General features: G+C 36.6%; 4 protein-coding genes across 7 annotated transcripts; 2 read left to right on the forward strand and 2 right to left on the reverse strand.

Moving 5' to 3' along the window:
• Positions 1-6,127: 6,127 nt before the first annotated feature.
• LOC141653906 (uncharacterized) lies at positions 6,128-8,167 on the reverse strand. Its single transcript, XM_074461773.1, has one exon. The coding sequence runs from the start codon at positions 8,165-8,167 to the stop codon at positions 6,128-6,130; it is 2,040 nt and encodes a 679-aa protein (XP_074317874.1).
• Positions 8,168-22,121: 13,954 nt separating this feature from the next.
• On the reverse strand, positions 22,122-29,869 carry LOC141652543 (heat stress transcription factor A-7a-like). Its single transcript, XM_074460062.1, has 2 exons — positions 29,230-29,869; positions 22,122-22,902 (listed from the first exon to the last, which is right to left on the reverse strand). Exons 1-2 carry the CDS (start codon positions 29,533-29,535, stop codon positions 22,222-22,224), a joined length of 987 nt encoding a protein of 328 aa, XP_074316163.1. The 5' UTR covers positions 29,536-29,869; the 3' UTR covers positions 22,122-22,221.
• A 6,427-nt stretch (positions 29,870-36,296) lies between these two features.
• On the forward strand, positions 36,297-54,766 carry LOC141652544 (uncharacterized). Of its 4 annotated transcripts, none has more exons than XM_074460066.1 (23): positions 36,297-36,682; positions 38,519-38,759; positions 39,960-40,065; positions 40,156-40,297; positions 40,566-40,830; positions 41,067-41,338; positions 42,121-42,194; positions 42,753-42,903; positions 43,066-43,252; positions 44,191-44,428; positions 46,062-46,553; positions 46,782-46,839; positions 47,685-47,950; positions 48,224-48,298; positions 49,132-49,215; positions 49,417-49,560; positions 50,607-50,688; positions 51,319-51,401; positions 51,470-51,524; positions 51,907-52,321; positions 52,570-52,664; positions 53,906-54,152; positions 54,247-54,766. In XM_074460066.1, the coding sequence occupies exons 1-13, from the start codon at positions 36,409-36,411 to the stop codon at positions 47,822-47,824; spliced, it is 2,640 nt and encodes an 879-aa protein (XP_074316167.1). In that variant the 5' UTR covers positions 36,297-36,408; the 3' UTR covers positions 47,825-47,950; positions 48,224-48,298; positions 49,132-49,215; positions 49,417-49,560; positions 50,607-50,688; positions 51,319-51,401; positions 51,470-51,524; positions 51,907-52,321; positions 52,570-52,664; positions 53,906-54,152; positions 54,247-54,766. The 4 variants fall into 4 exon arrangements, with proteins under 4 accessions (XP_074316167.1, XP_074316164.1, XP_074316165.1 ...); XM_074460063.1 differs by having other exon boundaries at positions 47,685-47,772; XM_074460064.1 differs by having other exon boundaries at positions 47,685-47,772; positions 51,907-52,073.
• A 1,847-nt stretch (positions 54,767-56,613) lies between these two features.
• LOC141652540 (protein LIFEGUARD 2) lies at positions 56,614-59,757 on the forward strand. Its single transcript, XM_074460059.1, has 4 exons — positions 56,614-57,047; positions 58,111-58,224; positions 58,974-59,131; positions 59,378-59,757. The coding sequence occupies exons 1-4, from the start codon at positions 56,795-56,797 to the stop codon at positions 59,582-59,584; spliced, it is 732 nt and encodes a 243-aa protein (XP_074316160.1). The 5' UTR covers positions 56,614-56,794; the 3' UTR covers positions 59,585-59,757.
• The last annotated feature ends 12,332 nt before the right edge of the window (positions 59,758-72,089 follow it).

A 72,089-nucleotide genomic window follows, 5' to 3' on the forward strand; every position in this document is an offset into this window, starting at 1 on the left:
ATAACCTAATGTATATTATCACTATATTTCTGCTATAAATTCTTAAAAAGAGCGATCTTTTTATTAATGTTAGTGAGAAATCTCTATAGTTATTATTTTTATTTTAACTTTTCTTTTTAATTAATTTTTAGTATATTTATTAATTGTCTTTTATTAATGTAGTGAAAAACAGTCTCTCAGAAAACTTACCGTATATCTATATGCATGTGAAACTCTGAGTTATTTAAACTTAGGTGAATACTAAATATGATGATTAACATTTTAATAGTACTCTTATGATATTGTCTAATCCATAAGGGTATGATCGACTGGTCAATTTTAATGATATGTGTATGTTTGTAATTATGAGTTCAAAATTATGAAATCGCCCCCCCTCGGGTTTTTTCATATACGATGCTTTCTTTTGTTTTGGAGGTCGTTAAATTATCAATATAATTATAAGTATTAACAAGATCAGAGTACACATTTCACAATATTTGTTCATTTAGTCCGGATTATTGATAAGAGAGAAGTTATTATTTAAAATACGAAAATGACATATATATAAAAGAAAAATAATACTAAATAAATAAATAAGAAGTCTGCCTAATATCTGTCGTGAAAGCAATAATATTAACAACGAGAGTAGTGGATGTGTCTTATAATTTGTTGATAAATATTACATTTCATCATAATATCAAGATATGCCGTAGAAAAGTATATTATAAATGATAAATGTATGAGTTAGACGATGAGTTTAACGTAATTTTATTTCGTAGAAAATAAAATTTATATGGTACTAGAGGTTGCCCGGGCGGGCAAGGAAAATCCTATCACAAACCATGCTTCAAGTAGTGTACAATAGGAGGATGTCGAGCATCCGCAAAGGTGAGGCTCCCCATATTTTCTCTTTCCTTTTCTTATTCGTCCACCTCATTTTCCACTAACTTTTCCATTTATCCTCCCCATTTCATAATTACATCTATGCAACAATGAGGTTCCCCAATTCACACACAAAAATTTGGGAACCTCCCCAAAAGTAACACAAATTGCCTTACTTTTCTTTTGGGGACCTTCCCTAATAACAGTGGAGCCCCAAATGTTGGGGAGGTTGGTGCAACAATGAGGAGCCCCATATGAGGAAAGAGAGTGTATATGGGGAGCTTGATTTCCACCTTTGCGGATGCTCTTACACACACATTCATCATATGCTGCTCTTAAGAGAGTATTATACTGCAAGCCTTTAATATGTTAAGTCAAGTCGGGTTCTATATAAAGTAGTTTGATTATTTCTATTCGTAAAACAAAATTTATAATTGTAATAAAGCCTTAAAATATATATCTAGAGAATTTGTGTATAAGTAAAAGCCATCGACTTTCAAAATATAATAATCAAAGTAATGAGAAAAATCCACTAATAATGCATGGTTTAAATAGGTCAAGTCTTTTAGCTTGAGATGATGATGATATGTCCATCATTTTCTTAGATTGCATCATAGATATTCTTTTGCTAACCCCTCACTATCTTGAAAAATGCATAGACACATAAAATGATAAAAAAAGAGGTGTACATATACATATATAAATAAATTGCATAAATATTTTCCCAATTCCAATCATTTGTTTATCTACTTCATTTTACAATGTCTTACCCAATTATTTACCTTTGTATTTTGAAATTGTATTTGACAGACAATTTAACCCTGCATACTCAATTTGTCCACTTTTTATCAAATAATTAACCATCTTCTTTTTCTTTGATTTTTGTGTTAAAATCAAAGGTATATAAATGATCGAGATAGATCGAGTTTAAGAATTTGTAGGTGATATTATATGATCGACCAATGCAACTCGTTGCATGGAGGGCCACCACAAAGACAACCAGCTTAAGCATCACGGGTTGTTCTATTCCTAGATTCCTTTCCTCACATTTCACACTCACGTCTTCACATTTCACATTTAACCTCTTCTCTAACACATTTGATTGCCTTGTACTTAAGACATTTTGATTAATCTTTAAATTTTTTGGTTTCGGTTTTTAACGTCAAATTTTATTTAATACCGTTTTAACTTAAAAGGACTAAAATATTTGTAAGCTAAGACGGTTTAAGCAAGGCTTACTGTAAATTTAATACTCTTAAATCCCGGTCATTTGTTTATCAATTTCATTTTAAGATGTCTTAATCATTTATGTACCTTTCTATTTGGAGAATGTTTTTATGAGTATGTAATATGCTCGCTCACATACATCTTTGTCCATTTATCATTGACTAACAATAACTACAGATAGTATTCCCATTTATCTTTAATTTTTGTGTAAAAAACAAAGGAAATAAATAATCGGAATAAAGGGAGCATAGTTTAATGTCGTGTTCCTGTTCCGTATCTCTAAAGTGTTGTGGTTTAACATTGACTTGTAAGTGGTGGTTGTTTTCTTGTTCAGACATACGTTTAGATATTTGGGAGATTAGCCTCATTGTACAAAGCTAGAGACGAAATTTTGGGTTACACATTTTCTTCATGTAGTTTTATCGAGTATATTTCTGCAAAGGCCTAATATTTAGGGATTTCAAATAGCAAAAATCGATAATTTAGTTACTTTTGGGGAATTTGAGCTAGTGAGTGATACGGAAGGACTGATACCTCTTGCTACTATATAACTCACCTCCGCTCTAGTAACAAGGGCGCTGGTTTCCTAATCATGCTAAAATTTTCGATTCTTAACTGAAACTTTTGATATTTTTGTCGTGGAGTATATCTTACTGTTAAGGTGCAATTATTGTGCAAACTCACGTGTCACATCAGTAGTGTAAAGGTGAAAGACCATCGTTATAAGTGTACAGAACATCTAAATAGTACGTGACCTTATGGGAAGGAATCTAAAAGTAAACCGGTGAGTACTTGGCTCAAAGGGGACAATATGGTACTATTATATAATATGGACGCTTATGCACAACCAGTGGTTCAGAGCCCAGAGTTCAACTTGAGCTTAGGCCCTACAACATACAAATGGTGGAGCTTAAAGAGCGTAATGGATAAATACATTTGCCATTCACGGACGTCTGGGCTTGATGGTAAACTGTTTGCAAATCTCAAGTCCATGAGTGATACGTTGGTGAAGTATTGAGTCAAGACCTAAAAGTGAGGTATACTAAGGAATAGAACTCCTAGCTCAGCCAGGAGCCTTGAGCAAGCCCAATCCACGGCGAAATGGATGAAAGGCGCCACATGGTTTGAGGAGAGGATTGCTAGGGTGTAAATCCATTTTTGGAAAAAAAATGCTTTAGTAAATCCGTAAAAGCTTAATCCAAATGGACAATATTATACTATTATAGATATCGACGTTTCCACACAACACTTCATCAATAGTTCTCTTATTGAAAATTTGCCCATGTTGAAAGTACTCATGCCTCCACTGGTTCTAATCTCATACGGAGTATTTCTCATGAATGGCATAGCAAATCCACATGTGCATAAAAACCTGGCTGCTAAAGGTCGTCGACAAATTACTAAATATCATCGACAATTTTAATGAACTTCCTAATTTGCCCCTCCCTCACACTCCCCCTAATATTTTCCTTTTTATTCAAAAACTACCTATCACATTCCAATTTTTGAAAAAAAACAACCCGAGTCAGATTTTGAAGAAAAAAACCCGACACAAACGTATCGACCGCATCTTTTCCGTCACGAATTCAAACATTCAACAAGGTATGTGATTCGGGATTAAATTTTTTTTGTAGTATTTTGCTTAGTTTGTAAATGTGTGACGGAATTAGGATAGATGCCAAATTAGTGACGGAATTAGGATAGATGCTTTGATTTCAATCGGATTTAGGCGTGTTAAGCGAAAATCAAACGCAATTATCGTAACAATTAATCGAAAAAAAAAAAAAAAAAAAAAAAAAAAGGAAACACGGAATTCTGGGCTGGGACGAGGAACTTCTTCGTCCAAGACCAGGCCCTGACGAAAAGAAGATCTCGTCTCATATGGGCTCGACGAAGGAAGTTCGCCTGGGTGGATGTTGGACGAAGAATTCCTTTCCCGGCCCTTTTCTTTTTTTTTTTTTTTTTTTCTTTTTTTTCTTTTTGTTTTAGAATATCTCGTCTTGTTTTGTTATATTTTTTCCGTCTCGTTTTGTCGATGTAAAATATAAATTAATTATTACTAATAAACTTCTTTTGGTGATATTTTGTTTTTATATTTATTTTTTAATTTACTTAAACTTATATTTGTAAATTCTTTGTTTTATTAATTTAAGTAATCAAGTTGTTGTAAAATAATTTACAAACAAATACAAGATACACTTGAAATAAAACTTCATCATCCTTGTCATTTCCGAAATCTCCTTTTTTATACCTATCACTTGCTCTTTCATCACATTTCCACTTGATGCATCATCACCTTCATCTTGACATGCTATATTCAACTTTTTTGTTATTGTTAAATGATCTTCAGTCAACCACGACACAAAACGATTGCAAGGTACGCACTTAAAAAAAGCTTTCTTCGGATTAGTAGCTGTCCCGGAAATCATAATGATAGCGTTTCTTTGACAACGGTTGCAAATTTGATTCTTAAAATCAAGGCCTTCAATTGGTCGGGTTCCCCACATTGAGGATGATGTTGACATAAGTAAAGATTTGAAGAAGAAAATGGAAGATGATGAAGATGATTGGAAAATAGAAAAGGTTGAAGATGAGTGCAAAATTACAACATTATGTAGATGTTTATATAGGGAAAAATGTGACCGTTATAATTCAAAAATAGCCGTTATAATTCAAAATAACCGTTACAATTAAAAAACAGCCGTTATAATTCAAATTTTACCGTTATAATTCAAAAATAGCCGTTATAATTCAAATTTTACCGTTATAATTCAAAAATAGCCGTTATAATTCAAATTTTACCGTTATAATTCAAATTTTACCGTTATAATTCAAAAATAGCCGTTATAATTCAAATTTTACCGTTATAATTCAAAAATAGCCGTTATAATTCAAATTTTACCGTTATAATTCAAATTTTACCGTTATAATTCAAAAATAGCCGTTATAATTCAAATTTTACCGTTATAATTCAAAAATAGCCGTTATAATTCAAAAATAGCCGTTGTAATTCAAAAATAACCGTTACAATTAATAGGTTATAAATAGGCCATTCTATGTCAATTTCAATCACAACATCCAAATCATCTTCACTCAGTACAATACTAATTATTCACTCACAACATCCAATCCTAAAATGGTTCTCACAAATGCTCAAAAAATCAGAGTTTATCAAATAAAAATCGATTTAATTGTTCAAAATTTACCAATTCTAATTGAGCGTCTTGAATCAGTGGTTCCTAGTGACACTGTATGGCACCTGCTTGAAGAGCCTCCAATTGGTACCCTTTGTATAATTTTACAAGGAAACTTAGGATCATGTTCTAACTCCATTAGAGATGAGGTTGTTTCGATGAAGTACTAAACGAGAAGATGTGGGAGTTTCGTAGGTTAAAAAGTGATATCTTTACATATTTTGAGCGCATTCTCACCGTGATTGATTACCCAAGACTATCAGACTTATGTGCTGGTAGAGTGCCGGGGCAAGGAATTCTTTATCTCTATTTGAATGATTTATTGACTCAATATATGTCTACCCAACCTGAAGAAATTGAGATTCAAGATCATGAAGAAGATGAGGAATCGTCATCTTCATCATCGGAAGATAATTAAGTTCGGTAGTTATTTAATTATGTTATGTTTTAAGTTGGGGTTTAGGGTTTAGGGTTTGGGGTTTGGGGTTTAGGGTTTAGGGTTTGGGGTTTGGGGTTTAGGGTTTGGGGTTTGGGGTTTAGGGTTTAGGGTTTGGGGTTTGGGGTTTAGGGTTTGGGGTTTAGGGTTTAGGGTTTGGGGTTTGGGGTTTAATTATGTTTTCATTGGTTTATGTTTTAAGTATGTCAAAACGCGTTTTAAGGAATGTTTTTATTAAAATATGTCAAATTATGTTTTAAGGATTGTTTTAATTAAATTACGTTTTAAGTCAATTAATCGGATGCAGAGGATAATAAACTACAATAATCGGATAATTAAATAAAAAAAAATATAAGGTACAATATTCAGATATATAAAATAGAAGGTACAATAATCGGACAAATAAAAGCTAAGAACACCTCGCGAAATCGCGCCATAATCGGATCTGATGTCGATACAGGCCATTATAATGATCTACGCTTGCATCATGTACCCAACAAGGGGCTAATGGAGGCATAGGTGACAAGGGGCGACCGGAGCCGCAAATAGTGGTTTTCCGCATGTAATACCCATAAGACACCATATGGGGCACGTACTCCGGGGGGGCTCGTAGAGGCAAATAAGTAAAACTACTATTCCAATGTCGCCGACCTTCTCGATCGTCAAATGCGTAAATACAACATATCACCCAATTGTACATCGTAGCATAACCATATAGATCGAAACCGTCCATCCAATTACCCGAGCCACACGGTATCTGATCCATAAATGTAATTCTAGCTACCTCCGTATCAAATCTCCCTGGGCCATAGATATGATCACGGTAATCGGGACTACGAATTTCCCTAAGTAAATCTGTTCTAGCCATCGTGAAATGAGATTGGTCACCCCGAACAGCATGTGAGATAACTCGAAAACCACAATGACCGTCTCCGTAAGGATTAAACCATGCTTCTACATACTCGTGAAAAAATGAAGGCAGGAAGTCACGATAAGGAAAATACCTCAAATCACCAATGGTGTAGTCGACCTCAAGAGGTGCGCAATACGTTGTGCCGAAACTCCCCGTAGTCGTGGTAGGAGTGGTAGACGGTGTACCGGGGCCCGTTTGAGTGGACCGGGGGGTTCGATACGGAGTAAAACGAACCGACGGAGTAGAACGGGGAGTAGACGACGGAGTAACAGGAATCGTCGGAGTAGAACGGGGGGTACTAGACGGAGTACGTTGGGAAGACGGAGTACCTACTCGAACACGAACCCGTGCATGCTCAACGGCGGACGGATCTCTACGAGTTCCCCTACTCGGACGTCCTCTAGGGTTCTCGTTGACCCGAGGCTCGTTTACATCCTCCTGATCCGGATGTATCTGAGAGTAAAGGGCATCGAACATGGATGATCTCATACTCGGATCTGCATTCAGAATTTCATCGAATAACTCTTCCAATCGATCATCGTCACAAGTCGGCATTGTCTCCGAACCATCGTACTCCAACTTCCTCCAAAATGCATGTAACACATCAACAGGGACCCGAGATCCGTTTCTAGAAATGCGGTGAAGTGAACAAGCACATAACAAACCAAGTGTAGTAGCCTTTACACAACCGCAATCGATCGTCAAGGCATCTTCCGTCATCTTGGCACCTCTTTCGAATTCTTTACGCAATTCACTGATGGCATTCTTTGATATTTTGCAAGAAAGTCTGGAAAATAATCGCTGAATCCCCGTCAACCGCCTCGATCTAGATAACTCCAACGAGTGTCGGATCTCAACATGTTGCGTTTCCATCAAAGAATGAAACCGAGCTCGGATGCTATCAATCGCCGGTTTCGCTATTGACCATCTCTTCAAATTCGCACGAGCCGACTCAACCCGGGATGTAGAAGTATTGCCAAAATGAGTTATGTTGTTCGTTCTATACTTGGCCCATTTTTCCAAGTGCGGGAACCATTGCCTCTCAATATAAGCCGCCACTCCCGCCCATTCCCTTGCCAATTTGCCCCACGCAACATTAAACTTATCTTCGGTCTCCGCCTCGACAACCGCAGTAAACAAGGTAAAAGTTACATGCTTAGCCCAATTATCCTGTTTCGTGATATCAAGTGCTTTCGTCTCCACGTTAGAATATATATGCCAAAGACATAGCAAGTGAGACGAATCTGGAAAAACAATGGGAATCGCGTTCAACAAACCACCCTCGCAATCAGTAACAATAGCAATAGGTTGAACGGCATCATTCGCGGGGCCTTCAGTTTCCGTAGGACCCACGAGATATTTCTCCTCCGACTCATGCGTCACAAGAGCATACGCGATGACAAAGCTCTTCCCGACGGGTGTGACTCCAACCATCTCAACAAGCGGAAGACGGTATTCATTTGTCTTGTACGTGGAATCGATCTGTACCACATAATAGTATGATCGAAACATCTTAACCGCTTCTGGATGAGCCATGAACACGTGGGTTAGCTCATCGGTCTCTCGATCGATGACCCAATAATGAACGTACTTATCTTTGAACCGCAAGTGCTAACATCTGTTGCCGGGTTCTCCCATCTCTTTCCTCGACCCTTACTTTTCGAGAACGGTTGTAGATTTGTCGCCGATTAGGTCTTGACTTTTCCGGATTCCGCTGATGTAAACCCGCACTAATAATTGCCGGCCTAACGTGAGCTCTAACTTGGGCATCGATATAAGCCAACTCCTCGTCATCAAACTTTGCAAAGTATCTATCGCCGTCACAATACAACGTTAAACCATGATTATGAAACCCGGATCTCATCACAAGCCGCCACTTATTCTCTTCTAATTCAACAACTTTCATTGAAAATTTGCAATTGCACCACGCGGTATGTGTTACCCTCATTAAAGAATCGGCATCCTTATTTACGGGACCTTTTCCACCCATCCGACAAACAAAATAACGTTGTCTCAAATTCGTGTTACGACCAACTTTCTTGTTGCTTGCTTTTTTTATACCAAACCCGAGTCGGAGCCCGATCTCATATGCCCAATTAAACGCTTCAATACTAGATGCAAAAATCGGTTGTCGTAAAATGATCGAGTAATCAACACCGTCTCCATCGTTAATCACCGCGCACGCATTTCAACAAGTTAGTTATTAATTCAATTATTTGCTACGGGACTAGTCGAAGTAAATATAAAATAATATAAAATTAATACAAACACGGTAATAAGTTATTTTTTACAAAACGAGTCGGAAATGTTAAAGATAAAAATTTCATATAAAGACGGTAATTAATTAATTCAATTGTTTTATAATACAAAAACGGCATTTAATTATTTTGTACACAACGAGTCGGAAATAACGGAAATTAATTATAATTATTTGAATTGTCGGAAACTATAAAAAATAAAAAATTTTAATACAAAGACGGAAATTAATTATTTTATACAAAACGAGTCGGAAACAAAAAAAAAACAAAAAAAAAAAAAAAAAGTAACGAGAAACTCTAAAAAAAAAAAAAAAAAAAAAAAAAAAAAAAAAAACGGGCACGAAGGAATCCTTCGTCCAACACCAAGCCCAGCACGAAGGAATCCTTCGTCCAACACAGCCTGCAGACGAAGGAAACCTTCGTCCAAGCCCAACATGAGACGAGCCATTTCTTCGCCCTGGTCGGGCTGGGACGAAGAACCCCACGTCTCAGCCGGTCCCGTGTTCTTTCTTTTTTTTTTTTTTTTTTCAATTGCTTTTTCATATAAATCCGTCACAAATTCTATCATAATTCCGTCTACATTCATGGCATCTATCCTAATTCGGGATTCAAACGATAATAAAACATAAATTTTTAACAAAACTAAATCGTAAACTAACCTCGTTACTATCTTCATTGTTGAAATCGTTGTTAAAATCGTTCCCGTTCATGTTGTTAATTACAAAACCCGACTTTTTTTTTTTTGTTTGAAATATTTTAGTGAGACGGTGACTTGTGTTTTAGTGAGACGGTAATTGCATTTCTGTTTTGAGACGGAAATTGCATTTTGGTGAGACCAATATGGAGTTATGTTATGGAGGGCAAACTTGGAAATTTACATTAATTGTCGACGATAATTAGTAAATTGTCGACGACGTATAGCAGGACCCATCCACATGTTCATAAAAATAGCCTAATTTTGTGCATGTAGCCCAAACTACAGCCCTATTTGAACACTAGTAGGCCCAATTGCCCTATTTGAACACTAGTAGCCCTGAATAAATCAATTTTTACCCAACAATAAAATTCACTAGTTCTTAGTCCTTACTGTCATCTACAACATCTCCACACTGTACCTCTAAGTAGTTCTAGAGTCTAGACCTAGCAAAAGCAAGCCGACCCGAGATTCGAAATTAAACCGAACTACATCACCTGAATTGTACCGACCAGGCCCGAACATGACCTAGGACACAATTGTCCCGTTTGCCAGGTCTAGCTCTAACCAGTCGCTTATGGCTTAGGACACACTGTATTTCAAAACCGACACTCGGGTACTCCAACTCCGCTGCATGTAGCCAACTACGGGGAAGTTCCAGAGTAGACCCGGCCTCAGATAAAAGCAAACGAGACTATACTTACGAATGACCTAGTCCAACATGATCAAATATAAGACCTGATATCGACTGATTTTAATAAAATCGTTTCATATTACCTTTATCCTAAATCCTACAGCAAAAATACGCGAAGTACTTATCATTCTCTCTTTAAAAGATTTTTTTTTCCACTTTATCCCGAGTCTCGTGTTGAGTCCTATGAGAGTCTTATGTTAAGACTGAATTTCAGACTTGGGTTGAGGTCAGTCTTAGCCTCTTAGGACCAAATGACCACAACAAGTTACAGTAATTCGAATTCCAGACGATCCAACCTGAACTTGCGACAACCCAGCCTATTAGGATATTAGGCCCATTAGGGCCGGCTATCATTAGGGTTTAGAGTATTAGGATTCGGGTTGCTGATTCTATAAATACATGTATTGTTATCATTAGAATTACAACATCAATAATACTCTAAACCATAATGATAGCCGGCCCTAATGGGCCTAATATCCTAATACAGCCTGAACACAGCACGAATGACTTGTTTGTCAGGTTTTCAGCTCCTAATTCTATTCACAAACATCAACGAGTTAAGACAAAATACAGCATGTAAGAACTTCAATTAAGAAGCTACCATCTTGTAGAATTTTGTAGCAGCTTATCTCTTTCGACTTGATTGTCAAGCCCATCTACATTTTCATAAACCGAAATCATATTATTGGAAAATTGTATAAAACCGCATCCAGGCAGAAAACAAAAATTATCAAACAAAGAAATCAAACAAAGAAGCGAACTTAGAGCAATAGCAATAGAATAACTCTACATAAAGTTCTTATCTTGCCATGTCACATTTCATTAATTCCAATGTTTAAGAACTTTTATTCACAATAGATGACATTTTTATAAAGTTGTTAAATGGAAAATAGTAAATATGTAATTGGTATTCACAATTTTCAAAGTCATGTTTATTGGTCCCCAAATTCCCATGTATAATCAACCAAGTTCTTATTTTAGAACTTAATTCTTAAAATTAAGAACAACCTTGTAGGTGCAATAGAAGAACTTTTTATTTTGAGTTCTTATTGATAACCCCAAGAATAAGAACCACTATTGCTATTGCTCTTAGATTCACACAAAAATCTTCTACATTCCAATTTCCAATGTTAGAACAATCCCTGCATCCCCTAATTCCTACAATATGAACAATACAAATGAGAGAAGACGATGTACAACCGACAATTATTTATTACAGCTAATCATACGAAGTTAGATTGTCTAAAGCATATCTTCCCCTTAAGAAGCCAGCAAGTCTGTATATAGCAACAGATAAATTAGGCCCTGTTCTTTTGGACTTAAAGTCACTCTCTATAAGTTAAGTTCAGCAAAATTAAGTTAAGTTCAAAGAAAGTTCAAAGAAAATTAAGTTAAGTTAAGTTCAAAGAAAATTAAGTTCAGAAAAGTTCAAAGAAAATTAAGTTCAAGAAAATTAAGTTCAGAAAAGTTCAGCAAAATTAAGTTCAGAAAAGTTAAGCAGAATAATAAGTTTCATAATATTGACGAGTTTTAAAAAATAGATACAATTTTCGTTCAAATCGGTTGTATAAACAATCCGAGATTAATTATTATTCTATATAATTTTTTCAAAAAAAAAAAACATTTATTTAAAGCCGAATTCTTACCTATCCCCCGAAGGTATGTTAGAGCATTTTAATTACCGACATTCGTCATTGAGAATTGTGGAGTCTATTGATCGAATACGAAAGAGGGGGTGAATTGAGTATTAAAAACGATGACCGCTTTTTCGAAATATATGATATAAATTAATTACTTGATTTTATTGATTAAAATCAACTAATTAAAATATTAACAATTAATGCAAAATCGAAATAACAATAATAAAGAGAGAGAGAAAGAAAGACACACAGGATTTTGAAGTGGTTCAGTTTCACAAGTCGAAACCTACGTCCACTATTCTCGATTAATAATTTTTAGTACCTTTCTCCGGATTACAAAAATTACCAATCCACTCGTATAATCAACTATATGATTATAACTCAGATTGAGTATCGCTAAATACTCTAGGTTGCTCTTACGTTAATAAGAAAAATACAACGATAAATACTAATCTCACGTTATGCGAGTGAGTATACTATCCTTGTGTATTTAATATCCAATAACGATTTTTCTTCGAGTGATTGACAAATTTGATGCGTGATTTTTGTATAAGCAAATATGAAAATAAGAATTAAAGCTCAAATGATTTTTGCTTAAAAATATTTTTCTCTCTTGAAATATGTAGATGTGTGTGTCAACAATTAATGTTGAATGAATGAGAGTATTTATAGTAGAGAGGATTAGGGTTTGGAATGTTCTGGAATTAGGGCATAGGAATATTCTGGAAACAAATAACTTGATGAACAAGTAGGAAGCAAAGGAAGGGAGTTTGGCCTCCCTAGGGATTCGGCCACCCTAGGGTTTCGGCCTCCTAGAGCTCGGCCCACCTAGGGTTCGGCCACCTAGGGTTTGGCCGGCCTCTAGGCCTCCAACGGTCCAATACTTGCTTCTTTAGCCCGCAACAAATCGAGATAGAATTTAGTTAAAGCCCTAGGTTGCATGACGATATAAATATCGTGTTACAAACCAATAGTTTATTTAACTTAAATTCTAATTAATTAATTCCAACCAAATAAATACTCTCTTATTTTTATAAACCATTAAAAATATATTTTCCAAAAATTAACGCATCATTTTTGTCTAGCAATGAAGTTATGTCTATTAGGTCATAACTTCACTAACCTTTAAATCAAACAAAGTAAAACCATTACCGAATGACGACCTATACTATCTAATCTTGGTAGATCTTGAAGAACGAATCGTCTCTTCACAAGTCTCTCATCTTGAGTCTCGTGGTTGTTGTTTGGTCTTGATCTTGCTTGAATACATCGATCAAGTGTATTTGAAGTTGTACCTCCTTGGTCCAAACTTCAAGCTTGCGTCATTGTAATTGTTCCTTTCTAAATAAAACTTAAGCACACAATTACACGCATATGTTTATATATTAAGTCCACATACAAATCATTACTGTCATTATCAAAACAATTAAATTAGGACTAAAGGTCCAACAAATTCCCCCTTTTTGATGATGACAAGTCTCCTATGATTTGTGTCTAAGTCTAGTTCCCCCTCAACATAATACTTCCCAAATTATAGAACAGTTGAGCGCAGAAACTAATGATCTCTTCAAAGTTATAACTATAGAACGCCATGAGAGAATTAACTTTGAGACGGTCGCAAATCATAAAAACAATTCCCCCTCTTGGCATCATTGAAAAGATAAGAACAAACATAAAACGACCAGAATAATATATTTTTTTTTTTTTTTTTTTTTTTTTTTTTTTTTTTTGTTTTTGGCATTATCTCCTATTTGACATAAGATTAGGAAAGAAAAACTTTGATGGAGTTTAGGCAGGATTTGTGGAGGAATATAATAAGATAGAATTATCTTTATTATATTAAGGCAGTTTATTGTAGATTTTGTCGATTTTTGTAAGGAAATGTGATTATGCAGAATATAAAATACTACCATACACATAAGCAAGATATAATACGTAAAATAAATATTATTTAACACAATTAAACTTGCAACAAAAATATACGGACACAATCGTACAATCTTATCTTCCTAGCCAGTCATTCAGGTTCCCAGACATAATTATGACGGATTTAATTATCACTAATTAAACCAATCTCAAGTCTCAATAACTCAAAGCGTTTTCTAGCTAATGCCTTAGTCAAGATATCAGCCCATTGCCTTTCAGTACTACAAAATTCAAGTGAAATGTTGCCTTTCTCTACATGATCCCGTAGAAAATGGTGTCGAATATCTATATGTTTGGTCCTCGAGTCTTTGGCGGGGTTTTAGAAATTACTATAGCACTCGTATTGTCACACATAATAGGCATACGACCTACATTTATACCATAATCACATAGTTGTTGCTTTAACCAAAGTAATTGAGAACATACCAGTCCTGCAGATACATATTCGGCTTCAGCAGTAGACATTGCAACTGAATTTTGCTTCTTTGATCCCCATGTGATAATACAAGGTCCAACAAACGTTGCATACCCAGAAGTGCTTTTCCTATCTAAAGAACATCCTGCATAATCTGCATCTGAATATCCTACTAGATCGAAATTACACTCGAGTGGATACCATAAATATAAATTAGATGTACCAATTAAATATCTCAAAATACGTTTAACTGCAATCATATGTGATTCTTTAGGACACGATTGAAATCGAGCACAAACACATACGCTAAACATTATATCAGGACGACTTGCAGTTAAATATAAAAGTGAACCAATCATACCTCGATATGTAGTCTCATCGACACACTTACCATGTTCATCTATAGTCATCTTCTTTTCAGGTACCATAGGTGTATCGTATGATTTTGCATTTTCCATACCGAACTTTCGGATTAGTTCCTTGATATATTTCTGTTGGTGTATCTTTATACCATCTCTTGTTTGTTGAATTTGTAAGCCTAAAAAGTACTTGGTTCTCCCATCATGCTCATTTCAAACTCGAAGTCATTAGATCGAGAAAAATACTTGCACAATTTTTCATTAGTAGAACCGAATATAATATCGTCTACATAAATTTGTACAACAAGTAAATTTGAACCCTCGGATTTTAGGAACAAGGTTTTATCGACAGATCCTCTTGTAAAATTATTTTGTAACAAAAACTTGGACAATCTGTCATACCATGCCCTTGGAGCTTGTTTCAAACCATATAAAGCTTTGTCTAACTTATAAACGTGGTTTTGAAACTTGCTATCTAAAAATCCGGGAGGTTGTTCTACATAGACTTCTTCCTCCAAATAACCATTAAGAAATCTTTGTCTTAACGTCCATTTGGAACAGTTTCATTCCTTTATGAGCAGCAAAGGCAATAATGAGACGTATAGCCTCAAGTCTCGCTACAGGTGCAAAGGTCTCGTCATAATCGATCCCTTCCTGTTGATTGTAGCCTTGGACAACTAGTCGTGCCTTGTTTCTTGTAATAAGTCCTGTATCGTCCAATTTGTTTCTAAACACCCATCTAGTACCAATAACAGTTCGATCATTAGGTCGTGGCACTAAGTGCCATACCTTATCGTTCAATTGTTGAAGCTCTTCTTGCATAGCGGTTATCCAATCAGGTTCAGCAAGAGCTTCTTTAATATTGGTAGGTTCAATGGTTGATAGAAACGAAAAGAACGAGCAGAAATTATTCAAGGACCTTCTAGTTTTAATGCCTTGCTCTAGATCCCCTAGGATTTTGTCCAAAGGGTGGGAGCTTTGATGTTTCCACTTTTTGAGAACTCTAGGCTCATTATCATTTGATGGGCTAGCATCATCTGCAGACGAAGAATCATGATTTGTTCCCCCTGAGTTGGACTCGGGAATTTCTTCAGAAGCATCACTAACTTCATTAGAAATATCATGATTTGGATCGGAAGTTACAACATCATTAGGTATAACTTCAAGATCTCTTTCTTTATCCAAGGAAGGGTCGATAGTATCATTAACTATGGACTCATCACTTCTCTTAGGATTGTTTGCAGAATTTTCTAGTTCATCATTGATACCTAGAATATCTTCTTCTTCATTTAAGGGCTCATTTCTTGCTAGAAAGAAATCGGGCTCATCTGGATCCTCTTCTTCCTGTTCAGCTTTATCAAGCACATTATCTTCGTCAAAGCGAACATGAACACTTTCTTCTATGCGCAGGGTTCTTTTATTGAACACTTTGTAAGCTTTACTATGATCCGAATATCCGGAAAAACAGCTTCATCACTTCGGGGTCGAATTTTCCTAAATTTTCTTTTCCATTGTTATGGACAAAACATTTGCTCAAGCAAGCAACGGAGATGTGATATATTGGGTTTTCTCCTCTTAAAAGTTCATAGGGAGTCTTTTTCAAAACAGTCGGATCATAGCTCTATTATGCACATAGCATGCGGTACTAAAGCCACGCCCAAAAGCTTCTAGGAAGGCCACTACACAAAAGCATAGTACGAGCCATATCCTCTAGGGTTCGATTCATACGTTCCACGACACCATTCTCATTGTGGGGCACGTGGTGCGGAGAAGTTATGCCCCACACCATTTTCCCTACAATATTCTATAAATAATTGATTGTCAAATTCCGTGCCGTGATCCGTCCGAATCGAAATAAGCTTATTATCATATCTATTTTGGGCAAGCTTCATTAATACCACAAACTCATCGAAAGTTTCATCTTTAGAAGAAAGAAAGATTGGCCAGACATACCTTGAGTAATCATCGACTAGAACAAATACATACTTTGATCCACCACGGCTTCTAACTCTCATAGGTCCACATAAGTCCATGTGTACCATCTCAAGTGGTCGTTTAGTGCTAACAATTCTTTTAGGTTTAAAAGAGGATCTAACATGTTTGCAGCGGGCACATGAGTCACACATTGTCTCTTGCTCGAAATTAATTGAGGGCAAGCCTTCAACTAAATCCATGGACTTAAGTTTCTTTAAAATAGTTGGACTAACGTGTGCAAACCTCTTGTGCCACAAGCAAGACTCATCGGAAGTTACTTTCATACACGTAAAGGAATTTGTATTGTGACATTTAAGTCAATCATATACACATTCCTCATACGGTGACCCTCAAGTAAAACATTACTAGTGCCTTCAATTATGATACGACAAACATCGGCATGAAAAACAACTCTATTTCCTTTGTCACATAATTGAGAAATACTAAGTAAGTTATGTTTAAGACCACTTACCAGATATACTTTATCAATTGAATGAGAGGCTGAAATTCCAATTTTTCCTACTCCAATAATTGTACCCTTCTTGTTATCTCCAAAGGTAACCTTGCCACCAAAGAAGGGCTCTAGTGAAAGAAAAAGATTTTGCCTCTGTCATGTGTCTCGAGCATCCACTTTGTCGAGATACCATAGATTATTTTCTTTCACTTCTACCTGCAAATGAATCAAATACAACTTTTAGGTACCCAAGCTAAGTTGGGTCCTTTATGGTTAGTAATTCTATATATTTGATCCTTTCTAACCCACACTTGTCTTGTTATTCTTTTGGCTTTAACATTGGGTTGTCTTGGTCTTTGTCTAACAATTGGGACATGAGGTACTCTAGGTTTTGTTCTATCGAAAGTAGCTTTTGGTCTAGTACCTTCATGAGGCGCTCTAGGTTTAGAGTTATGAACTTTAGGCTTGAATGTATGCTTTTGATTCTCATTCATCTTATTTGATTTTGAAGGAATGGATGAGTAATCAAAAGCCATATCATAAGTCCATCTAAACTCATTATTGCGTTCTTCATTGTCGTTAGGTTCATCCTTAGTAGAGACATCATCTTCTACTATGAAATCACAAGTCTTAACAGATTCGACATTCTTTCGCTTATCAAAAGCGAGTTTGACACAGTTGACTTGTATATGTCCAGTAGAGCCACAGTAATTGCAAATCAAGTATTCTGGAAGATTAACGTATTTTCTTTTTCTGAAATCGTGATCAGAAGGATTGGATTTGCATTTATCATGGTCTCTACGGCTATAGCATTCATGACCAAGTCCCATCTTCATGTTATTGTCAGATTGTTCAGTAAGGAAGTTTAAAACCTTTGTGCTACCTTCCCACTTATCATGAACTTTTCGAGCATGTAAAAGTAGTTCTTTCAAGGACTCAATTTCTTTTTTACATTTTGAATGATCTACATTTGAATCCTTGGAAGAGCTACCTTTCTCAAAGTTATCACGAAATTTATCAAAACGTTCATTTAAGACACGTTTCTCAATTTCATGTTGTTCCTTAAGTTTGGACATGCTATTACTAGTTTCATCCAATTGCTTAGAGAGAAATACAATTTCTCTCTTGTGTTCGGAAACCACACTATCTTTGCCATTAAGCTCATCTTGTAAAATCTCATTGACTTTCTTCAACTCAGAAGTTATAGCATCACTAGCTGTAACTTTAGCTTGAAGATGCTTAATGTTGAGTTTAAGCTCTGAAGTTATGGCATCACTAGCCGTAACTTTAGCTTGAAGATTCTTAATGTTAAGTTTAAGCTCTGAAGTTATGGCATCACTAGCCTTAACTTTTGATTCAAGAGCGTTCTTCTCAGCATTCGTCATGTCTGAAGTTATAGCTGGAGTAGCCATAACTTTAGATTTGAGCTTTTTGGCGTTGGCTTTCAGAAGTTGGTTTTCCTCAGCAATATCTAAAATCTGTTCCTTAAGGTCTTTTAACTCTAGACTTTGTTCATGACAATGATCAAGGGAATGTTCACAACACTTAAGTAAATTTTCTTTAGAGAGTTTCCTAACACGCTTTTTAAGGTCAAGATAATTTACCTCATCATCCTCTGAATCTGAATCTGAATTTCCAACAAGACATCTCTCAGCATTGCTTTCATTGTCGCTTTCGGAGAATAGGTCAAGACTGACGTTACTTAGACAAACGTTGGCAGTTTCTTCTTCATCTTCGGATTCGCCATCTTCAAAGTCCAAGTCTCCCCAACAATATGCCATCATAACTTGCCTGAATTCTTTCTTTGTTTTGTCTCGTTGATTCTTGTCCTTAATTTTCTTCCATGTAGGGCAATCTTTGATCATGTGATTATCATCACCACACTTGAAGCATCCACGATTAGAGAAGGATCCTTTTGACTCAAACGATTTCTTAGGGGTTTGCTTTGATTTGTTATTTGTCTTATTTTGATTTTGAAAGAAAGACCTTTTCTTAAGACGTTTAATAAGCAACGCAGTTTCATCTTCAATATCTGAAGAATCATCAACTTTGCTAGACTCAGCTTGTAAGGCTATCTTTTTGCTTGTACTAACTTCCTCCTCATCCTGATTCAGAGTAATCTCGTGAGCCATTAAGGTTCCGAGTAGCTCCTGATAGGATAATGAAGTTAGGTCCTTACATTCTTCTATATGACAGATACTTTATGTCTCCATCTCGAGACATACTTCTGAGTATTTTTCTAGCAATTTCCTCGGAGTCAAAAGTTCTTCCTAAATTCTTTAGCTCATTGATGATGCTAGAAAAGCGAGAGGACATGCTATCAACTGACTCGTTTTGCTCCATGGCAAAAAGCTCGTATTTTCGCATTAGTAATGCCATACGTTGCTTTTTGACAACAGTGGTTCCCTCATAGGCTAATTCTAGACCATCCCATATTTCCTTGGCAGATGAACTGGTTGAGAAACGATCGAATTCGGTAGCAATCATACCGTTTTGCAATAAGCTTATTGCTTTTGAATTCTTCTCAGCCTTTTTATAATCCGCCTCAATATAGTCTTCTTCTTTCTTTTCGACGGTAGTGCCATTACTGGTTGCAAGTAAGATCTTATTCGGACCATTCTTGATAATCAACCAACACTCCCAGTCGTTTCCCTTAATGAAGTGGGTCATCATATTTTTCCATAAACCATAGTTCTTCCCATTGAATATAGGACACTTTAGGTGTTTGGAATCCATTTGATAAAAAATAAATGCAAAGCGGAAAAAACGATAAATAGACTACAAAAAATCGATCAACTCTAGTCGTTAGGCGATCAAGAGCACGAGGCTCGATACCAATTGTGGAGTCTATTGATCGAATACGAAAGAGGGGGGTGAATTGAGTATTAAAAACGATGACCGCTTTTTCGAAATATATGATATAAATTAATTACTTGATTTTATTGATTAAAATCAACTAATTAAAATATTAACAATTAATGCAAAATCGAAATAACAATAATAAAGAGAGAGAGAAAGAAAGACACACAGGATTTTGAAGTGGTTCGGTTTCACAAGTCGAAACCTACGTCCACTATTCTCGATTAATAATTTTTAGTACCTTTCTCCGGATTACAAAAATTACCAATCCACTCGTATAATCAACTATATGATTATAACTCAGATTGAGTATCGCTAAATACTCTAGGTTGCTCTTACGTTAATAAGAAAAATACAACGATAAATACTAATCTCACGTTATGCGAGTGAGTATACTATCCTTGTGTATTTAATATCCAATAACGATTTTTCTTTGAGTGATTGACAAATTTGATGCGTGATTTTTGTATAAGCAAATATGAAAATAAGAATTAAAGCTCAAATGATTTTTGCTTAAAAATATTTTTCTCTCTTGAAATATGTAGATGTGTGTGTCAACAATTAATGTTGAATGAATGAGAGTATTTATAGTAGAGAGGATTAGGGTTTGGAATGTTCTGGAATTAGGGCATAGGAATATTCTGGAAACAAATAACTTGATGAACAAGTAGGAAGCAAAGGAAGGGAGTTTGGCCTCCCTAGGGATTCGGCCACCCTAGGGTTTCGGCCTCCTAGAGCTCGGCCCACCTAGGGTTCGGCCACCTAGGGTTTGGCCGGCCTCTAGGCCTCCAACGGTCCAATACTTGCTTCTTTAGCCCGCAACAAATCGAGATAGAATTTAGTTAAAGCCCTAGGTTGCATGACGATATAAATATCGTGTTACAAACCAATAGTTTATTTAACTTAAATTCTAATTAATTAATTCCAACCAAATAAATACTCTCTTATTTTTATAAACCATTAAAAATATATTTTCCAAAAATTAACGCATCATTTTTGTCTAGCAATGAAGTTATGTCTATTAGGTCATAACTTCACTAACCTTTAAATCAAACAAAGTAAAACCATTACCGAATGACGACCTATACTATCTAATCTTGGTAGATCTTGATAAACGAATCGTCTCTTCACAAGTCTCTCATCTTGAGTCTCGTGGTTGTTGTTTGGTCTTGATCTTGCTTGAATACATCGATCAAGTGTATTTGAAGTTGTACCTCCTTGGTCCAAACTTCAAGCTTGCGTCATTGTAATTGTTCCTTTCTAAATAAAACTTAAGCACACAATTACACGCATATGTTTATATATTAAGTCCACATACAAATCATTACTGTCATTATCAAAACAATTAAATTAGGACTAAAGGTCCAACAATTCGTCATTGAGAATGAAAGTTGAAATGGCATTTGGTCAATTGAAAAAAAGGTGGAAAGTGTTAAAAGTTATGCCTCAAATGTCACCTAAGTATCAAATGTCCATTATTGTTTCTAATTTCACACTTCATAATTTTATACGGATGCACACTCATGGGATACCTGCTATATAACATGAGAACGTTCTAGGGACAAAAGATTTAGGCATGTTTGATAAGAAGCGGAAAAAAGCTATGTACAAGGTGCGAAATAACATAGTCAAGAACATTTGGCGAGGCAATGGATTTGATGGGGTGAGCTCAAATGAAGATGAAGAAAGTGACGAGGAAGATGATAATATGGAACTAGATGATTAGAAAGAAAAAAAAAGTAATGTGATTTACTTTTTATTTTTATGTATTAGGTAATGTGTACGAAAATATTAACTTATATAAATAAAGTATTTTATAATCTTTATTTGTGGTTTTAGTTATATTTCTTTATTATTATTATTATTATTATTATTATTATTATTATTATTATTATTATTATTATTATTAGTAGTAGTAGTAGTAGTAGTAGTAGTAGTAGTAGTATTAAGTGAAATTAAATTAAGTTAATTTAAGTAAGATTATTTTAATTTAGAAAAGTTAAGCTATTATAAGTTAAGTTCAGCAAAGTTCAACAAAATTCAAAGAAATTAAGTTCAAATAAATTAAGTTGAGAAAAGTTCAAAGAAAATTAAGTTCGGAAAAATTAAGTTGGAAAAGTTCAAAGAAAATAAGTTAAGTCAAAGAAAATTAAGTTAAGTTCAGAAAAATTAAGTTAAGTTCAGCAACTTTAAGTCCAAAAGAACAGGGCCTTAGTCATTACCATCTGAATGTGTCCTATCAAGCAACGCAAGATCGACATAGTCTATAATTACTAAGACCGGTCCTGCCAAGGTTATGTGATCCAGAAAGATACTACTAATCTTCTACTATGGCCTCATCTTCGCCTCCTTCCACACACGAACCTTTGACATTTTCATTCAGTAAGTCCTCCCAAAATGCATCATCGAGTTCTCTATCCTTGCGATCAAATTCTAGTCTACCGTGACCTTGCATTTCAAGAGCGAGCGCCTCAAGTTCATTCACCTCACATGAACCACCACCAAGCTCCAAAGGCTCAATCTTTACATGACTATGACTACTAGACTCCCCACTTAGTCCTTGCTCGATAGGCCGTCTCCTTTTCTTGCTTATGACCTCTTCGAGTTCTTTCCTTTTCTCCTTTTGTTGAACTAATTGTTGTAATAAAGTCGGATTTTGCATTGCTCTTGCTAAGAAGTTCATCATATGTTGTTGTTTCGATTCCGTGACTTGTAACCTTTGCTCCATGGCTTGTAAGTAAGCTTTAGTGTTCTGTTGTTGCTGTCTTAACTTCACTAATAATTCCATCATTAACACTTGCTTATCTCGCTTTAATCGATCTACTTCTTCGTCTAATTCGAATCTACCTACTTCTACACAAGGGTCTATACCTTGTTGTGAAGGACAAGGTTGAGATGGGTTTTTTCTTCTCTTTATGTTCTTCAAAAGTTGTTTTTGCCCTCTTAAAAACCCTTCATTAGCAAATTCCCATTTATCTGGATCAATCTTTCTAAATCCCTGCAAATATATACAAATTAAAAGGTGTTGAATTATTCTTCGGCACTTTATTTTAGACTAAAAAATTAGAAACTGTCACAAACTATCCGACACTCTCTCACTGTATCGTGTCTGATCACTTGAATCCGAATCAGAGTAACATAGGCCATAGGTAGTACAATCATGAACCTTTCATGTGAAAATCACAATGCTATATCGATATAACCATTTTATTACATTGAAATCCTTGTATACACTTCAATTTTTCTTGAGCGTCTAAAGTATTCAATCGAAATTTGTCGAAATTCATTAACTCTAATACTAGTATATTTTAATCATAGTAATAGAACTATTTATTGACAAAATGAGAAACATTTTAGGCTAAAAGCTAGCAAAAGGAAATATATTATAGAAAACGTTATGTTTGAAAACTACTCGTATGTTAATCCAACTCTTTTTACGATTAACCCAAGTATGTCACTTGTTGTCTGACGTTCAGAGTTCGGACATTGCTTATACTATGACACTCAAACACTTCATTCTAACCCAAAATATAAGGATTTTTCATAAATAAGAGTTCATTTTGTTCACAATATTTTTCCTAAGACCTATCATACATCCACATAACAACATACATAAGGGTCCATATAACATTATTCCTTGACCTCATAAAGTTTAGCACATTATTTTAAATTTTATAGCAAAATGAGATGACACACTCTTCAAATACGAGTAAAACACATGACCTAGGTGCAGGGCGAACCCAGAAATAAAATTTAGGGGTAGCGAATTTTTCTGATGTTGTTTTACACTTATGTTAAGGTGCATATTTAAAAAAATTAGGGTAGCAAAAGTCGATAATCTTAATCATTTTCTGGGAATTTGGGGTAGCGAGTGCTACCCTTTGCTACTATGTAGGTTCCCCCCTGCGGGCTAGGTGGATGGGTTTATCTCATGCAGTATGCTCACTTACTATTTCTAGCTCTAAATACTTGCCTGATTTAGCAAGGCAATAATAGTGTTCTTAATTATTCTAAAACATTAACAACCACACAATATTATATCAGTGCCTCAATAACTTCCACAAATTGTAGGGTAAGGAAAGATCGGATGTACGAAATATATACAATCTAGCTCTAAACATGTTACTCCCTCTTTTGAAATGATATCGATACGTTTGATTAAAAAATATACCGTACATATATTAAACAAAGGGTAGTGCTAGGGCGACACCGGGTGTTACCGAGTTTCGGTAACACCATAATAAAAAAATAGAAAAAAATAAAAAAATAAAAAGTAATTTTAGTTTTTGCGCCAAAATCTAGGGATAAAACCGTAATTCACAATCAATTATTATTGATAAATTAATAAAAGATACTAATTAAAATTAAACTATATCTAATATTATACAACAATACATATCATAACACACATCTTCATCTTCCTCTAATCATAGGTTTATACCAATTAACAGAAAAGAGAAATACGTAGGACAATTAAGAACAATTATTGAATGTTTTACTTTGATTTTGGTGATTTAATTTACATCATTATTGTAAAACTTGATTTGTTTAGTACAGAGTATTATTGATACATGTTAATATGTTATTAGTTCATATCTTCTTGCTTGTAAATTAAACGGATGCTCTTTCGCACGACCCACCTGAAGAACCAACCCATTACTCGTGTAATTGGTGAATGATTAAGAAAAGTAGACCTTATTTTATGAAATTGGGAAGAGATGACTTGAACATATTAAGGGGAAGAATTGTTCATATTATGCATATAGATATTCATGGAGTATGTACGTAATGTACCAACTAAATGCCTACAAAATTGGTATGATAACAACCATACAAATCTTTTAATGATCCTCTTTAATACAACTTTTAATTTGGTTAATTAATTGTAATACTTGAATTGCCTTAATTACCCTTTACCATTTCACTTTGTAAATTTGAAAATACTCAGAGTAATTTACCATTATACCCCGGGTGTTACTCAATTGAGTAACACCCGGTGTCGCCATCTCATTTTCCTTAAAGAAATATATGAAATTTATTTGAATGGATGGAGTATTACTTACACTTAAAACATATAACATTCCCTAACCACAAAGTTTAGCACATTATTTCAAATTATCTAGGAGTAATTTTTTAAATGAAATATATACTCCCTTAATCTCGATCAATTTTTTACAATTGTTTGTAGAACAAAGACCAAAAATTTCAGATATAAATATTTTAAAAATATAAAAAAATGAACAAGTAGTAGGAAGAAAATTTACTTTTAAATAAATTAAAACGCAAAGAGATGATTAAGACATCGAAATAAAGAAAACATAGTTAATGACCGCAAAACAGTTTGGCTTAAAGTAGGTTTACTTTTACTATTTCTAGCTCTGAATAGTTTCCTCATTTAGCAAGGCAATAATAGTATTCTTAATTATAATCTTAAACATATTAATATATTATTATCACTTTAAAGACATGATATATATGGAATATTGAAATCAAAGACCCACTTCTATAGATAGTAATTTCCATTTTACACAAATGTGCATGAAACTAAAAGAAGATACTAATAAGACAACCAAAAAGGTAATAAGTCGACAATGCTCACATGTTCAAGAAAGGAAAGTTGCATTAAACAATTCAACCCACCATTATTAAAGTAGTTGACAACTTGCTAACTTTATTGATTATTAGTAACATTAAACTAATCTTTTGCCTTAAACCCTACTTCCTCCACGTCCAAATATCTCCTAATGACCACAAAAATTAAATTAATTATTGGAGAAATATAGCCTTACGTGTCGAGTTATAAGAGGCGAGTTTGCACTTTGTATTATTATATTGAGCATTTTACTATTTAAATTTACGGGTTTTTTTAACGTTATCCTAGGCATGGGCGTTTCTTATGGGGTTCATCTACACCCCCTCTCCTGAAAATAATTACGGAGTACAATTTTGCTTAGTATAAGAGCATATTAATTAGTGGTTGTTAACACTATTTTTTGTTAAAGGTCATATGTTCAATTCTTGTATTGAACATTTTTTACAATTCATGGACTATACAACCAGTTGTATATGTTGTACGGTGTAGAATCTGAACTTTGTGATAAAGTATTCGAACTTTATGTTAAAGAATATGAGCTTTATTAGAAAGTATTGAGTTCATCCATTTACACATTAAAAACATGAACTTTAAATTAGCTCATAAAGAATACACATAAGCTCGAATTCTTATACTTGGTTGTATCATGCTTATGGTACAACTAGATGTATAATTCTGCATTTTTTATGCAATACCAAATCACCATATATTTTGTCCAACTAAACAAAATTTTATTCATAAAACTCTGCTTTCTCCGTTCCAATGAGTTGTATACGTTTGCTTTATTCACGTACATCGATGCACATTTTCTTTTACTCATACCTTTAGCGATACTCCCTCCGTCCCGGTCATTTGTTATCTATTTCCATTTTGGGGTGTATCAGTGAATTGTTATCTATTTCTACTTTTGGTAAATTTTATATGTAAAAGGTAGTGTGCAAGTGGATGAAATAATAATATTATATTACTTTATTAGACATCCACTTGCATTTCCTTGGTGTTTGTGCTAAATACAATAGATAACAAATGATTGAGACGGAGGGAGTACATTACTAAAAATTATAAAAATTTGATATTAATAATCTACTCGATAAGACAATTTCAAAAAGATCTCACAAGACTATCTTTTATGTTATATATAAGTAGAAGTTATAATAAAGATTCTCCTCACTTATGAATAGTGTTCAAAAAGCAAACGTATACAACTCATTGGAACGGAGAAAGTATATTTTAGTTGTTAGAAAATTTTACGCATCCCGTACGTAAAATCGTAAAATCGACTCTAGTTCTAGGCACACAATAATAACCTAAATGCAGTTGTACATTTAGGTTATTAATATCCTTTATATGGTTAATACCTTGTTTAATTTTATCGTCCTTAAAAATAAGAATAAATATAATAGTTGGACCGCAACCATCGATGATTAGCTGATCGCTCTTTCGGGCAAAATCTAAAAAAAACTACCTAAGACCATATGCATCGGTGGTCAATTATAGAAAGTTGATGGAAAAAGGACAAAAAGTGATGGTGCCTTTTCATGCATTGGTAGCCACTTTAGAAAAGTGAAGTGATGATACTCACTTTTGTGATGGGTAAATTGATGGCCATTTGGTCTTATTTTATTATAAAAAATAAAAAGGTTGGCAAAAAACTCACACATCCCCATACCAATTGCAACGGCTATTTTAATCTTCAGTGTAATTTCTAGCAAACGGTCTAAAACGGCTAGTTTTATTTTAACTGATCAATATTTTTTCACATTTTCTATAAATAGTTGGTAAATTTTTTTACAATTGATCATTCAACTCTTCTTATACTTATCTTTTACTATATTTTTAATTTGCATATTACTTATTATTCTCTCATATTTTTCCATTTTATGGATCCAAATAATCCAAGACCACCTTATTATGAAAATCCCGATCCTAGAATATTAGAATTGTGGAATGAATTTCAACAAACTCATAGTAATATATAGTAAATCGTGACAAGTTCAGAGTATGAGAATCTTCATTCACAAGTTCAAGAAGCTGAGTACGGAGCGGGATATCAGATTGAAATTGATAGATATATAGTAAATCGTGACAATTTGCGTTCTAGAAACACGCACAAGTCCTTAAAAAAAATTTAATTGAGCATATTTGGCAACGGTTTGGCGATGGAAATTGAAGTATTTAAATCAGCAACTTGTACTCATAGTTTCTTATTATGTTATGTATTATTGTCTTAGAATTTGTAATGTTTTCAATTTTTTTAATGAAAAATATTTTCTCTATTTTTAAAAGTACGATTATTAACTAAATACGATTATTAATTAACTTACACAATTATAAAAAAAAAGTTAATGTTAGGTTTTTGTTAAATAAAAAATGTGTGGGGTAGGATAAAGTAAGAAAGAGAAAAAATTGATGGTTAATTGATGTGGGGAAAAATGAGTAAAATTTGGTGATGGTAGAAAAGGTGAGGTGGATATATGATTAGGATAGAGAAATGATGAAAAAGAGTAAAGTGATGGAAAATATGTGATGATGGATGCGGATGGTCTAAATGCACATAAAGCAAAACACATAAAAATTGTTCAAATTTAGGGGTGATCACGCTTCTAAACAATTAAAATTTGAATTGTTTCCTCAAATTTTGTTGGGAAATTAGCTCCAATCTCCCACGCGCAACGGAAGCACCGATCGATATATAATGTAAAAGTAAAATAAACTGCAAGCTAATAATAAGTTGAGACGAGATTTAGGGTCAATACCCAGGGCAAAACCCTCCAAGACGGAGTTAAAACCCACCAAAGAAAAAAGATCGAATCCACTATAAAATAGTGCCACTATAAAGATAGTGCCAGTACAACGTAACCGGTACCAAATTACACACCGAATTTGGACCCGACAATAATTTAGGAATACAAACTAGTACCCTCTAGACCCTCCAGTATAATTGGAAAACACCACCAATTATACCCCTAGACTAAACCTCTAAATTATTGTAAAGAGAAATTCGTTTATCGCCTCACACACTCAAACCCGGTTGAACAGTTACCCGAATCACAACCCCTTGTTTATTTGTGTGAGTACCTTACCAATACCATAAGGCCTGCCTTATACTCCACCAAATTCCAGTAGTATAATACCAAAGAGCTGCTTACAATTTCGATGTAGAGCACTCTTTGTTTCCTTCCCTCTACCAAAACCAATGAAATGCACCAGGTATTTATACTACCTTGCACCAAGCTTGAGCCACCAAACTTGACAAACCAAACATGCGTACGTACATACATGTTTATACCACAAATTCAATGCAAACACTATACTCCACCTAATTTCTCCAAAGTAGGTTTGTGAAGAAATCGGGTAGCTGTGAAGAAATCGGGTATCATTGAATTGCAAACCAATTCATAAGCTTTGCGAGACAACTTCCTTAAAACAAGGAATGCCAAAGTCATTCTTTCACATTAAGATTTTACCGACCTTGGACTTAATGCCAACAAATTTTACAGCTTTCTTCCATGTATCATAAACCCTGTCTTCGCCACTATTTAAATTTGCGTGACTCTGTTGAGATTATTTCCGAGTTATTAGTGGTTGAAATGTTATTAAAAACTAATCAATTTTACACCTCAAAATGTCAACGAAATATCAAGATCATGAAAACCCGAATCAAATTAACAAAAACAAATATAAGACGTAAACAAAATGATTGAAACAGACGGAGAATAAAGAAGCACTTACATAAGTATTGAGCTGCCTAACAAAACTGGAGAAATTATTATGCTTGAAATATTTAGGAAGCAAATTGGTAGAGAAAGCATGTGGGTCCCACACAACAAAACTACCACCATTTTTGCTCCAACAAACTATTTGATTAGTATTCGGGTCATCCACCATTTCATACGTTTTTGTCAAAAATGGTGGTGGGCCCACTTCATGCAATCCCTCCATTGATTGTGGTGCATCATACGACACCGTTTTGTTGCCTGAAAATGATGAACTTGTTTCAGGGTGTTCTTGTTTTACTGGGTACATTTGATTCGTCATTTTATTGAGGAGCCCTATTGGATTCCCTTAACTGTATAAGATAATGATTCACGTCTGCTGACCCCAAATCATTATGGGACTAAGGCTCTTATATTGTTGTATTTGATCAATTTATTTGGTGAAATGTGACTATGTGAGTGATTAGGGAAGAATTAGCTGAATTTATGATGTACCCAAAAAATATTTTGATCAATTTTGTAAGAAAGTAGGAATTTTTGGTGGATTTGTTATGAAGCTAAATGATTATTTGGTTGAATTTGAGCAAATATTGTAGTTTAAATTAAGAAGAGAAGAAAGGTTCATTAATGGATAATTAGAGAGAAAAGGGCATGTGAATATAGAGTATGATGATTTCAAGATAATATTTTATTTGGTTCAAAATTAGGTGAATTTGAACATGTGACCTATTATCGAGATACTTCTGTCTTAATCAGTAGGTTAAGATCAGTTCGATAAATATGTGAAGGACAAATAGACAATATGAATATGAATGCTTTGTTTTTGGAGTTTGGGGTAATAAGTTGATTATTTGTTGGGGTGATGACAATTTAACATTAAGATAGTGCATAATTTGTGTGATACTTGGAGTTTTGGACCTTTAAAATATTTTGAGAGTGGAAAGTTCTAGAGGTTTGAGGGAACAATCTTCTTAGAAATATTTTTGTGAAGAAAAATTGTGGATGAAGTATGTGTTTATTGTTGATTTGTTAAGAAGAGGGATGGGTGAGGCTTTTGGAAGGTTTAGAGAGATGAGTAAGGCTTTAGGAAATTTCTGGAAGTTGTGTGAAGACTGAAGGGAAATTAAGGGTGGTGTATAAGAAAGGGAAAATGAGTTAGCGTTATCGGGTGATGTCCAATTTTAATGGCTAACGTTCAATTTTAACGGCTAATGGCCAATTTTAACGTCACTCTCTCACATGCAATAAGTGAGGATTCCAATAATAATGAACGCATCACATATAATAAGTGAGGACTCCAATAATAAGGAGTGCATGTAAGAGAGTGACGCCGAAACCGCCCCTATAATATCCAAGAAACTATTTGTTGACCTTGATGCCAGCATGAGTAGATAGTGTTTTTTAATCAAGAGAATTAATGTGTTGTTGCAATGTCATTGGTAGAATGGAGTTATGCCCACTGCCCACCATGTGGCCAAGCTGAAACAATCACAGTTAAATCAATTGGTCTCCCTTGTAACGGCCTGACGGGTTACCATTTGTGGCGGATATTTTGTGAGTTAAAATGGTAACAAAATGGGTTAGTGGAGAAAGGGGACCACATGAATAGTGTTGCAGAGAGAAAAAGTGGGTACTTTGTGAGGTAAAATAGTATCCGTCACTCAAGAGTGACGGATATGTGCCGTCACAAACAAGAATTTGTGCAGTTAAATAAGTAAATAAATTAGCACAAATTCTCATTATAGATGGGAGATATCCCACAAATAGGATCCTACATCCTGTTGTACAGTAGCATTGTACAACAGACCCATATATTATATATATATCTATCTAAGACCGATAAAAATAACAATAAATTCTACGCATCTCCTTTTTCCCTAAATCTGATTTCTCTTCAGTTGACAAACCCTCTTCTTTCCCTTCTCTAAATTTCTCTTAAACGACAGTCGACAAATCTCTCTTCTCCATAATTTTGATTCTAAAATGGTGAAAGGAAAGCAATTTACATCATCATCAAGGAGGAAAAACGCATTTAACAATATTTCGTGAACGAGAAGCAATTTATATTATCATCAGGAAGGAAAAATGCATCTAACAATACTTTGAAGTAAATTTCTACACCAATCATACGAACTATTATTAAAAGCATATGAACTAAAAAATACGAGCACCTAAGAATACAAGCTATTAAGATAAGAATACGAGCTAATGTAAAATGAATACGAGCTTAAAATGATCACGAACTAAAAAAAACGAGCACATAAGAATACGAGCTATTAAGATAAGAATACGAGCAAAAGTAAAAAGAACACGAGCTTAAAAGGATCACGAGCTTAAAAATACGAGCACATAAGAATACGAACTATTAAGATAAGAATACGAGCTAATGTAAAAAGAATACGAGCTTAAAATGATCATGAGCTTTAAAATACGAGCACATAAGAATACGAGATATTCAGATAAGAATACGAGCTAATATAAAAATAATACGAGCTTAAACTATTTTCATGCATTAGAAAATTTGGATAAAAAAATTCCTTCAAGATGATGCTCAGTTCCGCATAGTCAATTAATTATAATAATTTAAGGAAGAAGATGATTCATTAACTGAATGATGGAGGAAGATGAAGAAAAGTTAGAAAAATATGGAAACAGAGAGAGAGAGAATGAAGATTAGATTGAAAATTGAATGACGTTACCCTTTTTTTTGCAAAAATATTTGAAAAAAGACTAAAATAACCTTGGATGTACAATGCTCATTGTACATCGAGTTGTATAGTTTTGAAACTGGAGATATCCGTCTATAATTATAAACGGGCTAAATATCTAATCACTTTAAGCATAAGACAAACAACAAGTTGTATGGTGGGGCCAAAAATATCACCACTTTAAACATATTTTACCCGTTTATAACTATAGACGGAATATATCCGTCTATAGTGAGACTATCAATTAGTTAGTCTTACAATGGGTATAGTCGTTTTAAAATTAAAATTGAACAAATGAATATATATGACAAACCTTTTATTAGTCTTCAGACAATCTGCTTTTGTCTCATCTGTATTATTTAACACATTTTAACTTTTAAGTTTTAAGTTTTGCTTTAAATAGCTTGTATGTGAACCAACTTGAAAAAATACAAATCAACATGTTTATTCCTAAGTGAGTAGCTAGGAGGATTAACCGTTGTAAATTTTTTGCTTTCAAATAAGTTTAAATTCTTATATAAAGCGTGGGGCTTAATAACGTTATTCACTTGCTTTAAAAAGGAATGACTCGACAGATTGTGTATTGATCTCATTCATGCGATGGTGAAAATTACTTAAGAGGTCATTCATCTAAGAGTCTAAGACTACTCTTTAGCTTAAGCGTTTAATTTTGGAGTTCTTAACGTGAGTCATCGATAAAAAAAATGCATCCTTTTAGTATGGATAATATTAGTCGTCTATTTAAACACTAATCTAAAATCCTTAATTCTCATTGAATTTCTCAATAACTTATAATGAGGGTGTAAATGGTTTTGTATAATAGATTTTTGTTTGTGATTTAATGGCATTTTCGCATAGTCTACTAGACGAGCCCTTGGACTCGGTTCGATCAAATTTGGTCAAACTAGTCTCATGTCCGTGTTGCGCTTGACAAATTCGGAATTAGTTACTAATATAATAAAGTTCGGATTAGAAGCTCAAATCTTATCTTTATTAATACAAAAGCATTTCAAGCAAATCTGTGCAGCCACATCACCACATCCAATTATTTTTTTTACCAAAAAAATCATTGTGGGGCCCACTCGAATTAATTTCTGGAAAACTACCCTATGGAATTAAGTTTTACTATGACCCACGTTCTATATGACAATTAATTACAAAATATTGTTCACTATACAATTATTCATTCCAAACTTTATCAATCCCAAAATTAATAAGCATAAATAATGACATATATGCATAAATATATAAATCCAAATTCAAACAATTATAAATATACATAATAAAAGCAGATGTTCTTCAGCAATTTGATTAAATCTAATTTGCTTCCAATAAAACAAAAACACAAATTCCTGGGGGAAAAAAAAGTAATTTGCTCATAAATTTTTAATAGCCAATTATTATTTTAAAATAAAAAAAATTACTGAAATCAACACACTAGAAGAAAAATAGAAATAAATCACTAAAAATTGAATATAAGAAACGCAAAAAAAAAGTGAAAAAATGCTTAAAAAATAGACATTGATCAAAAATAAAAGTATTTGTTTGGAATAAAATTTATGAAAAGCTATCATCAATATCAATAAAAATAAATAAAATATCATCAAACCTAAAAATAATCAGATGGGGTACTTAAAATTTTCTCCTATAACCCATAAAATTGTTCCAGGATGAATTGAAATTGATTGTTTAAGTTGAAGTTAGATTGGACTAAGGTTGAACCTAGGATGGACAGAAAGAGTCGGTAGTGGCAGATTAATAGAGGCGGCAGAGAGATAGAACAGAATTGAAGAAAGAAAGACTGAGATACTTATTTGTTTATATGGTTGTATCACTGTGATGTTGATTATAGAGGCGGCAGTGAATGAAACGGAAATAGTAAATAAAGTAGGGTTTTAGTTGACTTATATGGCTGCTCATCAACCATAATGAACAACTAACGGTATATAACCCAAATTTGTTGTTTGGGCCAGGTGACCTGAACCAACTCATACGGAGTATTTAATTGTATGGTATAGCCATATAGCATCACACTTGATACTACCATATCCTATGATAATTATTTGTTTCACAAATTCTCATTTGTGACAGGTACATATGTCGCAAGTTCGTGACGGGTTAAATACTACTCATGTGAGTAGATAAGACAAAAGCATAGTTTTATTTTTGATGAAACAAAATGAAAACCTAAGATTGGACGTCCATAGTCCATGCTAAACTAAACATATTTGTAGCTGGTAATGTATTCGGATGTGTTAATAAATATTACTCAAAATATCATATGATTTCTCCCTTTTGAAACACTCCATCTTTTTCTAAAAATGAAAAAAATGGTTTATTTTAAAGTTTTACTAAAAAATACAATAGCTTAATAATGTTTAGAAGTGATCCCGCGCAAATTGCGCGGGGTTAAAACTAGTTTTCTTTGTATAACATTAATATCTAGTATCACATTGACTTTGAATTATATGTCATTTAATTAAGCGTAACTACATTACTTAAAATTACATTGTAATATTCTATAATTATATTTGTTTATAAGTTTTTTTTTTTTTCCTTTTTCAATAGATTTTTATAAGTGGAAAAAAAATCAAAAATAATTTGATATCACACTGTGATTGAGCCTTTTTCGTGTCTGACTCAATCTTTCGTTTTCTTAAAGTTTATAAGTTATGAGTCGAGCCCAAATTATTTAAGAATAAGATCGAGTCCAGATTTTCTAGCCAACCTTGAGCTTATACAAGCTTAAAATTGAAGTTTTTACCTCTTAACTCCAAAAAAATATTACGGATGAACTCAAATTCTGCCTTACAATTTCGAGCCAATTTCAAACTCAAACTCGAACTCGAGCTCAAATCTAAAAGGCTCTGTTCTGACTGAAACTGATATGATCTGAACTGAACTTATAGGATATGATCATATGAACTGAACTAAACTTATAGGATCTGAATTGAACTGAACTTATAGGATTTGAACTGAACTTAGGATCTGAACTGAACTGAACTGAACTTATAAGATCTGAAGTGAACTTAAATTAAGTGATGTATAGGATCTGAATTGAACTGAAATTATAGGATCTGAACTGAACTAAATTTATAGGATCTGAACTGAACTGAATTTAAATTATAGGATTTGAATTTAAATTAAATGACTTTAAATCAAAAAGAACAAGGGACCCGGAAACGGTCATTTCTGTTGGATGAGAAGTGAACAACAAATCATGATCAAAATGCGAATTTTTTGGTTAATTAGAGTTAATTAATAAAATAATTAGGTAATTAGCGTTCATTAGAAACTATTTGCGTCCATAGTGTTCACGTCATTTCTTTTTATTTTTTCCAATTTTTATATGAAACCGCTAAGAAACCTAGCGGCTTCATTTAGTTTTTTTTATATATAAAAGGCAAAACCGCTAGGAATCTTAGCGGCTTACCATACCAGTATTGTCCATTTTGTAGTGTACCTAATGCAAATTTTTGGAAATTGGTGGAATAAGCCGCTGAGAATCTCAACGGCATTGCTTTTCATTTTTTTTTTTTAAATAAAATTGATACAAATATTTGGACGATGACATTTTGTAAAGCCGCTAGATTTCTTAGCGGTTTTATATAAAAATTGAAAAATAAAAATAAAAAATGATGACGTGAACACTAAATAATGACACGACACGAAAACCCGACACGAACCCGACACGAAATTAACGGGTTTGGGTTGAGGCTCAATGACTCATTTATGTAAGTGGGTCGACACGAACACGACACGATATTTAATTGGGTCGGGTTTGGGTTGAGCTCTCTAAACAAGAACCCGACACGAATGACCTTTTTATTAAATTAATCCTAATTATTTTATCTTTCATCACATAAATATACTTAAAACTTTCCAAATATTGACATGACACGAAAACACGACCCGAACCCGACACGATATTAGCGGGTTAAGGTTGAGGCTTGATGACCCATTTATGTAAGTGGATCGACACGAACACGACACGAGATTTAAACGGGTCGGGTTTGGGTTGAAGGGTTTGTGACCCGTTTACATGTGACACGAACACGAATCCGACACGACCCGATCTGTTTGCCAGGTCTAGTGAACACTATAAATCAAACACTAAAACTTGGGAGATACGGTCTCTCATTAAGTTATTGAGAGACCAATCTTTCGTACCCTTTCATTTGTATTTCATATCATTTTTGTTGTTGATCGTAATATAGTAATTTTGAACCTATTTACATAATAAATGTACCCATTTTATCATTAATCATTTTTTGTTGTTGATCTCTCAATAAAGCTCGCTAAATGAACACTCATTAACAAAAAAAATTCTCAAAACGCGACTCCAGAAAACGCCATCCAAATTCCGCGCTTCTCTTCTCTTTGTAAAAAAAAAAAAAGAAATCTGCAATTCCAATTCATCAATTTCAACCCACAAAATCCCTAAAATTCACCCCAATTCTCCCCAAGCAATCAATCAAATCCCTAAAATGCCCAAAACCCTAGAAATTCTTACAATAACAACATGCATACTTCTATCAGCAATCACAAGCTATTCAGCTGAATCTTCCAAATGTTTATCAGTATACAACGAAGGCGGAGCTCCGGCGGTATTTCAATCCCCAAAATGCCCTCGATGGAAACTTGCCGACGATCAATCGCCGCCTCGTAACCCTAGATGTCAATTTGCAATTCATCAGGGTCGCCGTCGTTATCAAGAGGATCGTATTTTTTGCGCTCTTGATATTCGCATTCCTTTCCCTAGTATGTTGATTCTTAAATTGTTAACTTTGTATATCTAATTTTGTTGATTATGATTTCCGTCTCCGTCATTTGTTTACGTTCAGGGGCGTCTTAAAACAAATGGAGGCCCGGTGCAACGAGAAAAAATAAGGCCCCAAATATGAATGCAGAAGGGCACTATACTTCGATTTTTGTATTGAATTTAATCCATAAGGCCTATAAATTCGGTGTCCAAAACCGGAGGCCCGGTTCCTCCGCCCGTGGTTGCACGGGGTGTTAGACGCCCCTGTTTACGTTTTATATTCATTGTGAGCGATATTTTTATCGAAGGTAAATAAATGAATGAGACGGAGGAAGTATATAATTTTATTCTGCAATGTTAGTAGCACGTCTATACTGCAATGTTGCATGTTGTTTCGCTCCGTTTTGTTTTATACTCCCTCTCTCCCGCTCTTTTGCTCCCCTGTTCCAAACATTTTGGGTGTCTCAATCAATTGCTGTCCTTTCTATTTTAAGAATGAACTTTATGGACAGTTTGATCATTCACACTCAATTTGGTCTACTTGTCATTTAGTAATTGACCCCCTCTTCTTTTCTTGCTCTTTGTGCCAAAACCAAAGGACAACAATTGAGCAGGACAGAGGGAGTAAATCGTTATAGAAAAAACGGTTTCTTTGGTTTTATTTGTCGTTTTACATTTTTGATGACCTTCTGTGTCCAATTAGATGTTCTCATGCATTATTTCAATTTTCAAGGGATGATTATCATACTTAATCATCACAAATTTTAAGTTAAGACAGTCTTAAGTTAAGACGGAACTCACAACCAATTTAAACAAGGATAAAATGAAAGGAGGAGTGTGAGAGGTCCTAGCTTAAAACCTACTAATCATCATTATTGTAACATTTCGAATTGTTTTTCTTAATTCTTGTGCAATAATATCCTAAAACAACTTATAAAATGAAACAGAGGGAGTATAGTAATAGGTTGGAGACTTGTTTTGACCGATATATATATATTCTTATAATATGCACTAGTCACAATTGATTATATGAAAATGATAGTTTTGATGAATTAAACATGACAACTTTGTATTGCTTGGCTGCATATATTTGGAGAAGTTTGTCGTCAAAGTTGACCATTGGAGTTAGATAGGGACGATACTTTGGGATTCAGGAAGAATGTGTTAAGGTTTGACTGGATGGCGGGAGGGGGTAATTATATGGGGTTGGGGTAATTGTTATGTGGGTAATGAGTAAAAAATGCAAAGGAAATTAAGAGGTAGTAATGTTGGCGGGTAGAGGAAGACGATGAAGATAGACTAATAACTACCCACCTCTCTCTAGGGTAATGTATTACTTGATGTCTTGATATAGAAGTGATTATTTTCCTACCACTCCTTCATCCGCTAGCAACCACCCATTATCTTCATTTCACTACCATTATTTATTCTCCTCTGTCAATTGTTAGGAGCTCCATTACCCCTGTAATAATTACTTCTCGTCATGGTTTTAACATTTAAATATTAGTCACAAGCCATGACATCTAAACACAACCGAATTATCAAAGTTTTGAAGTTTACTGTGACACGTTAAAGATAAGGAAATACACCCTTAAGCTCGCATGTTGAGCCGATACCATATTAATAGCGAAAAGACGGAGATTGAAACGGTTGATTCCCAAGTCTCAAATCGAGATTATCAATCCAAGGGAGCCCTTGAGAGTTTTGACAATGTGTCTGTTGTGTACTTGTGTGCTTTAGAATGTTGTTTTGAGGTGGTCACTGCCAAACAATAATGATCGTTGTTTTAAATGCTTCGGTGTTTTTTCTTGAAATAACGGATGGTTATGGAGTAGGTTTAACTGGGCTAACGGAGGTTGCCGTTGGGGTTGTTGCTGTTTTTGACGGCCATAATGGTTCTGAAGCTAGCGAGATGGCTTCAAATCTTCTGCTGGAGTATCTCATTCTGCACACTTTTTTTCTTCTTGACGAGTCATTTCCGTCCTTCCTGAAGAAATTTTTTGGAAGACTGTCAAACAAGGAAGTTGTGGCATTTTCTTCTCAGATGTTCAGTTCACATCTTTTAGAACGGGACAGGTACTGAGTATGTTTCATTTTTAATAACTGTTCTTTATTTATTGTACTTCTGGTATTTATTTATCTTTACTTAATGTTTCTACATCCTTCTGTTTGTGACGGATTACTGTTTCATCACTTGACTAGTTGGGCTAGTAAATAGTGCCCTAGTTTAATTTCCTATAGTAAAATAATTGAAGGGAGTGAGGGGTCGAATAATAGGCATATTTGTATCGTCAGCTACAAGGATGCGACATGGTTATGTGGTTATGATGTGTGAAAGCTTGTGTATCACCTGTTTGAATTATGTTCTCTTTGTTTTAAAACATGGAAAACGGATCAAAGTATGAAGACCTGTAAGTTGGGTGCTGTTCATTTAAATTAGCGGATTCATCTTCCCTTAGAATTAGGGGAGAAAATATTTATTGGAACATGCTAATTCTTGAACTTCGTATCTTTTGGAAATAGCAAAATGAAGATATTTTCCCTCGTCTGCATTTTTTTTTCTAGGCTTCACTGTTTTTCTCTGCACTGCTATGCTGCTGGAAAGGTTACCAGTGTAGCTATAGCCTGCATGCAATTCTGATGACTTCCCCCACATTCACCTCCCACAAGATTATATTTAGTTCTTCTCCCCACGTATATGCTTCAACTGTAGACGTATTTACTTAATATCCGAGAGCTATACGAGCTGGACAAACACTTGGAATTCTTGACAAGTCTGGGAAATTCCAGACATTTTGACCTTTAATGGCTTGCCAACCACTAGATCAATAGTGTTGTATACTTAGTGTTAAGACTGATTGGAGAGGAAGGTGGGTGATCGCAGACATGTGGGGTCTAGTGGTCAATGGAAGATGCCTCACTGACTTGTGAACTCCACTGGGTTAGCGCTACAGGCAGATTCATGTTCAACCACATAGGATACCAGGGTACCTTAATATTGTGCAAGAAGAATTTGTAGCTTTCTTTCCTTCTGCCCACGTTCTGCTTGCACTTCTGTAATGGGATGATAGATGCGCAGTTGTTGTTGGATACTGCTGATAGATGTACAATGTTTTTCTCAAAAGCTAAAACGCGTTCCTTGTACGAAGGGGAGATAACTTAGTTTGTATTTGGTTCATTTTTATAGTATCATATATGATGAACTTATTTTTGCAAATGGGGGTGCACTGTAAATGTAATTCACTTCTGAGTATTGTATGCTCAACACATTCACAGGCTTAGTAATACATCATCAGATACATATGGAAAATCATTTCAGTTGGAAATTTTGAAGGAGGCATTGTTAAGAACACTGTCTGACATTGATTCGAGGTTTTCCAACGTAAGTTCTATATTATTCTTCTTGATTAAAATTGATTTCCAGCATCAGATTTTCTGTTTTAGTTCACATCCGTTGAATTGATCTTTGAAGGAAGCGTACAAATACAATCTTGAATCGGGTTCAACGGCTACAGTAGTTTTGATGGTTGATGATCAAATATTGGTTGCCAATTTAGGAGATTCCAAGGCTCTTTTGTGCTCAGAAAAATATCAGTCTCCTGCTGACGCAAAAGGTTTGGTGCTGTCTTTTCCGAAAACAAAACCTTTCATCACAGGCATGCATAGAAACCAGGAAAAAAATTATCGTTTTCTTTAGCATGCTACAGTTACTACTTACTATTAACAACAATAAGAAAGCCTTAACTCCAAAATAATTTGGGATAACTTATCATGAATTAACGTTTAAAACCATTGTTTTTCATTATTCTATGGCATTTTTTATATACTGAGTGCCATCTTTACAACTAGAACAATGAATATCTTTATTGCTGGAGATTGCAGCCACAGCAGTAAGGATGTACATGCAGAAGAGACGTGGAGGTGAAATATTGCGATTTAAGGATTGTGAGAGCTGTAAAATAGTGACTTCTGAGGCAGTAGCACATTTAATGGTTAAGGAATTAACTAGTGATCATCGGCCAGATAGAGATGATGAGAAGTCTCGAGTCGAAAGTGCTGGTGGTTATGTCGCTGAGTGGAGTGGTGTACCTCGAGTTAATGGACGACTCACTGTTTCCAGGGCTATTGGTGATGTATCATTCAAAAGGTGAGCTTTTATGAGAGGAAAAAACTCTAAGGCACAACTCTTTTTATTTGATTCATTGGGTGATTGTGCTAACCTATGGATGGAAAAGGTTTCCAGAGTGGGGTTGATGTCATTGGTGGTTAATTATCATTTTTTCAAGCAGTTTTCTTATTCCTCTGCATGCTTCTTATCTGTTTATGTAGGTAAACAGGTGAAATAACATGTTGCACTTTTTATTTTATTGTACTGGTTTCCAGATTTGGCGTTTCATCTTCTCCAGAAGTGACAGATTGGCAGCTCTTGAATGTTAGTGATATTTACCTGATAGCCGCATCTGATGGTGTTTTTGAGGGGATGGACACACAAGATGTCTGTGATTTGTTATGGGAAATGCGGAATAATGACCCTTCAAGATCACAAGTCTCATCTTCCTGCTCAGATTCCTTGGCGGATTGTATTGTCAATACCGCTTTTGAAAGAGGAAGTGCAGATAACATGGCCGCTGCTGTCGTTCCATTGAGATCGATAGGTTTGTCTATATCCTTTCTGAATCCTTGGATACTTAGGAATATAGGCATGAATTCATTGCCTCATTTTTACATATTGTGAAATTGCTGTGATAGACATGTATCTGCCTATGAAGATTGTGGTTCAATAACCTGCCAGAACATGGAAATTGAGAAACTGAATTATATCTTAAATAATACTCCGGCAATTGATGATGGAAATTGAGAAACCGCTCATGCATAACTGCTGTTGGATATCATAGAAAAGAAAGCAATGTTTAAGTCTGTGCACCGGCATTGTGTGGAATCTGGAATCAGACGCCGTGCGCTGATATTGGCCGTTACATCATTAATGCGGCTGATACCGCCTCGAAATGCGATCACAAAGTTCAATAATATTATAACATAAATGGTCATGACTTTTATGATTTTCTTTCAATAACCTTACTACGCGTACTCTTGTAGTGGTTTACTGGAGTTTATTCTAGTCTTACAAATGTTCTTTTGACAATGCTCGAGTATAAAATTATTATCACTCAATAACCACATGTTACTGTCCTGAAATTACTGATTGATTTATCATTTTCTTTGCTCCATCATAGCTGTCAAAATTCTGTATTGTAAGTGACCACGGATGAAAGTTCACAACTTAGTTGGGTCATGCTTCTTTTCACTTGGGCTTTTATTTAATTACTGAATCTTATAGAGCAACATTTTTTGAGCATGAGTATTATTTGTGAGTAAGTTCTACACCTGTATCATTTGCCCTCTCCTTATATCTTTATTTGTTTTTGTCATTGCTTAGCTGAAGAAGTTCCCACTGGTCTTGTTCATCTGGAACATTCTTACCCGTTTGCAGCAAAGTTTGACAGATTCTTGGTAAGTATGTTGGAAATGACAGTTTTATGATCTGTTTAATGTTGCTGTAGTTCTTATAAGTAACAAATTTTGTTTGGAGTAAACTGAGATGGCATTGGAGACATGTATATCATCTATGTTCTAAAGGTAGAACATAGTTTCAATTCATTAATTCACAAATTTATGTGTGTCATCTCTACAATTTGCCATCTGGATCTGAGATAATGCCATGCTCTCGTGATTCATAAACTTTTGTTTCTTTTGTTAATTTAAATTTGTATCTCCTAATGTAATGTATCGTGTGAATAAACCTCTTGGTCGTTTTGCGTGTATGATTGACCTGAAGAGGCTTGAGACGCTTATTTTAAAATTCTATCCTGTTTGATTTTGTTTTACTTTAGTTTTTGTCATTGATGTATTCCTTTATACATCAGGGTATAGGGATGGTAAAATAATTTGGAGTTTCTGTATCATTAAATCTAGATTGAATGAAACGAAGATTGTATAGATACATCTGATTCGTTATTAGTTGTCAATGTAGTAATTTTTGATAAGTTTGCATTGTTATTCTTGCTTCAGATTGAAGGAAAGTATGGGTATTTTGGATGTTACTACTTATATGAGAACCTGAAGGAAACAGAAGATAAATTTAGCCATGAAGAGGATGAAAAGCCGGAAGATGATTATGATACTCTTTATGCCCTCCCTGGGAATTTCGACTATAGCTGTGGTTAGTGGGAACTGCTCAAGATTTATCAAGTACTTATGATTGATTTATGTTGTATTATGACTAATTTCTTGATACTGCTAATTTCCCATAATGATAGTGATCAGTATTTTTTGATCCGAATCGTTTACTATGATGGAATGTGATTGTTTGTCCTTGATTTAGGAGTAACTTTTGGCTTAAACGAGGAGGATAACCTCTGCTTTCCTTTTGGGATGATTTCTGATGGAAATGGAGATGACAAAAGATATTTTGAAGATTTTTCTAGTTTCCTTGCTTTACTTGAATCAATTCCTCTGCAGCATTCTGGGTCTAATTTTGGATCATTTGAGCACAATGAGCCTAAGTTAAGGTATAGGCAGACATTTAGCCATGTTTTCTCTCCTTATCTGTATGGCCAGCAATGCGGGTGAATCTGATACATTTCTTTATTTTATTAAAAATGAGATGGCTTTGGAATATCTTGCCCTTTCTTGCATTTTGTGTTCCTATAGATGAGCCAGTGTAACTCGCTCGGGTATTTAAGAATGGGGGCCTGGCAGGATTGGTAAATCTGCTAGGTAGTAAATTCCCCTAGTTCTTGGAATAGTGTAGAGGGATCAGAAATGCTGTTGGCTGGCTGCATGTGTGGCCATCCATGGTATTGTGGCTATTTTTCAATTTGACGAAAAATATACCAATTTTTGGGTTAGACTATCTTAGCCTCTTAGGTACGTAAAACGACAAAGACGTGTGAGGCCATGAGGCGTTGAAGTTTTGGCTAGTGTTCAAAATACAATATTGAAAGCTCATCCCGACTCTTTGAGTCCTTACCATGTCTTACCGTAAACTGTAAATTGGTGTTTACTGTCTTGCCCAAAATTTTTACGAGAAAAATTTACAGTTTTTAACTTTTACTGAACTAATAGTCATTTGAGTGTGGTTTGCTGTGAATGTTCATCTGAGTCACAGAAATTACCTTCGGCGTAGCTGGGCTATTTACCTATTTTTCTCTCATGATGCACTCCTCATCCTCATTTTTGTTAGATCTGTTACTAAAATTATTTCTTGTTTGAGAAAGATATCCAAAAAATTCATTCCACTGTATTCACTTCTATATTCAGCTTGTATGACGTTATCTAAATGTAAGCACTTGTCTATTTTTTTTAGTGAACTTTGAGCCGAACCAATTGTTGAACAAATAGTCTTGTGATGTATCTTCGTTTCACAAAAATGGGTGCTTACACTTTTTTTTGAATAAGCAATTAATCGCTCTTTCTCGGCCTAATCTTCGTATCCCCTGATGAATAGGTACATACTAAAGAAGAGATTTGGTCGTGGTGCATATGGTGAAGTCTGGTTGGCTTTTCAGTGGAATTGTACTCATGAAGAAAATGCTTCAAATAAGAATCAGAAAGACAGAGCTTCCTCTAGATACCATATTAACTTGGAGTCATGCGATGACATGTCGGAAGAATCCTCCTCATCCAGTGGCAATTGTCCTGATGGCTCATCTGATAACAAATTGTTCATTCTAAAGCGCATAATGGTACGTACCGAATTTCTAGCAAACTTATTTGTTCAACCTTCAGCAGCTGTTTTATTTGTATAAATAAATTTAATTTAGTAAGATTCTCATGTCACATAAAAGGGAAGTTTGCTTCTGAGCACACTTATGAGGATTTTCCCACTCGTGCGATCTCTTCACCTACAAAATATTTGAAATTTAAAACCAAATCAGTCCAGCTTTGGTTGACTGAGGAGGTCATCGTTCGTGATCGTTTTATTACATAGCATTAAGCCATTAAGTACTAATTTCCGTTAAAGTTATGTTTGATATCATCTATTGAGTACAAAGATCGCTAATTGTTTTTGGGAGAAGCTTAATGCACCTTGACATCTCAACATTACCAATGTTATGTCTGATGCTTTTTTCATGCTTACCCTTTGTTTGGAATCAAAAAAGGAGGGAAAGGGAGGGAAGGGGGAAAGAGGAAAGGCAAAGAGAGGGAAGGGAAGGGGAGCGAGAATGGAGGGAGGGAGTTTTCCCTCCAAATCTTAGTACTTTCCCTTGAGAGGAGGTAAATGTGCAGGTCCAATTCCCCTTCCCTCCAACTCCCTCCACCCCCTTACAGAACATTAAAATGAATCCAACCAATGGAACCGATATACTTCCTCCATTCCATTCATTTCTGTACATTTTCCATTGGTTTTTTCACTCAATTCTATACATTTCTTTAATTGGTAACTTTTAAGTTGCTAAGTTACCAACTTACCCTTGCTCATAAGTCATAATACCCCTCCAAACGCATCCAGCCAACACTAGTGCATCATTTACAATCGCCGCTCACCACAAACCCTCCACCACTACCACCACCACCATACCACCCTTGTCATTACAACCGCCGCAAGAACAACCTCAGTTTCGCGACACAATCACTCACCTCTCCTCCGCCTTAGTCGCATCAACCAGCCACCACAACAACACCACGTCGCGAGCCACCCCTAAACGCCATCTCCCTCGCTCACCGACACCCCTCTACAAGCATACAACCACCGCAAATCACCAGATCTGGTGGTCGACTTATAACATGTGACAACATTGATGGTGCGATGGAGAGTAATGGCGCGACGATGTGGGAGATTGTAAGGAACTGGGGTGAGTGGTCGCCGGAGTGAGGATGAGTGGTCGGCGGAGCAAGGTTGAGTGGTAAACGAGTTTGAGGATGTTGGAGGAAAGTCGTCGCCGGAGTTTGGGGTGGGTTGAGGTGACGCACTTCCGACATGGGATAGGGTGGTGGTCTAGCTGTAGTCAAGAGTGGCGCCAGGGGCAGTGGTGGCGAGGCGTGTTGGTGGGAGAGGTAGGGTGAGAGGGTGGTTGGTGCGCGAGGTAACACTGGGTTTGGATGACTAAAGTTAAGAGGTAAAGATGTAAGAGTTAATATAATAATAATTTTCCTAAAACTTTGTGCAAAAGTGAAATGTATAGTATTGAATGAAATGGAGGAAGTATCAGTAATTAGACACCTTTGAAGGCTTGACCGCCATGAATGTGGCTGTGAAAAACATTGGTCTGTTAAATTTTGCTTGTGCTGTATAATATTGTCTAGGTTTTCGTTGATAGAATGTTATACTTAAAATCTATTTAAGAACAAGCATAACCAATGTTTTATTTTAAACAGGTGGAGAGGGGATCTTCTGTATACTTAAGTGGGCTACGTGAGAAGTACTTTGGTGAAGTATTCTTAAATGCTTCTACATCTCTAGGAGGGTTTTTATCATCTACAGTTTCAAGCTCATTCCTGAATCATTCCAGCCTCTATTCATATGGTTCATTTCAAAGAGCAAAAGTAATTCAGGAGACTGATAACTCTGAGAGTACTGAAGATACATTCATTCATGGGAATAGAACTTGGACTGTGGTCTATGAAGAAGGGCTCAATCATATTGCAAGATATATCGAATCTTTTGAGTCCCAATCCAATGAGATATGGCTTGTATTCAGGCATGAAGGCATATCGTTGTCAAAGCTTATGTATACAGCTGAGGACGCCTATGAAATCTCTTCTGAAAGAGCAGGACATGCTAAAGTCTTACACCCATCAAAATGGTGGCATTGGTTGAAGACGACAAAAGCAGGACAAGATGAAATGAAAAATCTCATTTGGCAATTGGTATGCTCTCGTATATATCTAGCATGTTTTACTGTTCTTAAAAGTGTTATATGGTCATTCATTGCTTTATTTACAGATTAATTGTTTTCTGACTTTTCTCTCATGGCGCTTGCTAATACATACATAAATACATACAAACTCAAACAACTAAATACACATACATCTTGTTTACCTCTACTCTTTGTAACTGTTTCGGATTCCTAATATACTTGCTTTCTCCTGACTCAGTTGATGGCACTTAAGTCTTGTCATGACCGCAACATTACCCACAGAGATATTAAACCTGGTGAGGATCTGTATATATAATTTTTCTGTGCTTAGATAATTCATCATTAAATGCTGGTGGATAATTTGTTAAAGTTTGCATTTTCACCTATTCCCTGCTCCACCCAGATTCAAGTGATTTATTTTAGATGTTACAGAATGGCTATGCCAACTCTTGGATGAGTTATTGATTGCCCTTGCATATTTGATAGAAACACGCCATGTTAGTGGTTGATAGTAATTATTTCGGTGTAATTCTTTTTAGAAAGCAAGGAAATTGTAGTATTATTGTGTTTTTCAGTTAAATTTGGGAAACCTGATGTAGTTTTATAGATTGGGGGTTGGAATGTTCATAATCATCCTGCAAACAATAGACCAATGATTTTTCAAAGCTTTATGTGTCCTATGTATTAGAAGAAAAATAAGTTCAACTGTGAGATCAATCAATCTTTAGACCGTAATGAAAAAAGCAAGCAGGGTCAAAGGAATTTTTATTTTCAAGAATTATAATAATCATTGTACACAGAAATTCCACTTCACTGCCAATTAGCCAATGAGTACCACTACGTGGTCCTCTTATCTCATATAAGTTCAGTTGTGGATGAGAGCTGTTTCCTTGTAACTTTGCCATGGTGTTTCCCGTCATTCTGCATTCTTATGGAGCCACATAGATCGCATTTCTTGACGTTGGTGGTTACTCTCCTCCCTGAGATTTTTTTCATGCCTCGTTTCTCTATCAGATTAGGCTTTATTTATACTGGAAACGGTCTTTAGGAGGGATGATATTTGGTCTAATAGCTCTTTCTTTTTTAGGTGTGGTATGTATGTCTTGTGAACCACCTTTAATTTGATATTATGTTTCTGCAGAGAACATGGTAATATGCATTGAGGATCAGGGTACAGCTGGATGTTTAAAAGCGAGCCCTAATGCAGTGTTGGAACGTGCGGGTAGAATGTATGCAATTATGGATTATCGTATTACTCGGTTTTCAGATTGCTACATATAGCGAGCTATTGTTTTGGTAGGAGGGTATTACGTTATCCTGTCGTATATCTGGCTCCACCATCCAAGTATATAAGATTCCGGCACTAATAGTTGGAATTTTGAAGTTGTGAAATTATGTGCTGCAAACGTATGTAGCACTTAATCTAATCAAGCTTCTGCCTCTTCAAATCTCCAATACAGTCCTGCAGGACGCATACTAATTATGGCTTAAACTTTCATTAAATTCCTTAAATTTGAGCCTCTTCTGTTTTCTCAGCATCACCTGAACAATGATAAGTCAATAATCTTGATAATTGATGTGATTTCACCCAAAGATGTAGTGATGAAACCATTGACTGACTTTCTTTAAGCTAGCTTTTAAATGCCAAAGCCTTATTTGTTTCTTTGGTGCATCTGTCAGGCGCATCATTGATTTTGGCAGCGCAGTGGATAACTTTACTATGAGGCGTTTATATGGATTTAAAGGCCCTTCCAGGTAATAAATGCCATCTACTTCTTTTCTTTCTTTCCCCGTTTATGAAATACCCATTGTTTAATTTTGTCTTCTCTTCGGACGCCGGTCATATTTCTCTTGCTGAAAGTGCCACTCTGGCCATTTTTTTTTTCAATAAAAGCACTCTTTCTAGTCAAAGCAATTGTTCTAGACGTATTTGATTATTAACATGTTATGAAACCGGCAATAGACGGTGGAAATAGCTTTAAAAGCTCTTTGAGCAAAATTACCGTGACCACTACGAGTAAGTCCACGATGACTGCATCAAGGATGATTCCGCGACACCATTGCCAAGACCGCAATCGCAACTGGTACTGCATTTTGAACCTTGATAGGGACAAATTGGTTCAATAGATGTTCAGTAATTTGCAAACACCCTACTTGATAAGCCCCTATAGATAAGTTTTTTGGTGTTACAACTGCACGATTTTGCACTTGTTTCCCTCCAACACTCCCAAAAAGAACAAGGGCGGTTTCTGAATTTTTTTAAAAAAAGAATAACTGGTTGGAAATTTTATTGGCTAGTGAGGGGATAACAGTCATGACACCACTCAGGATTTGTTACGGTAGCAAGTCTATCAACAACAAAATTCTGGTCCCTGTATTGTAAAATATGTGTCTTTGCGGGCTTGCTGGCTTGGGCCTTCTCAGACCTCATTTATAACTAACTGGCCTTCTCTTCATGATGTAGTCTACTTAGGCCTTCTTCTCAGGATGAGATGACGCCTTTTGTAAATATGCCTTTTAATGTTTGGTAAAGGGATGTTGCCCCTTTCAACATCTTGTGCAGTGACTTACCTTTCTCTCCGATGCAGAGCTGAACAGACATACGAGTACACACCTCCAGAAGCTTTATTGAATGTTAGCTGGTTTCAGGGACCGAGTAGCAGAAATCTAAAGTAAGTTGATTTTCATTCTGTGAAAATGGGCACTTATTTCTAAATTCGTAGTTGATGGGTCAAATTTTCCTTCACTTCCCAATATCTTTCTTTAGATGTTTATAACAGACACAAAAGTAGAATGATGAAGGATAGATAAATTAGATAGATACAGCTCATTATTCTCCTAGACTCATATTTTATGAGATCTCTCTGTTGCAGGTATGATATGTGGAGCGTCGGTGTAGTATTCTTGGAAATTGTATTGGGCTCGCCAGATGTGTTTCAGATTAGCTCTTTGTCACATGTTCTTCTAGACAAGCTTCTTGAAGGTTGGAATGAAGACTTGAAAGAGCTTGCGTATAGGTAACTGTGTACTATCATAAGTTTTGCTGATGCTTTGAAACGTTCAACCTCTTCGACTATGATCAAGGCTTATGTACTCCTGTGGTCTTGTGTGCTCGATGCTGGTATACCAAATAAGTGAAATAACTGAATTAAGCTCTTTATGGTGGTGTTAGGTTTTCTACAGCTTAAGTCTTAAACTATGATCAAGGCTTATGTACAAGTGCTAATCTATATATAAGCAAAATGACTCACTAAATTGGCCGGACTTGTACAAATTTTGACGTAGCAGTTTTTAATGCAATTTTCATTATAGTTCTTTTGGAAACCACCTCTGTATTCAAGGGTAAGGTTGCGTCGATCCGATCCCCTCCCCCCGGCGCCCCTTGAGTCACTAGGGTACTTATTGTAGCCGGATATGGTTACATTGTTATTTTTTGAGATTTAAGTGTTTCTTTTAAGAACTTATTTTTTTCAAGTGTCAACAGTAATTAGGACACCAATGATTGCACAAACTATTTTCTGCTGGTTACATTGTTATTTTCTGAGATTAGTGATTTTTTGAGATTTAAGTGTTTCTTTTAAGAACTTAATTTTTTCAAGTGTCAACAGTAATTAGGACACCAATGATTGCACAAACTATTTTCTGCTGGTTACATTGTTATTTTCTGAGATTAGTGATTTTTTGAGATTTAAGTGTTTCTTTTAAGAACTTAATTTTTTCAAGTGTCAACAGTAATTGGGACACCAATGATTGCACAAACTATTTTCTGCAAGTTTCATACATATGCATCTAATGCGCAGCTATGTTGTGTTTGACTATTTGCCATGTGTTATTAATTACTCTGTTCACTGAAGTGCACACTGTGTTTTTAAAATTTAAACGAGCAAAGAACCTGTGCAATAAGCTCTTGCTGCCTATGAATTTCTTCTTGTTTACCTCTTGGTATCATATGTCAGTAACTTACTAATTAATTGTTCTTGACAGTTTTATTGGGCATTTCATTTTAGCCGACCCTTACTAATTTTGTCACTAAGATAGTTTTGTTTTTCACTCACTGTACCAGGCTTAGGTCTTTCATGGAAATGTGCATATTAGTCCCTGGTCTCTCTCCTAAACATAATTCTAACGGTGGTACATCTGATCAAGTGAGTTCGATTCTGTGCTCCAGAAGTACTTCCTAATGTTCCTTGATTTGCCTTGTATTCTCTTGCCCGTCATTTTGTTTAACAATGTAACAGTCAGTCAGTCAAGAACTCAAGATAACATTGTCCTGTTTTTACATCTTCATAGCTATCTTTTGGTGTATTTGGCTTGAGCAGACGTCTTGGATTTTTTCAGGAACTAGACATGCCTCATATTATATTTTGGGTAGTTGAGTTTCTAGTTTCTTTGTCAGCAAAATCTGTGGGGGCATTTAAGGGGATTTCAAGTCATTTAATTCAACGGAGTTGGACGACTTCTTAATTGTTTGCATCTGAGGATGCTTTGTCTGTTTGCTTTAACTTGCTTTAAGAAACATATTGTTAGCATGCCGGTTTATTTCTCCAGTGTGTTTTGGTGCATTTCTCTGCATTTGATCATGTTCTTTCTTGAGTGGCCTAATTCAAAAGGTTCCGGGGACTCTTTTCTTCCCACATGGTCTAATTTAATCTTCGAGAAAGCAATGTTTTACATTCATACTTGTTCTACAAATATTTTATCATATAGGATGTCACAAGTACGTAACATGGTCTCTTCCGAGTTTACATGATCTTATATCAGAAAAATGCCTGCAGGTTAAAGATTCTCCGGCTTCATGGAAATGCTCAGAAGAATTCTTCTCAAACCTCATAAAAAATCGAGATCCTCTTAAATTAGGGTACGCCACTACCAGTTGTCATCTTTATCAAAGAAATTTCAGTGCATTACTTTTATTGGTATCTGCAGGTTTCCAAATATATGGGCCATGCGATTGGTGCGGCAGCTGTTACGATGGGATCCAGTAAGTTATCATAAACTTAGCATAGATCTAGTCGTGATCTGTCTGAACTGAATGTCAATTTAGATGACCAATTTCCGCTGTCCAGATGATATCTTTGAGGAGTGCTCTTTCATTCCTTAAACGTGTGCCTGATAAGTGATGATTTTACCTGTAGTAACTCTATTGTTCGGTTTTACTAAGTTTCATGTAGCAGGATTTGAGGTCTTTCGAGATTGATATATGAACTTGTTGATATGTTGTAGTTACAATGAGTTCTTTTACTTACCTTGTCAAATGACACTGTGATCTGTGATCCTTGGATGCCCGTGCTGTTTTGCATTTCTGCAGTGTTATTTTGTTATTGCATCAACTGATTCTGTGTTGTTTCCTACACTTCATATAGGATGATCGATTAAGTGTAGATGAGGCTCTGCAGCACCCGTATTTTTCAAACCCTTCATAATGATCCTCTTGGGTGCATGCCTGCATGGAAGTGTTCGATGCAAGCATATGGATTATGTAGAACTAAAATGCAGTTCCAATGATCTTCTATCAGCATTGCCTTATGAGGTAAGAAAAAATTGGCAAATAGACAGGTTCACCATCTTCAGTAAGTGTGCTCTTTGGAAAGTTTACATTGAGTTGGAGAATGGCGTTTCCATCACACATTATTGCCTTCAGAAGAGGAATGATATGCTAACCAAATCATTTAATTCAAGAATGGAGTTGCCAAAAAGAGACTCATATTTCACCCAACAATTGACTTATTTGATGAGGAAGAAGTCACATGTGGACAATGGGGTAAAATGGAGGATTGGGTACGTACTAACTACTAATATAACAATGTGTACCAAAAGTCCTACTCATAAAATGTGCAGATTAAACTAATTTATCTGGTATAAGGGCATGAGGTGTGGTACTCATGACTTGGGTTAGAATCCCATTAGCATCAGAATTGCATGTATGGTTTTATCTATACACGCAAAGAATCACTCCTGTAACGGAGTGGACAGAAATGCATTTATTAAGAAAGGTCTAACAGAAACAGATTCATGTGTAATCACAGGTGCAGCGACGACACATCAAGAGGACGATGGAGGCTCCCTACTTGTTCGCAAAATCTTAAACATGTTAAGAGAATATGCACCACCAACTGTAACGGTAAGTCTCGTTAGTGGTATAACATGCTCTCTACACATCGTGTAGATACGTTGTTGAAATTTGACTTAAAAATATTGGTACTAAAACTTGTTAAAAGTGCGACTTAAAAAACAAGGGTAACCCCTACATTTGTATACAAATTTCTAATCTGAATCTAGTGGCAGTGGTGGTGATTGTTTCAATTTGTAGTGTTTCATGATAATGATAGTTTCTTTTCTGGAAAGTCGAAAGCAGTCATCTGGGATATAAGAGGAGACGAAGAAAAAAGGGGTTGGCAAGTTGAGAGCAGTACTTTGGGAAATAAGAGAAGAAAAGTGGGGTTGGCCATTGGTGTGGGGTTAGCCTGGGAGGAAAGTGAGAGTAAGGAAGGCTAGTAAAGTGGGTGTAGGATGAAATGGGACCAAAAAAAAAGATGGAGAGCTGTAGAAGATATGAAAGTCAAATGAAAGATCACGTCCTTTGACTACCAATGGCAGAAATAGAAAAATATCTTTACGGTTCCCTTCTAAAATTTTGTGGATCATCATATACTCGTAACAGTTGTGCCCGCTAATTAAAGTTGCCCATTTCTACTTTTGGCCTATTCTTTGAATTGTTCCGTTTCTATTCTGAGTACTTAAACGAAGCACCCACCCATTCACATCCATTTAGATTCCTTAATATTTGTGCGAAAGTAAACGAAGCAATTCCAGAGAATGAAAGAGTATAATTTTAAAATTTTCAGCAGCAGAATTGAGCAAAATACACTTACTGAAAATGTTTTAAGGAGTCCGGGGACCCCATATACCCATGGATCCGCCCAATGTTGACCTTTGTCTGGGCTCTTCTGAATGTGGCACCCTCTACCTTGCATGTCACTTTCCTCGCATTTTTTCCTGCTTACCAATTTTTCTTATTTATACACCTCATAAGCTCATAGTAAGTTGGTTTCTGTAGGGAAAGGGTATAACGTGGACCGTTAGAAGGTGCATAGAAAGAGATTACATCTGACTATTAGTACAAGTTTGATCCTTTTTTTATCCCCCTATCGATTGGTATACTGTATTACGATCCTTTAAATTTGCCATTTTCTGCTAGCCGTTGACTTAAAAAAATCACCTAGCATATTATCACATCATAAGATTCGATATATCACGAGGTTTCAAATTTTCCTGCTGATCTTCTTGCTCATATCACTTTTTCCTCTCTTTTTTGCGATCATTTAATCACTAATGCTCTCATTCCTGAGCATGCTGAAACAGCAACAGGTAATTTGCCATGATCAAGAGAAGGCGGCATTACTTGAGTTCCAGCACAGCTTTCGCATTGATTGTGCTGCTTCTACGCTGCCTTTTGCTTTCCCAAAGATGTACTCATGGCGAGAACAGGCAGTTGTGCCAAATGGGAGTAGTGCTATTGCTACTGATTACTGTGCATGGGACGGTGTAGAGTGCGACAAGGAGACAGATTGTGTGATTGGCTTGGACCGCCGTAGCAGCTGTCTTTATGGTACAATCCCTTTAAACACCACCTTGTTTAGTCTTAATATAATCTTGCTGATAATGATTTTAATAACTCTCAAATTCCTTCATCCATCGGTCAGCTTTACAAGCTTCAGAGCCTAAGCCGCTCGGAATCCCAATTTACTGGCCTACTTCCCTCAGAAATCTTATTATTATCAAGCTTACCTATTCTGGATCGCAACAATGGTAATTCTACATCCAAATCGTGCACTGCGAAGGAGCAAGCATACTTTCATGATACTGATAGTAGGAAAAAGAGAACACGGGGACAAAAGAGCTAGCTGTACAACGATCTTTGGCATTAGACGTGTCAATATGAAAGGCTGTGGTGAGAACATGAGAAGCAAGCACAAGGGTAGGTTCGCCGGAGGGACGACCGTTGATGGTGAAGGGAAAGGGTGGGTAAAATCGATTGAGTGAAGGGTAAAATTGTACAAAGCGTATGTAAAATAGTAAAATATGTATGTGAAAAAGTGTAAGCCATTTGTGTTTTGTCATCTTAAAAATTGGCGGCGACTAATGATAATAATTAGAAAAATTCTAAACAAGTTTTTATTGGCTTAGCGTTTCCCTAATTAGTAATTTCGAGTTGTGACCGTGACCGTGCATGTCTGTACAATCCCATATTTACGTCCTTGGCAATCGCTGTGTAGTACGAGTCATTTTCTTTGTTTGTTTAAGGAGGTATAGTCGGAGAGACTTTGGAGGGGTCGGGAAAATAGATAAACGAATAGGCGTAACTATAGTTGTCCTCTGCGCCTTATTAAAATTAGTCCTTTGTTTGTATAAAGCAAATGGTTAATTGGTACAAAAAAAATCTTCCAGATTTAGCACTTTCATTTTTTTTTACTCAAATTAGAAAAACATAAAACTAGAATTATAGCACATAATTAAATAGGGAAGTGGTAAATAAGCCTCATACATTTGACACCGTGTCTCGTACCAAAAACAAACATTTGACACTGTGTGCAAATTAGTCCCATAACTTTTGACTGGTTCAAATTAACTCCATAAGTTAAACATAATGTGCAATTAAGCCCAATTGTAGATATTCAGGCCATCTTCTCACCAGAAAATATTAACATGGCACGGAAAGATGAGTAGGACTGAGTTAGATAATTAAAAAAATAAATAAATAAGAAAAACCCACTAATACCACAGGAATTCGCAGCTTTTCGATCTCATAACTAAAGAGACTAGTATGGGTGCCCGGCTTCGCCCGGGTTACCTCTATTTAGCATTAAAATATATTTTCAATTAACTAAAACTACTTTAAAGTTGCATAACTCATAAATTTATCATTAATATATTTTTCTATGATACGGAGTATATCTTAAAATTACAATGAAATAAATTATGAGACAAATTCACTACTCCCGCTATTAATATTTTACTTAAATCAATTACTTAACTAATTGTTCATATATACTTTCTTTTGTTCTTAGTATTGTTACTTTTATTACATTCGTTATTATTACTTTTACTTTCACTACTTCCGCTGTAATTATTGTTACTTTTACTACTTGTACATTAATATTGATAATTTCACTACTCCCGTTGTTACTTCTGTTACTTTCACTACTCCCTCTCGCTGCTAATATTAATACTTTGACTATTCAGATTAGTGATTACTATCATATTACTATATCCAATGTTACTACAATTTTTTTCACTACTAACAAACAAAATTATTTTTACTCTTTAAGTATCCAATGAGTGATTACTATATCCAAGGTTACTTTTGTTACTCTCACTACTCGAAATAAATATATTACATATATGCATTAAATATATTACATATATGTATTAAATTAATTAAGTCGAAATAATTATGGAAGATTATATTTTTTGAAAATCTAGCTTGATTTATTTACTTTTTTAATAGTTTCCAAAATATAATATACTAATTATTTAACATCTTTATACTAATTAATACCATAAGCTGGACATGTTTATTTTAAGGAAAATCACCATATTCCGGTGTTCTCTAAATTTATACTTCAATCAAAACTATGTAATATTTATACTGAGTTAGATAATTAAAAAAATAAATAAATAAGAAAAACCCACTAATACCACAGGAATTCGCTGCTTTTCGATCTCATAACTAAGAGATATCTCCCGTCAAACTTTTCTTTGATAAAAGTGGGGGTATTTGGGAGAAAAGTGAAAACCTTAGGGGGTATCATGGGAATTATCCTTAAAATAAATTTTTTTTTTTTGACAACTGTAAAGAAAGTTTTACCGTACATTATACTGGTACGGCTAACTAATTCATGCAAATGTCTTCTATCTGTAATAGAAAAACCGTTTTGTTCGAAACATTTGGATCAAGTCGAATCGAACCTTAAAAGTAAATCGGATAGGATCGAATCGGATCAGGCCTTCAACAGAAGCCTACATAACCAAAGCAACATAAATCTCCTCGAACCTTCCTCGTTCCTACCAAATTCTCACACACTCGTGAAGTTTCTCCATATTTCCGTCACCGATAAAAACTACTCCATAAAACCCCAAACCCACAAAAAAACAATCAAACAACCGCCATTAACACAATACCTTCAACACCAAGAAACCCAAATTCTTAAATCTTCAATCTTCTTCTTCCTTATTCCTTAAGTAAGAATCATGTGGCAACAACCTTACCCTAAACATGACCTTGAAACTGGTGGGGCCCAACCATTGTACCCGGTTCAGTTAGAAAGCCCGGAACTTAGATGGAGCTTTATCCGGAAAGTGTACTCGATAATTGCAATACAGTTGTTGGTGACGATAGCGGTTGCGGCTGTTGTGGTGACAGTTAAACCAATTTCACATTTCTTTACTGCAACAAGTGGTGGTCTTGCTTGTTATATTCTCCTTATAATCACTCCTTTAATCGGTATCGTTTCGACTTTCTTTTCTTTTTTATAGATTTTGTGTTGAATTTATGAGATTTGTGTTGTGTTTTTGTTGAATTGTTGTGGGCTTGTTTCAATTTTATGAATTTGCGAAATTTTACGACTTTTTAATTGCTATATTATCATCTTTAATTGATTTTGGGTTGGATTTGGAGGGGTTTTGTGGATTTTTGTTGAATTGTTGTGGGTATGTTCCTGTTTTTGTTAATTTGCAAAAGTTTGTTAGATCTTGCCCTAAGGGTACACATTAGAAAAACCGATAACCGAAATAATTTTCATGTCCTCGGCCAATTTTCTTGGATGATATAGGTTTGCATGCGCATTTTTTGTGGATTTTTGTGAGTTCTGTATGATTTTTTTTTGGTTCAAATGAGCGCTCTATGTCGCGGGTGAGAATCGAACCCCCAATTTCATAGTTGGGTAAGAGAGCTCTTACCACTTGAGCTAACTCTTATTCTCGGTTCTTGTATGATTCTTGATGCTCTGCTTTAAGCAAGGTTATTATGGAATAGTAATCGCAATGACACCAGTGATGGAGCCACGGGGTGCAAAATCTGAGATATTCAGTTACTCCCTCCGTCACGGTCATTTGTTGTCCTTTTCTATTTTGGGAGGTCTCAGTCAATTGTTGTCCTTTCTATATTAAGAGAATGAACTTGATGAACAAATTGATCATTGACTCATTTAATAATTGGTCCCCTCCTCTTTCATTAGTCTTTGTCTTTGTGTTGCACAAAACTTAAGGACAACAATTGACCGGGACAGAGGGAGTAAAATTTACCGAGTTTTTTTGTTGTTATTTTTGAAGTTTACCTTATTCTATTAGTACCCTTGGAAATTAAATTCACGACAATTCCGGGCACTGCCAAAGTTGATGATTGAGATTCACTTAATGGTTTTAACTTAGCCTGAAAATTTACTTGTGAGGATAGAATGATCTTAGGGTTTGAACTTGAAACATAAAGGTGATTGCGGATTTGCGGGGAGCATATTTGATAAATGATTTTGCTAGAGCTAATTTAGTGTCTGTTCTATTTGATGTAGTGCTGTGCCCGTTGTATTACTACCATCAGAAACATCCAGTGAATTACCTGCTTCTCGGAATTTTCACTATCTCGCTTGCATTTGCCGTTGGCTTGACCTGTGCATATACCAGTGGTAAGTAACTTCTCTGTCGCGACTTATTCTAGATTTCTGGTTCACACTACCTTCTTGCTACATCAGCTGAAAACAGAAGACTATCTCATATAGTAGTCCTTGCCTCGGGATTAAATGCTGTTATTTTATATACTGTACTTCGTAATTATTTGTGTCAATTTAAACATGAGTTCCTCGGTTTGGAAGTTCTGCTATGCTGGGATATAAATGATAAAGTGGTCTCTATGAACAGTGACGGAGCCAGAATCGTTTAGTTGTGGGGTCAATTCTAATGTAATTGTATTCATTTCTTTTATTACGGGGTCTTAAAGACATAAAATTTTCAAATCAAACAATTTTTTATGGTGAAAAACGTCAATTGTCGGAAAGCGGTCAACTACCTTCTATGTGGCTACGCCACTGTCTATGAAAGTATGAATCCTTAGAAATACAAATTGGGTTGCAATGTGCCTCGTGAAGTGGCGGATAAGGCAATACATAGATCCTGGCCTTAGGCGACCTTAGCCCAGTTCTAATTAATCTCTATTCTCTAGTCAGACATTGAATAAAACGCCAATAGCGGCCAGCTCCTCTTGTCTCACGCCTTGTGCCTGGTTTTCATGGGATCCTTGGTGTGCCATGCGCCTAATAAAATTCGGCCTGGTCTAGGTCGTGTGCTTCTCATCTCCTCCTTTACTTGACTGGTAACAAAGTTTAGGCAGTTCATGTACTATGCATGCCTGATATTGGCGCTTCTGTTTTTTTTACAGGGAAAGTCATTTTGGAGTCTGCAATTTTGACAGCCGCAGTTGTCGTAAGTCTCACTCTTTACACATTCTGGGCTGCAAAGAGAGGCCATGACTTCAACTTCCTGGGTCCTTTCTTGTTTGGCGCTTTATTTGTGCTAATCATCTTTGCAATGATTCAGGTACGTTAATCTCTCTACTATATACGGTTATACATTTTCCTTGCTCACATTCTTCAACCGTTATTGTTAGACTAGGCCTGTCACTCGAGTTCAGATTGAGTTAGTACGTTTCTGGCTTGTGTAGATCGATTTTTTTATATTTTGATGATTTCATCTAAATTTCCTACCAAAGCGGTTGACAAGTCTATGACCGGTAGCTTTGCAATTTTCACTTCTTAACCGTTGTGGTGGCGGCTTGTGGTGCAGATATTCTTCCCGCTGGGAAAAATCGGCGTGATGATCTATGGGTGTCTGGCATCCATCCTCTTCTGTGCTTACATCATATACGACACTGACAACCTCATCAAGCGATACACCTACGACGAGTTCATCTGGGCTGCTATTGCTTTGTATCTCGACATCATCAATCTCTTCCTTTCGCTACTTACAGTATTCAGAGCTGCTGATACCTAGTTGAGCAACTTACTTCAGGATGCATTTTGTATAGTTGTCTTTGTTCTTTTTTATTTTAATAAAATTGAACATGTATCTTCTATCTTCTTAAAAGTCAAATGACAGATCAAACCTGAGTAGCCTTCCGTGTGAATTCAGGACATTTTTGTTCCGGAATCTCGGATTTCCGAAAAGCGTGTATTATTATACACTCATTCGGGAGATGGACCGCGTTTCTTTTTCACTCGCTTTTTCTACCATATATCCAGGGTTACTTAAAGAGTTACCCAATTCGACTTAAACCCCTAATCTATTTTTCACGATTATTAGCCGAGGGTAGTTTATCTCATGCCTGCACCCTTAAATTTCTTGTTACCTCTCAAAATTCATGTGGCCGCTTTATCTAGCCTTAGAAACCTTTCGTGTGATTTTCGGACATTTTTGTTCCGGGACCCATGAAACCGAAACCCATGTATTATACTACAATTTTGAGCCGTTCGGGAGGTCGAGCCGGACAACATTTCTTTTTTACCCGCTCTTTCTACCATGTGTTCGGGGTCACTTGAGGAGTTACCTTATTGGATTTCAACGCTAAATAATGTGGATTAATTAATTTTTAACGATTATCCGATTTTTCAGCGAAGTCTGGTTTATTGCATACCGGCACCGTTAAATATCCTCCATTACTTTTGAAAATTTAAATGGTTGCTTTATCTGACTTGAGGAACTTTCCGTGTGATTTCCGAACATTTTTATTCTAGACATCGGATTCCCGAAAACCCATGTATTACACACTTCAATTTTGAGCTGTTCAGGAGGCGTACCGGATTGCGCTTCTTTTTCACCCGGTTTTTCTACCATGTATATCTGGGGCGCTTATGGAGTTATGTGATTCGATTTGAATCCCGAACAATGTGTATTAATCTATATTTTTCACGATTATCTGATTTTTAGCCGAGAGGTGTTTATCTCATACCCGCACCCTTAAGTGTCATCTGTAACTTCTCAAAATTTATGTGGCTGCTTAATCTAGCCTTAGAAACCTTCTGTGTGATCTCCGGACATTTTTGTTCTGGGACCCCGAAAACCGTGTATTATGCATTACAATTTTGAGCCGATCGGGAGGTCGAACCGGACAACATTTCTTTTTCATCCGCTATTTCTACCATGAATCCGGGGTCGCTTAAGCAGTTACCTATTCGATTTCAAACCAAATAATGTGTGTTAATCAATTTTTAACGTTTAGTAGTCGATTTTTAGCCAAGGCTGATTTATTGCATACCTACACCGTTAAATATCCTCCATTACTTCTCAAAATTTTCGTGGTCGCTTTATTTGACCTCAGGAACCTTCCGTGTGATTTCCGAACATTTTTGTTCCGGGACCTCGGCTTCCCGAAAGCGTGTATTATACACTTCAATTTTGAGTTGTTCAGGAGGCGTACTGTACCACATTTCTTTTTCACTCGCTTTTTCTACCGTATATCTAGGGTCGTTCAAGGAGTTACCAGACTCGATTTGAACCGCAACTAATGTGTATTAATCAATTTTTAACGATTAGCCGATTATTAGTCAAGGCTAGTTTATTGCATACTCACACCGTAAAATATCCTCCATTACTTCTCAAAATATATGTGGACGATTTATCTGACCTAATAAACCTTTCGTTTGATTTCCGGCCATTTTTATTCCGGTACCTTGGATTCCCGAAAAAGGTGTATTATACACATCAATTTTGAGCTGTTTAGTTGGCGTACCGGACCACATTACTTTTTCACCCGCTTTTTCTACCATATATACGACGTCGCTGAAGGAATTGCCCGACTCAATTTGAACCCCATATAATGTGTATTAATCAATTTTTAACGTTTTGCTGATTTTTAGTCAAGGCTGGTTTATTGCATACCGATACTGTTAAATATCCTCCATTACTTCACAAAATTTATGTGGTCGCTTTATCTGACCTAAGGAACCTTCGTGTGATTTGCGGACATTTTTATTCCGGGACCCCGGATTCCCGAAAACCATGTATTATATAATACACTTCAATTTTGAGTTGTTCGGAAAATGTTCCAGACCACGTTCTTTTTAACTCAATTTTTCTACCATATATCGGGGTCGCTTAAAGAGTTGCCCGATTCGATTTGAATTCCGAAAATATGTATTAATCTATTTTTTACGATTATCTAATTTTTAGCCGGGAGTAGTTTATCTCGTACCCGCTCCATTAAGTGTCCTCTATTACTCCTCAAAATTTGTGTGACCGCTTTATTTGACATGAGAAAATCCGTGTGATTTGCGGACATTCCGGGACCCCGGGAACCCGAAAACCGTGTATTATACATACTACAATTTTGAGCCGTTCGGGAGGTCGAACCAGACAACATTTGTTTTTCACTTACCAAGAATCTGGGGTCGCTTAAGGAGTTACCCTGTTCGATTTCAACCACAAATAATGTGTGTTAATCAATTTTTAACAATTAGCCGATTTTCAGTCAAGGCTGGTTTATTGCATACCGACACCGTTAAATATCCTCTATTACTTCTATAAATATATGTGGTCGCTTTATCTGACCTCAGAAAACATCCGTGTGATTTCCGGACATTTTTATTCTGTGACCTCGGATTCCCGAAAACTGTTGTATTATACACTTCAATTTTGAACTGTTCAGAAGGTGTACCGGACCACGTTTCTTTTTCACCCGCTTTTTCTACCATATATCCAAGGTTGAATAAGTAGTTTCCCGACTCGATTTTTAACGATTAGCCGATTTTCAGTCAAGGCTGGTTTATTGCATACCGACACCGTTAAAAATCCTCTATTACATCTCAAAATTTTATGTGGTCACTTTATCTAACCTGAGAAACCTTCTGTGTGATTTTCGGACATCTTTATTCCGGGACCTCGGATTCTCGAAAACCGTGTATTATACACTTCAATTTTCAGCTGTTCGGAAGGCGTACTGGACCACATTTCTGACCCGAAGAACTTTCAACGCGATTTCCGGAGAATTTTGTTCCGGTACCCTGGAATCACGAAAAACCATGTATTATACACTTCAATTTGAGCCGTTCGGGAGGTCGTCCGGACCCTGTTTCTTTTTCTCCCAGTTTTTTTTTATCACGCGTCCGAGGTCATTTCAGGAGTTAACCTATTCGATTTCAGCCTCGGATAACGAGTATTAATACATTTTCATGATAATCCGAGGTTCGACGAATGCTGGTTTATCAAATACCGGCACCCCCAAATGTCTTCCGTTGCTACTGAAATTTGCGTGGCCGCTTTATCTGACCCGAGGTACTTTCTGCGCGATTTACGGAAAATTTTGTTCCGGTACCCTGGAATCCCGAAAAATCGAGTATTATACACTTCAATTTGAGCCGTTCGGGAGGTCGTACCGGACCCTGTTTCTTTTTCTCCAGGTTTTTTTATCACGCGTCCGAGGTCATTTCAGGAGTTAGCCTATTCGATTTCAGCCTCGGATAACGAGTATTAATACATTTTTCATGATTATCCGAGGTTCGACGAATGCTGTTTATGGCATACCGGCACCCCTAAATGTCTTCCGTTGCTACTCGAATTTTGCGTGGCCGCTTTATCTGACACGAGGAACTTTCTGTGCGATTTCCGGAAATTTTTGTTCCGGTACCCTGCAATCCCGAAAAGCAGTGTATTACACTTCAATTTGAGCCGTTCGGGAGGTTGTACCGGACCCTGTTTATTTTTCTCCCGGATTTTTTATCACGCGTCCGAGGTCATTTCAGGATTTAACCTATTCGATTTCAGCCTCGGATAATGAGTACTAATACATTTTTCACGATTATCCGAGGTTCGACGAATGCTGGTTTATGGCATACCGGCATCCCCAAATGTCTTCGGTTGCTACTCAAATTTTGCGTGGCCGCTTTATCTGACACGAGGAACTTTCTGCGCGATTTCCGGAGAATTTTGTTCTGGTACCCTGCAATCCCGAAAAACCGTGTATTATACACTTCAATTTGAGCCGTTCAGGAGGTCGTACCGGACCCTGTTTGTTTTTCTTCTTGTTTTGTTATCACGCGTTCGAGGTCATTTCAGGAGTTAGCCTATTCGATTTCAGCCTCGAATAATGAATATTAATACATTTTTCACGATTATCCGAGGTTCGACGAATGCTGGTTTATGGCAAAACGGCACCCCCAAATGTCTTCCTTTGCTACTCAAATTTTGCGTGACCGCTTTATCTGACCTGAGTAGCTTTCTGCGATATTTCCAGAGAATTTTGTTCCGGTACCCTGGAATCCCGAAAAACCGTGTATTATACACTTCAACTTGAGCCGTTCGGGAGGTCGTACCCGACCCTGTTTCTTTTTTCTCCCGGTTTTTTATCACGCGTCTGAGGTCATTTCAGGAGTAAGGCTATTCGATTTCAGCCTCGGATAACAAGTATTATTACATTTTTCACGATTATCCGAGTTTCGACGAATGCTGTTTATGACATACCGGCACCCCTAAATGTTTTCCGTTGCTACTCGAATTTGGCGTGGCCGCTTTATCTGACACGAGGAATTTTTTTGCGCGATTTCCGGAAATTTTTGTTCCGGTATCCTGCAATCCCGAAAAACAGTGTATTACACTTCAATTTGAGCCGTTCGGAGGTCGTACCGGACCCTGTTTCTTTTTCTACCGGTTTTTTATCACGCTTCCGAGGTCATTTCAGAAGTTAACCTATTCGATTTAAGCCTCGAATAAAGAGTATTAATACATTTTTCACGATTATCCGAGTTTCGACGATTGCTTGTTTATGGTATACCGGCACCCCCAAATGTCTTTCGTTGCTACTCAAATTTTGCGTGGCCGCTTTACGTGATCCGAAGAACTTTATGCACGATTTCCGGAGAATTTTGTTCCGGTACCCCGGAATCCCGAAAAACCGTGTATTATACACTTCAATTTGAGCCGTTCGGGAGGTCGTACCGGGTCCTGTTTTTTTTTCTCCCGGTTTTTTTATCACGCGTCCGAGGTCATTTCAGGAGTTAGACTATTCTATTTCAGCCTCGGATCACAAGTATTAATACATTTTTCAAGATTGTCCGAGTTTCGACGAATGCTTGTTTATGGTATACCGGCACCCCCAAATGTATTCCGTTGCTACTCAAATTTTTCGTGGCCGCTTTATCTGACTCGAGGAACTTTCAGCGCGATTTCCGGAGAGTTTTGTTCTGGAACCCTGGAATCTCGAAAACCGTGTATTACACTTCAATTTGAGCCGTTCGGGAGGTTATACCGGATTCTGTTTCTTTTTCTCCCGGTTTTTTTATCACGAGTCCGAGGTCATTTGAGGATTTAACCTATTCGATTTCAGCCTCGGATAATGAGTATTAATACATTTTTCACGATTATCCAAGGTTCGACAAATGCTGGTTTATGACATACCGGCACCCTCATATATCTTCCGTTGCTACTTTAAATTTGCGTGGCCACTTTATCTGACCCGAGAAACTTTCTGCGAGATTTCCGGAGAATTTTGTTCCGGTACCCTGGAATCCCGAAAAACCGTGTATTAAACTTCAATTTGAGCCGTTCGGGAGGTTGTACCGAACCCTGTTTCGTTTTCTTCCTGTTTTTTTATCACGCGTCCGAGGTCATTTCATGAGTTAACCTATTCGATTTCAGCCTCAAATAACGAGTATTAATACATTTTTAACGATTATCTGAAAAACGACGAATGCTGGTTTATGGCATACCGGCACCCCCAAATTTCTTCCGTTGCTACCCAAATTTTGCGTGGCCGCTTTATCTGACGCGAGGAACTTTCTGCGCGATTTCCGGAGAATTTTGTTCTGGTACCCTGCAATCCCGAAAAACCGTGTATTATACACTTCAATTTGAGCCGTTCGGGAAGTCGTACCGGACCCTGTTTCTTTTTCTCCCTGTTTTTTTATCACGCGTTCGAGGTTATTTCAGGAATTAATCTATTCGATTTCAGCTTCAGATACTGAGTATTAATACATTTTTAACGATTATCCCAGGAACGACGAATGCTGGTTAATGGGATAACGACACCCCCAAATGTCTTTCGTTACTACTCAAATTTTGAGTGGCCGCTTTATCTGGCCCGAGTAACTTTCTGCGCGATTTTCGGAGAATTTTGTTCCGGTGCCCTGGAATCCCGAAAACTGTGTATTATACACTTCAATTTGAGCCGTTCGGGAGGTCGTACCGGACCCTGTTTTTTTTTATCCCGGTTTTTTTATCACGCGTCCGAGGTCATTTCAGGAGTTAACCTATTCGATTTCAGCCTCGGATAACGAGTATTAATAAATTTTTCACGATTATCCGAGGTTCGACGAATGCTGGTTTATGGCATACCGGCACCCCCAAATGTCTTCCGTTGCTACACAAATTTTGCGTGGCCGGTTTATCAGACCCGAGGAATTTTCTGCGCGATTTCCGGAGAATTTTGTTCCGGTACCCTGCAATCCCGAAAAACCGTGTATTATACACTTCAATTTGAGCCGTTCAGGAGGTCGTACCGAACCCTGTTTCTTATTCTTCCTGTTTTTTTATCACGCGTCCGAGGTCATTTCAGGAGTGAGCCTATTCGATTTCAGCCTCGGATAACAAGTATTATTACATTTTTCACGATTATCCGAGTTTCGACGAATGCTGGTTAATGGCATACCGGCACCCCCAAATGTCTTCCGTTGCTACTCAAATTTTGCGTGGCCGCTTTATCTGACCCGAGTAACTTTCTGCGCGATTTCCGGAGAATTTTGTTCCGGTGCCCTGGAATCCCGAAAACCGTGTATATACACTTCAATTTGAGCCGTTCGGGAGGTCGTACCCGACTCTGTTTCTTTTTATCCCAGTTTTTTTATCACGCGTCCGAGGTCTTTTCAGGAGTTAACCTATTCGATTTCAGCCTCAGATAACGAGTATTAATACATTTTTAACGATTATCCGAGAAACGACGAATGCTGGTTTATGGCATATCGGCACCCCCAAATGTCTTCCGTTGCTACTCAAATTTTGCGTGGCCGCTTTATCTGACCCGAGGAACTTTCTGCGCGATTTCCGGAGAATTTTGTTCCGGTACCCTCCAACCCCGAAAAACCGTGTATTATACACTTCAATTTGAGCCGTTCGGGAGGTCGTACCCGACCCTGTTTCTTTTTATCTCAGTTTTTTTATCACGCGTCCGAGGTCTTTTCAGGAGTTAACCTATTCGATTTCAGCCTCAGATAACGAGTATTAATACATTTTTAACGATTATCCGAGAAACGATGAATGCTAGTTTATGGCATACCGGCACCCCCAAATGTCTTCCGTTGCTACTCAAATTTTGCGTGGCAGCTTTATCTGACCCGAGGAACTTTCTGCGCGATTTCCGGAAAATTTTGTTCCGGTACCCTCTAACCCCGAAAAACCGTGTATTACACTTCAATTTGAGCCGTTCGGGAGGTCGTACCGAACCCTGTTTCTTTTTCTTCCTGTTTTTTTATCACGCGTCCAAGGTCATTTCAGGAGTTAACCTATTCGATTTCAGCCTCAGATAACGAGTATTAAAACATTTTTAACGATTATCCGAGAAACGACGAATGCTGGTTAATGGCATAACGGCACCCCCAAATGTCTTCCGTTACTACTCAAATTTTGCGTGGCCGCTTTATCTGACACGAGTAACTTTCTGCGCGATTTTCGGAGAATTTTGTTCCGGTGTCCTGGAATCCCGAAAACCGTGTATTATACACTTCAATTTGAGCCGTTCGGGAAGTCGTACCCGACCCTGTTTCTTTTTATCTCAGTTTTTTTATCACGCGTCCGAGGTCTTTTCAGGAGTTAACCTATTCGATTTCAGACTCAGATAACGAGTATTAATACATTTTTAACGACTATCCGAGAAACGACGAATGCTAGTTTATGGCATACCGGCACCCCCAAATGTCTTCCGTTGCTACTCAAATTTTGCGTGGCCGCTTTATCTGACCCGAGGAACTTTCTGCGCAATTTCCGGAAAATTTTGTTCCGGTACCCTCCAACCCCGAAAAACCGTGTATTACACTTCAATTTGAGCCGTTCGGGAGGTCGTACCGAACCCTGTTTCTTTTTCTTCCTGTTTTTTTATAAAGCGTCCAAGGTCATTTCAGGAGTTAACCTATTCGATTTCAGCCTCAGATAACGAGTATTAAAACATTTTTAACGATTATCCAAGAAACGACGAATGCTGGTTAATGGCATAACGGCACCCCCAAATGTCTTCCGTTACTACTCCAATTTTGCGTGGCCGCTTTATCTAACCCGAGTAACTTTTTGCGCGATTTTCGGAGAATTTTGTTCCGGTGTCCTGGAATCCCGAAAACCGTGTATTATACACTTCAATTTGAGCCGTTCGGGAGGTCGTACCCGACCCTGTTTCTTTTTATCCCAGCTTTTTTATCACGCGTCCGAGGTCTTTTCAGGAGTTAACCTATTCGATTTCAGCCTCGGATAACGAGTATTAATACATTTTTAACGATTATCCCAGAAACGACGAATGCTGGTTTATGGCATACCGGCACCCCCAAATGTTTTCCGTTGCTACTCAAATTTTGCGTGGCCGCTTTATCCGACCCGTATAACTTTCTGCGCGATTTCCGGAAAATGTTGTTCCGGTACCCTCCAACTCCGAAAAACCGTGTATTATACACTTCAATTTGAGCAGTTCGGGAGGTCGTACCGAACCCTGTTTCTTTTTCTTGCTGTTTTTTTTATCACGCGTCCGACGTCATTTCAGGAGTTAACCTATTCGATTTCAGCCTCGGATACGAGTATTAAAACATTTTTCACGATTATCCGAGAAACGACGAATGCTGGTTTTAGGCATAACGGCACCCCCAAATCTCTTCCGTTACTACTCAAATTTTAAGTGGCCGCTTTATGTGACCCGAGTAACTTTCTGCGCGATTTTCGGAGAATTTTGCTCCAGTGCCCTGGAATCCCGAAAACCGTGTATTATACACTTCAATTTGAGCCGTTCGGGAGGTCGTACCGAACCCTGTTTCTTTTTCTTCCTGTTTTTTTATCACGCGTCCGAGGTCATTTCAGAAGTTAACCTATTCGATTTCAGCCTTAGATAACGAGTATTAATACATTTTTAACGATTATCCGAGAAACGACGAATGCTGGTTAATGGGATAACGGCACCCCAAATGTCTTCCGTTACTACTCAAATTTTGTGTGGCCGCTTTATCGGACCCGAGTAACTTTCTGCGCGATTTCCGGAGAATTTTGTTCGGTGCCTGGAATCTCGAAACCGTGTATTATACACTTCAATTTGAGCCGTTCGGGAGGTCGTACCGCACCCTGTTTCTTTTTATCTCGGTTTTTTATCACGCGTCCGAGGTCTTTTGGAGTTAACCTATTCGATTTCAAACCTCGGATAACACGAGTATTAATACATTTTTAACGATTATCCGAGAAACGACGAATCTTTGGTTTATGGCATACCGCACCCCAAATGTCTTCTCGTTGCTACTCAAATTTTGCGTGGCCGCTTTATCTGACCCGAGAAGCTTTCTGCCCGATTTCCGGAAAATTTTGTTCCGGTACCCTCCAACCCCGAAAAACCGTGTATTATACACTTCAATTTGAGCCGTTTGGGAGGTCGTAACGAACCCTGTTTCTTTTTCTTCCTGTTTTTTTATCACACGTCCGAGGTCATTTCAGGAGTTAACCTATTCGATTTCAGCCTCAGATAACGAGTATTAAAATATTTTTAACGATTATCCGAGAAACGACGAATGCTGGTTAATGACATAACGGCACCCCCAAATGTCTTCCGTTACTACTCAAATTTTGCGTGGTCGCTTTATCTGACCCGAGTAACTTCTCGCGCGATTCCGGAGAATTTTGTTCCGGTGCCCTGGAATCCCGAAAACCGTGTATTATACACTTCAATTTGAGCCGTTCGTGAGGTCGTACCCGACCCTGTTTCTTTTAATGCCAGTTTTTTTATCATGCGTCCGATGTCTTTTCAGGAGTTAACCTATTCGAATTCAGCCTCTGATAACGAGTATTAATACATTTTTAACGATTATTTGAGAAACGACGAATGCTGGTTTATGGCATACCGGCACCCCCAAATGTGTTCCGTTGCTACTCAAATTTTGCGTGGCCGCTTTATCTGACCCGAATAACTTTCTGCGCGATTTCCGGAAAATTTTGTTCCGGTACCCTCAAACCCCGAAAAACCGTGTATTATACAATTCAATTTGAGCCGTTCGGGAGGTCGTACCGAACCCTGTTTCTTTTTCTTTCAGTTTTTTTATTACTAGTCTGAGGTCATTTCAGGAGTTAACCTATTCGATTTCAGCCTCGGATAACGAGTATTAATAAATTTTTCACGATTATCCGAAGTTCGACGAATGCTGGTTTATGGCATATCGGCACCCCCAAATGTCTTCCGTTGCTACACAAATTTTGCCTGACCGGTTTATCTGACCCGAGAAACTTTCTACGCTATTTCCGGAGAATTTTGTTCTGGTACCCTGCAATCCCGAAAAACCATGTATTATACACTTCAATTTGAGCCGTTCGGGAGGTCGTACCGAACCCTGTTTCGTTTTCTTCCTGTTTTTTTATCACGCGTCCGAGGTCATTTTAGAAGTTAACCTATTCGATTTCAGCCTCAGATAACGTGTATTAATACATTTTTAACGATTATCCGAGAAACGACGAATGCTGGTTAATGGGATAACGGCACCCCAAATGTCTTCCGTTACTACTCAAATTTTGCGTGGCCGCTTTATCGGACCCGAGTAACTTTCTGCGCGATTTCCGGAGAATTTTGTTCCGGTGCCCTGGAATCTCGAAAACCGTGTATTATACACTTCAATTTGAGCCGTTCGGGAGGTCGTACCCGGCCCTGTTTCTTTTTATCTCAGTTTTTTTATCACGCGTCCGAGGTCTTTTCAGGAGTTAACCTATTCGATTTCAGCCTCAGATAACACGAGTATTAATACATTTTTAACGATTATCCGAGAAACGACGAATGCTGGTTTATGGCATACCGGCACCCCCAAATTTCTTCTGTTGCTACTCAAATTTTGCGTGGCCGCTTTATCTGACCCGAGAAGCTTTCTGCCCGATTTCCGGAAAATTTTGTTCCGGTACCCTCCAACCCCGAAAAACCGTGTATTATACACTTCAATTTGAGCCGTTTGGGAGGTCGTAACGAACCCTGTTTCTTTTTCTTCCTGTTTTTTTATCACACGTCCGAGGTCATTTCAGGAGTTAACCTATTCGATTTCAGCCTCAGATAACGAGTATTAAAATATTTTTAACGATTATCCGAGAAACGACGAATGCTGGTTAATGGCATAACGGCACCCCCAAATGTCTTCCGTTACTACTCAAATTTTGCGTGGTCGCTTTATCTGACCCGAGTAACTTTCTGCGCGATTTCCGGAGAATTTTGTTCCGGTGCCCTGGAATCCCGAAAACCGTGTATTATACACTTCAATTTGAGCCGTTCGGGAGGTCGTACCCGACCCTGTTTCTTTTAATGCCAGTTTTTTTATCATGCGTCCGATGTCTTTTCAGGAGTTAACCTATTCGATTTCAGCCTCTGATAACGAGTATTAATACATTTTTAACGATTATTTGAGAAACGACGAATTTTGGTTTATGGCATACCGGCACCCCCAAATGTGTTCCGTTGCTACTCAAATTTTGCGTGGCCGCTTTATCTGACCCAAATAACTTTCTGCGCGATTTCCGGAAAATTTTGTTCCGGTACCCTCAAACCCCGAAAAACCGTGTATTATACAATTCAATTTGAGCCGTTCGGGAGGTCGTACCGAACCCTGTTTCTTTTTCTTTCAGTTTTTTTATTACTAGTCTGAGGTCATTTCAGGAGTTAACCTATTCGATTTCAGCCTCGGATAACGAGTATTAATAAATTTTTCACGATTATCCGAAGTTCGACGAATGCTGGTTTATGGCATATCGGCACCCCCAAATGTCTTCCGTTGCTACACAAATTTTGCGTGACCGGTTTATCTGACCCGAGAAACTTTCTACGCTATTTCCGGAGAATTTTGTTCTGGTACCCTGCAATCCCGAAAAACCATGTATTATACACTTCAATTTGAGCCGTTCGGGAGGTCGTACCGAACCCTGTTTCGTTTTCTTCCTGTTTTTTTATCACGCGTCCGAGGTCATTTTAGAAGTTAACCTATTCGATTTCAGCCTCAGATAACGTGTATTAATACATTTTTAACGATTATCCGAGAAACGACGAATGCTGGTTAATGGGATAACGACACCCCCAAATGTCTTCCGTTACTACTCAAATTTTGCGTGGCCGCTTTATCTGACCCGAGTAACTTTCTGTGCGATTTCCGGAGAATTTTGTTCCGGTGCCCTGGAATCCCGAAAACCGTGTATTATACACTTCAATTTGAGCTGTTCGGGAGGTCGTACCCGACCCTGTTTCTTTTTCTTCCTGTTTTTTTATCACACGTCCGAGGTCATTTCAGGAGTTAACCTATTCGATTTCAGCCTC

This window comes from Silene latifolia, chromosome 4, assembly GCF_048544455.1.
Source record: "Silene latifolia isolate original U9 population chromosome 4, ASM4854445v1, whole genome shotgun sequence".
Lineage (NCBI taxonomy): Eukaryota > Viridiplantae > Streptophyta > Magnoliopsida > Caryophyllales > Caryophyllaceae > Silene > Silene latifolia.

Bases quoted from the DNA above. Each gene is read 5' to 3' on its own strand.
- LOC141653906 (XM_074461773.1), bottom strand. From the start codon at position 8,167: ATGGCTCATCCAGAAGCGGTTAAGATGTTTCGATCATACTATTATGTG.
- LOC141652543 (XM_074460062.1), bottom strand. From the start codon at position 29,535: ATGACGAATCAAATGTACCCAGTAAAACAAGAACACCCTGAAACAAGT. The intron at 22,903-29,229 runs GTAAGTGCTTCT...ATATATTTGCAG, and splicing joins TTAGGCAGCTCAATACTTAT to GGATTTAGAAAGATTGATCC.
- LOC141652544 (XM_074460063.1), top strand. From the start codon at position 36,409: ATGCCCAAAACCCTAGAAATTCTTACAATAACAACATGCATACTTCTA. The intron at 44,429-46,061 runs GTACGTACCGAA...TATTTTAAACAG, and splicing joins TCATTCTAAAGCGCATAATG to GTGGAGAGGGGATCTTCTGT. The intron at 50,689-51,318 runs GTGAGTTCGATT...AAATGCCTGCAG, and splicing joins ACGGTGGTACATCTGATCAA to GTTAAAGATTCTCCGGCTTC.
- LOC141652540 (XM_074460059.1), top strand. From the start codon at position 56,795: ATGTGGCAACAACCTTACCCTAAACATGACCTTGAAACTGGTGGGGCC. The intron at 57,048-58,110 runs GTATCGTTTCGA...TATTTGATGTAG, and splicing joins TATAATCACTCCTTTAATCG to TGCTGTGCCCGTTGTATTAC. The intron at 58,225-58,973 runs GTAAGTAACTTC...TTTTTTTTACAG, and splicing joins GACCTGTGCATATACCAGTG to GGAAAGTCATTTTGGAGTCT.